Here is a 72,089-nt window from a genome sequence, read left to right as displayed (position 1 = left end):
CCATATCGTCTGCCCAATCACCAAGAGAGGATTGTGATGTCAGTGGGAGCCCATATTTTGGGAGTCGACGCAGTGCGCCTCGTTTTCAGGGCCACCAGATGTAGGAGATGTAGGAGATGTAGGACCATTCTGGTCAATGATGCCACGTGGAGTCCGTTGCAACTGTAGACGAGTCAACGAAGTCGATATCTTCCGCCGGCTTCGCATCCCTGTCCCGTTCTTCAACTGACAATCGCCTCTTCTTGTGTCGCTTGGGTGATTTTTGCTTTCGGGTCCGAGATTTGACATCCACTGGAGGGCGGGGCTCGACACAGTCTCAGTCACCAGGAATCCCTGTGTCCGATCCCGACAGTGGCGGCGGCTGGGTGCCCATGACACTGCGGTGGGCAGAGGCTGTAGGAACCTGTGCACCGTTTGGCTGCGGCGTCGTCGTCGGCGCTGACTCTCCAACGGAGGTCGCAGCGGCTTGAGGAGGTAGCAGGTTTTCATCATCCATCATGACGTGCCGCCTCCACATACGTTAGCGGAAGAGAGGTCATCGTGGATCGTTGGGGAAGTTCATTCCGCGGCACCTGAACGAGGAGGCGCTGCAGACACTCAGTTCTAACTTGGCCCTCCTGGCCACAGCCCGAGCAGGTCCTTGGGTTGACCGTCATATAAAATAATTGTGCGGCAGCCGCCAACGAAAAAATATGATGGAACGTGCTTCTTAAGTTCTATGCACACTTGCCGTACCCCGTTAAGGACAGGGTTTTGGAGCATATGCTGTACTAAAACATTATAAATCACCTCGAAGGGAACGATCCAATGATACGTAATCAGCATGCTTTCAAAAAACATCGTTCTTGTGCAACGCAGGTAGCTCTTTATTCACACGAAGTAATGGCTGATAGCGACAGGGGATCTCAAGTTGATTCCGTATTTCTAGATTTCCGGAAAGCTTTTGACACCTTTCCTCACAAGCGACTTCTAAATGGTTCAAATGGGCTCTGAGCACTATGGGACTCAAGTGCTGAGATCATAAGTCCCCTAGAACTTAGAACTACTTAAACCTAACTAACCTAAGGACAACACACACATCCATGCCCGAAGCAGGATTCGAACCTGCGACCGTAGCGGTCACGCGGTTCCAGACTATAGCGCCTAGAACCGCACGGCCACTCCGGCAGGCGCAAGCGACTTCTAATCCAGCTGCGGGCCTATGGGGTATCGTCTCAGTTGTGCGACTGGGTTCGTGATTTCCTGTCAGGAAGGTCGCAGTTCGTAGTAATTGACGGCAAATCATCGAGTAAAACTGAAGTGGTATCAGGTGTTCCCCAGGGAAGCGTCCTGGGACCTCTGCTGTTCCTGATCTATATAAATGACCTGGGTGACAACCTGAGCAGTTCTCTTAGGTTGTTCGCAGATGATGCTGTAATTTGCCGTCTAGTAAGGTCATTCGAAGACCAGTATCAGCTGCAAAGCGAGTTAGAAAAGATTGCTGTATGGTGTGGCAGGTGGCAGTTAACGTTAAATAACGAAAAGTGTGAGGTGATCCACATGAGTTCCAAAAGAAATCCGTTGGAATTCGATTACTCGATAAATATTACAATTCTCAAGGTTGTCAATTCAACTAAGTACCTGGGTGTTAAAATTACGAACAACTTCATTTGGAAAGACCACATAGATAATATTGTGGGGAAGGCGAGCCAAAGGTTGCGTTTCATTGGCAGGACACTTAGAAGATGCAACCAGTCCACTAAAGAGACAGCTTACACTACACTCGTTCGTCCTCTGTTAGAATATTGTTAGGGGAGAGAGTGTGACAGATACGATACGCGAGTTGGGATGGAAGTCATTAAAGCAAAGACGTTTTTCGTCGCGGCGAGATCTATTTACGAAATTTCAGTCACCAACTTTCTCTTCCGGATGCGAAAATATTTTGTTGAGCCCAACCTACATAGGTAGGAATGATCATCAAAGTAAAATAAGAGAAATCAGAGGTCGAACAGAAAGGTTTAGGTGTTCGTTTTCCCCGCGCGCTGTTCGGGAGTGGAATAGTAGAGAGATAATATGATTGTGGTTCGATGAACCCTCTGCCAAGCACTTAAATGTGAATTGCAGAGTAATCATGTAGATGTAGATGTAGATGTACGGTACGTTTCGAATGTATTCCATTTCTCCTCTGTGTGGCTGAGAACTGTCACATATGCCCGCAGCGCATCATCTACAAGGTTGACAGGAACTTAAGATTCAAAGATGCGCCCGATACGCACCCCCAGACTAGCATGGTCAACTCCTACCATGCTCACATTACCGTCTGCGTGACAGAAGCGAAAGCCGTTTGCAGATCGTTGGAGGAGTCTGTCGCAGGCCGCTTCGTCAGTTTGAGGTACACTGTGCTGGATACAATAGACAAATGAATGCCTATCAGTCCTTGCGGTTCTATGTGCATGATGTCTCGAAGAAACCGTTCAATTTCATGGACCTTCGGTCTCGTGTACGATGCGATGAACGTTAGTTTGATTGTAGCTTGTGGAAAGGCATGGCGGGTCCGTACCGGTACTATAAGGCAATACAACGACGCGACCGCGCGTTAGCTGGTAAACAATAGAGATGGGCAAAACTGTTCTTTACAGAGATCGGATAAGAACTGTTCACTCCCTGAAACGAATTAGCTCTTTTTCATGACTCACCACTCATTTACAATAGAAAATAAATGGAAGGCACATTGCCCTTTAAACTTGGTTTATTCCAGTACTATACCTGTATTTTGATCTTATTTGATCCTCTTTTGAAGGAACACAGATAATGAGTAAGAATTTTGTATTGTTTATTGAAATTTCCACGATATGACAAAGTTTTTGATTATTGATTTATTTTGCACTATCGTGGTTTTTTGGGTGATCGGAAAATGTTGTAACTTGAGATTTACATTAACAATATATTTGGCTATAATGTATTAAAATTTCATTAACCTCATACAAATACATCACATGCCATATATTTTTAAAGTGAACGTTTCCTTCTGAAGACGCCTAAAATCGCAAAATCCGTACCAGAATAAGAAAAAGAAATATAAATTTGACTGTAAGACAAAAGTGCTGCATATAGCCTTACGCAGAATAAAACAAGGAAAATTTGGTGTATCACATTTTGCGATACGTTTATCGGTTTGCTCGTAATTAAAGCATAAATTCGAGTGTCCATAATAAAAATCCTATAGTAAGAGGAGTCGTCAGTAACCTAATCTGATCAATTTAAACAAATAAAAATAAAATAAAAATAAATGATGTATACATAACATAATAATGTAATATACATAGCGGTATTACTATGAAGAACAATATCCAGTAGAGACGAACTCCGATGCAGAAGCACTGAGTCGAGCAGGTCGAGCCGCGAGCTGTATTACTGCGTGAGCTAAGGCCGCAGAGACCAGAGTGACACCTGAGTTGCTTTGCTCAACGCTCTGGCTAGAGTCGAGAACGGTGGGGTGAGCGTTGAGCGGGCGAGTTCCGAGGGTGGGGAGAGCGGTGAACGGCCACCAGTCACCCGCTCCGAGACAAATCGTCTGTTCTCTTGCGAGCAGGTTGTTGCAAGTAGTTCCTATGTTCTCCGCTGGGAGGCTCTCTGTCCTGTTGTTCACATAAGCTGCCCAGAGGGCAGGACGTGCGACTGAAACGATCGCCGACAGAGTGCGATGCTAAGTTAAGCTGCGCCAGACACTGCACGCGGCAGACGACGCACAGAGACGGCACGGCATATGTGAAACACAAAATCCAATGAGGCACTGCACAATGCAGGCAGCCAAGGTACAAGCAGGGCAGAGGCCGGCGCTGGCTGTGTTGTGTGGCGTGCAGTGTGCTCTGACCAGCAGAGGCGCCGCTGATATGCTCCGTCTCTCTCTCTCTCTCTCTCTCTGCCGTGGGAAACGTTTGGAGCTACCGTTCTTTTTTTCTGAATCACTGATTGTTCACTCCTTTGAAAGATTCAACTCTATGTATCAGTTCAGGAGCGGATCTCCCATCTCTAGTAAACAACAACACCTGCGCAGCGCTGCCCGGCGCGCCGAGACCATCCGCACGGTATCACGGCTGAGAGCCGACTGCCCATCTGAGCCACTCAAGCATGACTCACACCCCGTCCTACAGCTTCACTTCCGCCAGTACCTCGTCTCGTACTTTCCAAACTCCACAGAAGCTCTCCTATGAACCAGGTTTACAGATGGCGGTAATATCGCATACACTAAGAATAAAAGCACAGCACACTGACGGAGCTGTCATTTGTTCTCAGATGATTCATGTGGAAAAGTTTCCGACATGATTATGGCTGCACGACGGGAATCAACAGACTTTGGATGCGTAATGGTAGTTGTAACTACACGCATGAGACATTCCATTTCGGAAATCGTAAGGGAAGTCAGTATTCCACGATCCACAGTGTCAAGAGTGTGTCGAGAATACAAAATTTCATGCAATATCTCTCACCACAAACACCACAGTTGACAACGGCCTTCACTTAATGATCGAGAGCAGCAGCGTTTGTGTAGAGTTGTTAGTGCTAACAGACAAGCAACATTACTTGAAATAACAGCAGAAATCGATGTGGGACGTACGAAGAACGTATCTGTTAGGGCAGTGAGGCGAAACTTAGCGTTTACGGGCTATGGCAGCAGACGACTGATAAGGGTGCCTTTGGTAACATCACCTGCTGTGCCTCTCCTGGGCTCGTGACGGTATCGGTTGGACTCTAGACGACTGAAAACCGTGGTCCGATCAGGTAAGTCCAGATTGCGAAGCGAAATGTAGTGTGAGGAGGGCTATGCGAGAGGCGTTCAATGAATTCGAAAGTAAAGTTCTATGTAGTGACTTGGCAGAAAATCTTAAGAAATTTTGGTCTTATGTCAAAGCGGTAGGTGGATCAAAACAAAATGTCCAGACACTCTGTGACCAAAATGGTACTGAAACAGAGGATGACAGACTAAAGGCCGAAATACTAAATGTCTTTTTCCAAAGTTGTTTCAGAGAGGAAGATTGCACTGTAGTTCCTTCTCTAGATTGTCGCACAGATGACAAAATGGTAGATATCGAAATAGACGACAGAGGGATAGAGAAAGAATTCAAATCGCTCAAAAGAGGAAAAGCCTCTGGACCTGAAGGGATACCAGTTCAATTTTACACAGAGTACGCGAAGGAACTTGCCCCCCTTCTTGCAGCGGTGTACCGTAGGTCTCTAGAAGAGCGTAGCGTTCCAAAGGATTGGAAAAGGGCACAGGTCATCCCCGTTTTCAAGAAGGGACGTCGAACAGATGTGCAGAACTATAGACCTATATCTCTAATGTCGATCAGTTGTAGAATTTTGGAACACGTATTGTGTTCGAGTATAATGACTTTCCTGGAGACTAGAAATCTACTCTGTAGGAATCAGCATGGATTTCGAAAAAGACGGTCATGTGAAACCCAGCTCGCGCTATTCGTCCACGAGACTCAGAGGGCCATAGACACGGGTTCACAGGTAGATGCCGTGTTTCTTGACTTCCGCAAGGCGTTCGATAGAGTTCCCCACAGTCGTTTAATGAACAAAGTAAGAGCATATGGACTATCAGACCAATTGTGTGATTGGATTGAGGAGTTCCTAGATAACAGGACGCAGCATGTCATTCTCAATGGAGAGAAGTCTTCCGAAGTAAGAGTGATTTCAGGTGTGCCGCAGGGGAGTGTCATAGGACCGTTGCTATTCACAATATACATAAATGACCTGGTGGATGACACCGGAAGTTCACTGAGGCTTTTTGCAGATGATGCTGTGGTGTATCGAGAGGTTGTAACAATGGAAAATTGTACTGAAATGCAGGAGGATCTGCAGCGAATTGACGCATGGTGCAGGGAATGGCAATTGAATCTCAATGTAGACAAGTGTAATGTGCTGCGAATACACATAAAGATAGATCCTTTATCATTTAGCTACAAAATAGCAGGTCAGCAACTGGAAGCAGTTAATACCATAAATTATCTGGGAGTACGCATGAGGAGTGATTTAAAATGGAATGATCATATAATGTTGATTGTCGGTAAAGCAGATGCCAGACTGAGATTCATTGGAAGAATCCTAAGGAAATGCAATCCGAAAACAAAGGAAGTAGGTTACAGTACGCTTGTTCGCCCACTGCTTGAATACTGCTCAGCAGTGTGGGATCCGTACCAGATAGGGTTGATAGAAGATATAGAGAAGATCCAACGGAGAGCAGCGCGCTTCGTTACAGGATCATTTAGTAATCGCGAAAGCGTTACGGAGATGATAGATAAACTCCAGTGGAAGACTCTGCAGGAGAGACGCTCAGTAGCTCGGTACGGGCTTTTGTCAAAGTTTCGAGAACATACCTTCACCGAAGAGTCAAGCAGTATATTGCTCCCACCTACGTATATCTCGCGAAGAGACCATGAGGATAAAATCAGAGAGATTAGAGCCCACACAGAGGCATACCGACAATCCTTCTTTCCACGAACAATACGAGACTGGAGAACCGATAGAGGTACTCAAGGTACCCTCCGCCACACACCGTCAGGTGGCTTGCGGAGTATGGATGTAGATGTAGATAGATGTAGATTTCAATTGGTAAGAGCTAATACTAAGGTTCGAGTGTTGCACATATCCGACGAAGCCATGGACACAATTTGTCAACAACCACTGTGCAAGCTAATGTGGCTCCACAATGGTGTGGGCTGTACTTACATGGAATAGACTGGGTTCTCTGGTCAATCTGAACGGATCATTGACTGGAAATGGTTACCTTGGGCTACTTGGAGACCATTTGCAGCCATTCATGGACTTCGTGTTCCCAAACATGTCACCAGGCCACAATTGTTCGTGACTGGTTTGACAAACATTCTGGACAGTTCGAGAAAATGATTTGACCACCCAGATCGCCTGACGTGAATCCTACCGGATATTTAAGGGACACAATGGAGAGGTCAGTTCACGAAGAATGTCCTGCACTGGCGACACTTTCGCAATACAGACGGCTGTAGAAGAGCATCAGCTCACTGTTTCTGCAGGCGACTTTCAACGACTTGCTGAGTCCATGTCACGTCGAGATGCTGCACTACACGGAGCAAAAGGAGCTCCTACACGGCGTAAGGGCGTATCCCACGACTTTTGCCACCTCAGTTTACATCAGCATGGCTCTGGCTCTGAGCACTATGGGATTTAACATCTGTGGTCATCAGTCCCCTAGAACTTAGAACTACTTAAACCTAACTAACCTAAGGATATCAAACACATCCATGCCCGAGGCAGGATTCGAACCTGCGACCGTAGTAGTCGCGCGGTTCCGGACTGAGTGCCTAGAACCGCGAGACCACCGCGGCCGGCACATCAGCATGTATACTAGACAAGCAGATGTACGGTATATAGTAAACGATGCTTGGAATCAATAACAACCATTCCTCGTTCCATTCCATTTGCATGTGGAGCGCTTCGTACGACCACACCCGATGAGCAGTTCATGACCTCCAGTCTAATAAATTTCAAAACTCCGCCATCACTCTCCCCACATCCACCACTGCTGGAGGCTCACCTCCAACTGCGCAATAGAGTTGTGGCGATTCGTGAATGAGTCGTTCATTTGAACGACTCTAAATAAAGAATCGTAAGAATCGAATCGTGATACTGACGAATCGTCGTTCAAAAGAATCGTAAGAACGATTGTGTGTTTCCGAGTCGTGACGATTCCAATTTCCAACGATTCATCGATTCTTAGTACGCTATGCTTCGAAGGCAACTTCCGAATCATGCCGAGTCGTGCCGAATGATTGCGGCCGCCAGACGGCAGTCAAGTGGAGGACGCGTGTCAACAAAGGAAGCTCGAAACGAACAAACGAAGTTCGTGGGTCGTAATATTACGCGTGAAAACCAAGCTGACACTTGGCAGTGTCGTCTTCTCATGTAAATAGTTGTGCCAGTGGCAAGTTCTCAGACAAATTAAAAGCAAAATACCTATGCTTCGTATTTAGACGAAATGAAAGTTAAGCTAAATTTGCCTTGTGGAAGGGCTGTCAGCTGCGTTATGAATTGCAAGAGTGATGTGGACTTGGAAAGACATCTTAGCACAGAAAAACATAGGATGATATGAGCCAAATCACGTCTGCCTCACTGCTAGATTTTGTTACTATAAAACAGACGTCCGTAGTTAGATACGTTCAAGCCACACAACCAAACTGGGATACCACGTAATTTTGCACCACCTTTCGCACAAATCGACTCCTCTTTCCTGGCATACTGAAATAAAACAATAGATGCAATCAAATCAAACGTGACGTATAAATCGAGAATCACACTTGTAACGTCATTTGCATGTTTACTCGTAAATAAACTATTTATGGCATATATTATCATGACACAGTTCGATTCTAGCCCCATTGACAATTTCAGACATGTCCTGCCATCTGTGAGTAAGATGTAGAACTTTTTGCATTCCGTAAGAATCGTGCCATCGCAGACTAGAATGAATCGTGAACGAATCGTAGGAATCGATTCGCAATGTGAGATTGAATCGTTGGAATCGAATCGGGAAAAAGAATCGTGTTGCCCAACTCTACTGCGCAACGCTACGTGCTGTTCACATCCAGCTGCCGCTGCCCAACACTACAATGGCAGACAACAATGCAAACTAGCCACAGACTGCACACAGCACAGCCAGTGATTTTCATACAGAGCGCTACGTAACGTTGCCAATAAGAAAACATAAACAGCCTACTTACATAAAGAAAACATAAACAGCCTACTTACAGAATCAATAACAACCATTCCTCGTTCCATTCCATTTGCACGTGGAGCACTTAGTACGACCACGCCCGATGTTACTTTAGTTTTTGTAAATTTTTCATCATCCAGTAGAACTATTATGTTCTGCAGTCAAAATTGCCTAAGTTCTACTTATGATCGTACCTTCGTTCCACGTCTACGTTCGATAGTTCGTCAGACACCTTTTGGAAATCTAAAAGGAGTTACGAGTGTAAATCAATTATTATCCGCAATTTAGTTATATTTTTGTTTATTTTTGTAGTACTGTCGTTTTAAGTTGATGATGCATACTTTGTTTATTTGTTGTGATACCTTTGCAATTTTCAACCTGCTAGGTTAGTTTCGTTATCGCTGCCGTGCTGTTAATCATGGCTGCTCCGCTGTCTATTTGCACCAAAGAAAAGCAACGTTCAGTGATCCGTTTTTTGCGGTCGGGAGGCGTATCAGGGGCCGAAATTCATCGAAAACTTTCGGTACAGTAGGAGAACAGTCTCAACGGAGTGTCTGTGAATGGATTGAAAAATTCCGAAATGGTCGCAAAAGTGTTACGCACAATGAAGGAGCCGGACGACCGTTTACCGCCACAACTGAAGAAACCATTGAGCGTTCGCTTGCAATTATTCTCTTAGAAAGACGAGTAACCATTGACGAAGTGGCACATCGCCTGAAAATTAGTAACGGTCCAGCCTACGAAATCATCCACAACAGACTTGGGTTTCATAAAGTTTGTGCAAGATGGGTTCCAAAAGAACTCAAACAGTTTGTAAGTAGGCTGTTTATATTTTCTTATTGGCAACGTTACGTAGCGTTCTGTATGAAAATCACTGGCTGTGCTGTGTGCAGTCTGTGGCTAGTTTGCATTGTTGTCTGCCATTGTAGTGTTGGGCAGCTGGACATGAACAGCGCGTAGCGTTGCGCAGTTGGAGGTGAGCCGCCAGCAGTGGTGGATGTGTGGAAGGAAATGGCGGAGTTTTGAAATTACATATATGATGACTATTACGCTAAATACATCGTTTGTTCTCTATTAAAATCTTTCATTTGCTAACTATCCCTATCAGTAGTTAGTGACTTCCGTAGTTTGAATCTTTTATTTAGCTGGCAGTAGTGGCGCTCGCTGTATTGCAGTAGTTCGAGTAACGAAGATTTTTGGTGAGGTAAGTGATTTGTGAAAGGTACAGGTTAATGTTAGTCAGGGCCATTTCTTTGTAGGGATTTCTGAAAGTCAGATTGCGTTGCGCTAAAAAAAGATTGTGTGTCAGTTTAAGCACAGTCGTGTATAAATTGTTCAAAGGGGACGTTTCATAAGTTTCATAAACAAACACGCTTGAACATCTGCAAAAAACATTTGGATCGCTATGGTAATTAAGGGGACAACTTCTTAGACAGAGTCTTATTGGTGACAAAACGTGGATCCATCGTCACGAGCCGGAAAGTAAACGGCAGAGTATGGAATGGAAACATCCAAATTCGCCATGCAAGAAAAAGATTAAGACCCAACCGTCCCCAGGAAGACTGATGCTTACGGTTTTTTGGGATGCACAAGGTCCAGAACTGGAACATTATGGGGAACGAGGCACAGCAAAAAACAGTGTATGTTACAGTGAGATGCTTACTGACAGGTTAAAGCCTGCAATTCGAAGCAAACGCCAAGGATTGATGTCAGAAGGTATGGTGCTGTTGCACGAAAATGCCCATCTATATACTGCTGCTCACACTGTTGAAACGCTCCAGAAACTCAAATTTGAAGCACTGGATCATCCTCCATACAGTCCCGATCTTGCCCCTTCTTGCTATCACTTGTTTGGTCCACTGAAACCGGCATTAAGGCGCCGTAGATTTGCCTCGGACGAAGCAGTGAAAGAAGCGGTGCATTCCTGGCTCGCAGCTCAACCGAGAATCTTCTTTTATGAGGGCATCAGGAAGACTGTAATGCGATGGACCAAGTGCGTTGAAACGCAAGGAGACTATGTCGAAAAATGATGTTCTTGTAACTTTCCTATTTGATTACAATAAAATTTTATAACTACTTTGAGGATAATAATTGACTTACCATCGTAATTTATACATGATGTAACAGCTGTAAGTGCACATATTTTTATTGTTGTACCTTAATATATATACACATCAGTGTGTTGGCTGTTTTATTCTCTGTGTCCAACAGTCTCCCCACAAACATGTCAAAAACTTTACCACCTGATGTTTTCAGCATGGTAGTACGGCACCACTAAGTGGAGTACACTATAGCCCACTTTACGTAGAACGGCGTGCTTTCGCGCATGGAGGCAGAGCGATAGCGAAGCGTGGAGGGGATGAGGTCTACGCATTCGTGGCTGCAGAGAGTGCAGAGAGTGTGCAAACGAAAATCCGTGTTGCTGCACTGTTTTGCTACGGACAACAATCCGGTTCATTTGTCTTTGGTACATCGTATTATACGTTCAGATCTATGAGAGGGATAATACATTTTAAAACCAATTTCGATCAGTCGTCTACGTGAGAAAAACCTCTCTTCACATCTTGAAGTTGCATCCACTGCTCCACAGTAATTGTCTGCGTCACGTCAGAAGGCGACAACAGCTGACGAAGCTTTGTGAAGGCGTCAAGTACAATTTTTTTCTAAATTACTGTTATCTAACGACAAGACCATCGAAAAAAGTTGGAATAATTACCATTTACTGAGATTTGGACTACAAGTAAAAATGTAACACAGCAAAATCATGCAAACTCAAACTGAAATCATTACATTTGCTTAACATCTGCTTCTGCTCGACTTAATTTTTTCAGATGTGTGTAATGCCTGTATGTGAGTGTGTTTGAGTACAATTCAATGTAAGTCACTGTGCATCAAAGTAAATTGCTGATAGCAAAGACTGATGCAAAAGACTATGGTAAAAATTATCAGTATGTTATAATATTTTTCGGTGTTATCAGAATTATTCCAGAATCTTTTCCTATCGGAACTTTAAAACTGCCAGTACCATCACTTATTTTCTAGCAGGTATTCGTCGAATGATTCTGATTCACACAGGTTCCAACAATGTCATACACTGCTGGACCGCCTTCTCCTCTTCTCTTATAAGGGATGTGGTTTGTGCTGCAGTTACGTCACTTCCTTCAATTAAAATCTATCTTCTTAACAATGTCTTTTTAAATTCTTTGCATTGACGAAGCACTGCCTCTGACGCCAATTGGCTAAAATGGCTCTGAGCACTATGGGACTCAACATCTTAGGTCATAAGTCCCCTAGAACTTAGAACTACTTAAACCTAACTAACCTAAGGACATCACACACACCCATGCCCGAGGCAGGATTCGAACCTGCGACCGTAGCAGTCCTGCGCTGACGCCAATTTGTTTATGCATTATTGTAACTAGTTTTTGTGATATCGGGTATTCCCTATCTATATATACTTCAAACATGGAGCACTTTAAAATATTGTTGTCAAAACCATTCATTTGTGTTACACGTTTCTAGCGATTTCGACGCTTTAAAGGTGACAAGAAAACGAATTTTCCTGAGGTTTCTACAGCTCTGACACTTACGTTTATTATTCTCTGTACAGTTCTCTTGCCGACACATACTTCTGTAGTCCGTCCTTCAGTCTTCAAAATGTCAAAAACAGCAGTTCAGCATTTTCGCTTTCAGGTTCACATTTTAAAAAAAAGTTGTAAATGCGGTACATAAACCTCCTTGCCTGCTTGTTTAGCATCTACATACACACGATTACTCTGCAGTTCCAATTAAGTGCCTGGCGGAGGGTTAATCAAACCGTCTTCTAGCTGTTTCTCTGCCCTTCTGCTCTCGCACAGTGCACAGGAGAAACGAACACTTAAATCTTTCCTTGCGACCTCTGATTTCTGTTGTTTTATTATGATCATCATTCCTCCCTATGTAGCTGGGTGTCAACAATATATTTTCAAACTCTGTAGAGAGAGTTCGTGATTGAAATTTCATGAGAAGAGCCTGCCGCAACGAAAACCGACTTTTTTCTAATGGTTGCCACCCCAATTCGCGTATCCCATCCGTGGCACTCTTTCCATTTTTCACGATAATACAAAACGGCCTGCCCGTCTTATGAACTTTTTCAATCTCCTTCGTCAAAGGATCCCACACCGGACAGCAGTACTCCAGAAGAGGACCGACGAGCATAGTGTAAGTAACTCCTTAGTAGACCTGTTGCATTTTCTAAATATTCTGCCGATTAATGGTAATCTTTGTTTTACTTTCCTCACACCATTGTCTTTGAGATCGTTTCAATTTAAGTTATTTATAATTGTAATCCCTACCTATTTAGTTGAATTTACAGCCTTTAGATTTGTGTATTTTATCCTGTAACCGAAATTTAGCTGGTTCTTTTTAGTATTCACGACAATGACTTCACACGCTTCATTATTTAAAGTCAATTTCCACCTTCTGCATCAAACAGATATCTTGTCTAAAAAGTTGTGCAATTTGTTTTGATCATCAGATGACTTTAAAAGACGGTAAAACACAGCCTCATCTGCAAAGAGTGTAAGAGAACTGCTCAGATTGTCTTCTAAATCGTTCATGTACATCAGAAACAGCAATGCCTGTACCGCTTTCTGCCGGCCGCGGTGGTCTCGCGGTTCTAGGCGCGCAGTCCGGAACCGCGCGACTGCTACGGTTGCAGGTTCGAATCCTGCCTCGGGCATGGATGTGTGTGATGTTCTTAGGTTAGTTAGGTTTAAGTAGTTCTAAGTTCTAGGGGAATGATGACCTCAGATGTTAAGCCCCATAGTGGTCAGAGCCATTTGAACCAACCTTGTGAGGAACTTCATGTTTATTGCTGTCGCCTGACATTTTTATTTGGTAATCACACTAAAACGATTACATATAAACAATCACAGCTATCTGCAAGAAGAAAGTAACATCGACATCTGAATGAATAATTCGGTCGCTTAGCGAATCAAACAGCATTGCCGTCATGTACGGCAACAGCGTAGCGTGCGGGAGAGAGATTCTCGCAGTCTAGTTTGTAACACGCCACTGGCCGCTTGGGGAGAGAATGAATCTTACTGGCTGCTAGCAGTTAATGGAGGGGGATGCGCAGAACGGCTGAAAATTGGGCCGCCTTCCTACATTACGGGAACTTAAGTCAATTTAGACTAATCGCTTTGCGTCCAAGCGTCTACACTGCGATAGCTTTCCTGCAGCCCAGGAGAAAACAAGCATTAATAGAATGAAAATTTTCACTCTGCAGCGGAGTGTGCCCTAATATGAAACTCTCTGGCAGATTAAAACTGCGTGCCGAGACGAGACTCGAACTCTGGGCCTATGCCTTTTGCGGGCAAGTGCTCTACCATTCTGGAAACGTCCCCTAGGCTGTGGCTAAGACATGTCTCCGCAATATCCTTTCTTCCGGGAGTGCTAGTTCTGCAAGGTATGCAGGAGAGCTTCTGCGAAGTTTGGTAGGTAGGAGACGAGGTTCTGGCGGAATTAAAGCTGTGAGGACGGGGCTCAGTTGGTAGAGCATTTTCCCACGAAAGGCAAAGGTCCCGCGTTCGGGTCTCGGCCTGGCACACAGTTTTAATCTGCCAGGAAGTTTCAAGCATTAATGGCTTGCTCTTGCCAAATTTATTTCGAGGTGCCAACCAACCTATAAACATACGACATGTAATGGCTATAATTATTATTCTGCAAATGACGTTAAACCTGATATAACGTTGTTCTGTATGCCACCCTCAGTCACCAACAGAAATATCTATACTTATAGCCGTTACATCCTGCATTTTCAACTACATCTGCTATTTGCAAGATATTGTACGTGCAAAACTGTTCTTCGCACGAAAAGCTTTTTTTTTTTTTAGACCTATATTGAACTTTTGAGAGGAACATCTTTCTCACGATGGAGATCATAACATTAGATCTCAAAATACTCTCCAGGATCATACGATTTAGCCCAATCATCCAGTTTATTACAGTAACGTCGATCTGTTCGCTGCTCGACGAATCCCCACCACACACAAGCTTCAAAAGGGGATGTATTCTATGCCAAAGCTGACAAGAAAGCTGTCGAGACCAGACGTCACTAATGGGCTGAAACAGTAACCTGGTCACCTAATCTCAGTTGCAGGCAGCGTATCTAATGGCTTTCAGGGGCAATAAATATTTGATTCCCAATAGTCCACAAACATACTGACCGAATATAAAAATTTCAAATGCTCCCATAATCTACTCATTAACCGGTATAGACATAGTTAACGTAAGTCAGTTATTGAAATTAGGAACTGCTTATATCTCTTGAAACAACGTAACTCATGGCGCGCAAATTACCCACACCATATTCATCCAATGTTTGAGAATGAAAGCACTTAGCGACCTTCCAACCAACTTAACACATAATTTCAAATATTTTAGAAACATTTTATCGCTGAGACCCCAAATATAATAATCAAAGGGAAAAAGTTTATTGCTTACTATATTTTCGCTCTTCATGCAGTAAATCATCTGCATCAGGCATGGTGTTTTAATTTATTACTTCTTTACTACTAACTCCCTTCACAAAACATTTTACAGATTGTATCCACATATATCACGGAATGTACCTGCAAAACTGGATCATATAGTGACACATACTTTAAGAGATATGACGTAGTAACCATTGAGATGTGTGAAAAACTAGCACATCTTAAAACACACTGCAAATGTTCCATTCTTTAAAGAAATGGGCGTAGAGAGGGAGGCGGGGTAGAGGGTGGCAGTCGTTGATACAAACAACCCAAGGGTAGGCGTACCCTCTGCTACACACTGTATGGTGGCTTGCATGGGCGGCTGTAGATGTTGGCTTACATTCCATGGATGTAGATGTTCATGTGAGACTGTTTCAAGCAAAGAATTACAAAGTTTTAAGCATTCTTTCCCAATTCGTGTGTATCTAAGTTAAGAGGAAAGGGAATGACAGCACCACACGGAAATAAAATGTCTGAGATTATCGATATTTTACTGAGATACAAAATAGGTGATCCCGAAGGATAAAAGAAAAGTGTGATTTTTGCACAGAGTTGCAGACGTAAAACTCGGATAACCAGTCCAGGACTTACCCAGGTTATCGGTGTAAAGTACACTGGAGCGCCAGAGAAACTGGTATAGGCATACGTATTCAAACACAGAGATATGTAAACAGACAGAATACGGCCCTTCGGTCGGCAACCCCTATATACGACAAAAAGTATCTGGTGCAGTTGTTACATCGGTTACTGCTGCTGCAATGGCAGGTTATCAAGACTTAAGTGAGTTTGAACGTGGTGTCACAGTCGGTGCACGAGCGACGGGACACAGCATCTCCGAGGTATCGATGAAGTGGGGATTTTTCCCTTCGACGATTTCACTAGAGTACCGTGAATATCAGGAATCCGGTAAAACATCAAATCTCCGACATCACTGCGACCAGGAAAAGATCCTGCAAGAACGGGGCCAAAGACGACTGAAGAGAATCGTTGAGCGTAACAGCGAAAATTTCTGCAGATTTCAATGCTGGGCCATCTACAAATTTCAGCGTGCGAACCATTCGAGGAAACATAGTCGATATGGACTTTCTGAGCCGAAATCCCACTCGTGTACCCTTGATAACTGCACGGCTTAAAGTTTCACGTCTCGCCTGGGCCCCTCAACACCGACAATCGACTGTCGATGACTGGAAACATGTTGCCTGGTCGGACGAGTCTCGTTTCAAATTGTACCGAGCGACTAGACGTGTACGAATCTATGGATCCTGCATGTTAGCAAGCGACTGTACGAGCTGGTGGAGGCTCTGTAATGGTGAGAGACGTGTGAAATTGGAGCGATATGTGACCCCTGATACGTCTAGGTGTAGATTAGATTAGATTAGATTAGATTAGATTAATACAAGTTCCATGGATCATGAATACGATATTTCGTAATGATGTGGAACGTGTCAAATTTTCCAATACGTGACATAATTAAGTTAATTTAACAACATACTTAAGTTAATATAACAAATTTTTCATTTTTTGTGTTTTTTTATATTTATTTTTTTTTTTTTTTTTTTTTATTATTTTTTTTGTTTTTTTTAATTTATATCTAAAAATTCCTCTATGGAGTAGAAGGAGTTGTCATTCAGAAATTCTTTTAATTTCTTCTTAAATACTTGTTGGTTATCTGTCAGACTTTTGATACTATTTGGTAAGTGACCAAAGACTTTAGTACCAGTATAATTCACCCCTTTCTGTGCCAAAGTTAGATTTAATCTTGAATAGTGAAGATCATCCTTTCTCCTAGTATTGTAGTTATGCACACTGCTATTACTTTTGAATTGGGTTTGGTTGTTAATAACAAATTTCATAAGAGAGTATATATACTGAGAAGCTACTGTGAATATCCCTAGATCCTTAAATAAATGTCTGCAGGATGATCTTGGGTGGACTCCAGCTATTATTCTGATTACACGCTTTTGTGCAATAAATACTTTATTCCTCAGTGATGAATTACCCCAAAATATGATGCCATATGAGAGCAACGAGTGAAAATAGGCGTAGTAAGCTAATTTACTAAGATGTTTATCACCAAAATTTGCAATGAGCCTTATTGCATAAGTAGCTGAACTCAAACGTTTCAGCAGATCATCAATGTGTTTCTTCCAATTTAATCTCTCATCAATGGCCACACCTAAAAATTTGGAATATTCTACCTTAGCTACATGCTTCTGATTAAGGTCTATATTTATTAATGGCATCATACCATTCACTGTACGGAACTGTATATACTGTGTCTTATCAAAATTCAGTGAGAGTCCGTTTACAAGGAACCACTTAGTAATTTTCTGAAAGACAGTATTGACAATTTCATCAGTTAATTCTTGTTTGTCAGGTGTGATTACTATACTTGTATCATCAGCAAAGAGAACTAACTTTGCCTCTTCATGAATATAGAATGGCAAGTCATTAATATATACTGAGAACAACAAAGGATCCAAGACTGACCCTTGTGGAACCCCATTCTTGACAGTTCCCCAGTTTGAGGAATGTGCTGATCTTTGCATATTATGAGAACTACTTATTTCAACTTTCTGCACTCTTCCAGTTAGGTACAAATTAAACCATTTGTGCACTGTCCCACTCATACCACAATACTTGAGCTTGTCTAGCAGAATTTCATGATTTACACAATCAAAAGCCTTTGAGAGATCACAAAAAATCCCAGTGGGTGGTTTTCGGTTATTCAGATCATTCAAAATTTGATTGGTGAAAGCACATATAGCATATATGACTCTGAAAGGTGACACGTACGTAAGCATCCTGCCCGAACACCTTCATCCATTCATTTCCGTTGTGCATTCCGACTGACTTGGACAATTCCAGCAAGACAATGCGACACCCCAAAGGTCCAGAATTGCTATAGGGTGGCTCCAGGAACACTGTTCCGAGTTTAAACACTTCCGCTGGCTACCAAACTCGCCAGATGTGAACATCATTGAGCGTATCTGGGATGCCTTGCGACGTGCTGTTGAGAAGAGATCTCCAACCCCTCGTATTCTTACTAATTGATGGATAGCCCTGCAGGATTCATGGTGTCAGTTCCCTCCGGCACGACTTCAGATATTGGTTGAGCCCATGCCATGTCGTGCTGCGGCACTTCTGCGTGCTCCAGGGGGCCCTACACGATATTAGGCAGGTTAACCAGTTTCCAGTTTTTTTGGCTCTTCAGTGTAGAAGAGCTACCATTCTGCTATCGACTCATCTTGATAGTTTTGAACATCCCGCTCTCCAAACTAGAACTACGCCAAATCTTTAATTGAAGTCTATTAAATTGTAAACAGCCTGCTAAAATTTACGACGAATCTTTTATATGTACTGATCAGTGCAAAATAGCCTACATAATGTTTCAGTGCAGATAGCAGTGCAACACTATTTTAATTCACTTCTTTAACTCCCTTTGAACTCTTATTGTTGTTACATAATTTATTGCTTGTTTCTGCTAGACGTTTTAAGTAATGCACAACAGTCAAATTATAACTGCAATCACAAAAAAGACATATTTGCAAACATTTATGCAATACTCTATATAATTTCGAGATCTGTGCTGTAGTTAAGTGTATTAAATAGACTTCCTCTGCATTTTTGTAATCTAATTGGGCCTACTCTACGCCGACAGAGACGTGATAGAAACATTACAAGAGTTCTAGCTAGTAGTTGGGAGTGTGTTGACTGCAAAGCTTTTTCGTGTATTATGCAGCTAACGGTGTAACACTAACTTGGTACTAGCGAGTGTTCCTTTATAACTTGCAAAATTATGACAGAAAGGTTTGTAACATTTTACTTCGTAGAAATTGCATTCATTTTTAAACACGCTCCGACAATTCGTCACCAGGCGACTGGAATGTCAGATTTGTCAGCGCTCAACTATCTGACCACCTGCTTCTGGTTTACTGCATTTAAAAGAAACGGAATACGTATAACATGGCTGACTAAATCCTCATGTTGTGGGTGTGATGCGACAGCACTTGGAGATTTAAACCATTTGTTTATTTCCTTGTGTGTATGTTTGTGTGTGTCTGTATGTATGTATGTGTATGTGTGTGTGTGAGTGTGTGTGTGTGTGTGTGTGTGTGTGTGTGTGTGTGAATTTCTCGGAAGTACTTTATGTTTTTATTTACACTTCCCCTTTTAATAATTTTGCGACTTTTATCCACACTCATTAAATTTTAGTACCCTCACAACCATATCATAATCATCATCATGATATGCTGACCCTTTTATTAAAATTTGCCCGACAGCTACCAACTGCTGTCGACCATACCGACGGAAAAAAATCGCAACACCAAGAAGGATTTGTGTGACATAAACGGAAGTTGGTATGAGTGTTTCTACATGTAAAAGATGATGTCTAATCAAATTTCTCGCCAGTCACGTAAGAGTGGCGTTAATAGCACCACCATGAGTACGCGAAACAGGTTTGCTTTAAATACACGCTCTGACGGTCGTGAGTGTTAGTCACCTTTGGTACTGAATGTGGTGAGATGATGTTGGTCAACAATATCTTTAAGGTGACAAAGGCGCCCTTATCAACCGCTCACTGAGTTTGAACGAGGTCACGTAATACGGCTACGAGAAGTAGGGTGTTCCTTCTGCGATACTGCAGAAATACTTGGTAAGAATGTAGCCACTGTGCATGGGTGGTCACGAGGGTGTACGGTCGCAAGACTTCAATATAAATTGTATAAGTGATTGTGCAAGGAAAAGGATGCTGGTAGACCTCCTTAATTCATATAATCTTATGCAAACCGTATTCTTTCCAACGAGAGTGCAAGGGAACACTAGAACAACCATAGACAATATTTTTGTTCATTCGTCATTACTAGAAGGGCATTCTGTTAGCAGAATGGTGAATGCCCTTTCAGATCATGATGCACAAATTTTAACTCTAAAAGATTTTTGTGCTGCAACGCAGGTTGAATATAGTTACCAACGTTTTAGGAAAGCTGATCCAGTTGCTGTAGAGACTTTTGTAAACCTTATCAAGGAACTAGAGTGGGAAGATGTTTATAGTGCTGATACAGTAGACGATAAATATAATGCTTTCCTCAAGACTTTTCTCGTGATCTTTGAAAGTTGCTTTCCGTTAGAACGTTCAAAACAGGGTACTAGCACAAACAGGCAGCCTGGGTGGCTGACTAAAGGTATAAGAATATCTTGTAGAACAAAGTGGCAATTATATCAAAACGTTAGAAACAGTCACAATCTAAATGCAGTAGCCCATTACAAACAGTATTGTAAGGTGCTTAAAAAAGTTATTAGGAAGGCAAAAAGTATGTGGTATGCAGATAGAATACCTAAGTCTCAGGATAAAATTAAAACCATATGGTCAGTCGTAAAGGAAGTGGCTGGTCTGCGGAGACAGGTCGAGGATATAGAATCAGTGCGTAGTGGGAATGTCCGTGTTACTGATAAGTAGCATGTATGTACAGTATTTAATAATCACTTTCTGAATATAGCAGGTGAACTAAATAGAAACCTAGTCCCAACAGGGAATCATATAGCGCTCGTAGAAAAAAGTGTTCCGAGACTGTTACCTCAAATGCTCCTCCATGATACTGACAAGAGGGAGATTGAGTTAATAATTAAATCACTAAAGACCAAGAACTCTCATGGATATGACGGGGTATCTAGCAGAATACTGAAGTATTGTTCCATGTATGTTAGCCCAGTACTTAGCCATATCTGTAACTTTTCCTTTAGGAGTGGTCGGTTTCCTTACCGATTAAAGTACTCGGTAGTGAAGCCACTTTATAAAAAGGGAGACAGGGATAATGTTGATAATTATAGACCTATTTCTATGCCATCGGTGTTTGCTAAAGTTATCGAGATGGTTGTACATACAAGGTTACTGCAGCATTTAAATTCACATAATTTGCTGTCAAATGTACAGTTTGGTTTTAGAAATGGCTTAACAACTGAAAATGCTATAGTTTCTTATCTCTGTGAGGTTTTGGACGGATTAAATAAAAGGTTGCGAACGCTAGGTGTTTTCTTTGATTTAACGAAGGCTTTTGACTCTGTTGACCACAAAATATTACTGCAGAAGTTGGAATATTATGGAGTAAGGGGAGTAGCTTACAATTGGTTCGCCTCTTACTTTAAGAACAGAAAGCAGAAGGTAATTCTCCGCAATGTAGAGAGTGGTAATGATGTTCAGTCCCAATGGGGCACTGTTAAATGGGGCGTTCCCCAAGGATCGGTGCTGGGGCCACTGCTGTTTCTTATTTATATAAATGATATGCCTTCTAGTATTACAGGTGATTCAAAAATATTTCTGTTTGCTGATGACACCAGCTTGGTAGTGAAGGATCTTGTGTGTAATATTGAAACATTATCAAATAATATAGTTCATGAAATAAGTTCGTGGCTTGTGGAAAATAATTTGATGCTAAATCACAGTAAGACTCAGTTTTTACAGTTTCTAACTCACAATTCAACGACAACTGATATTTTAATCAGAATGGGCATGTTATAAGCGAGACGGAACAGTTCAAGTTCCTAGGCGTACGGATAGATAGTAAGCTGTTGTGGAAAGCCCATGTTCAGGATCTTGTTCAGAAACTAAATGCCGCTTTATTTACCATTAGAGCAGTATCTGTAATAAGTGACATTTCAACACGAAAAGTAGTCTACTTCGCATATTTTCATACGCTTATGTCATATGGTATTATTTTTTGGAGTAATTCTTCTGATTCAAAAAGGGTATTTTTGCCTCAAAAACGGGCTGTTCGAGCTATGTGTGGTGTAAGTTCTAGAACCTCTTGTCGATCCCTATTCAATAGTCTGGGAATTCTGACATTGCCCTCACAGTACATATTTTCTTTAATGTCGTTTGCTGTTAGCAATATTAGCTTATTCCCAAGAGTTAGCAGCTTTCACTCAGTTAATACTAGGCAGAAATCAAATCTGCATGTGGAATGGACTTCCTTGACTCTTGTGCAAAAAGGAGTGCAGTATTCTGCTGCATCCATTTTCGATAAGCTACCACAAGAACTCAAAAATTTTAGCAGTAGCCCAAACGCTTTTAAGTCCAAAGTGAAGAGTTTCCTCATGGATCACTCCTTCTATTCTGTCGAGGAGCTCCTGGAAGAGCTAAAAAATTAAGCAAATTCCAGTGTTACATTCTTGATTTTCTTTATTTAAACTAATGACGTGTCGCCTGAATATGTTTCTTATATTTCATTTTATCTGTTTCTACAATCGTGTTATAATTTCATGTATTGACTCGTTCCATGACCATGGAGACTTCTCCTTAATGTGGTCCCACGGAACAATAAATAAATAAATAAAAAATAAATAAAAAGAAGACCGAGCTCTGGACGGCCACGCGGCAATACCGAGAGGGAAGACCATCCTACTGGGTGTACGGCTGTGTCGCATCGTACTGCATCTGCAGCAGCAGCAGTTCCCGCCCACAGTGGCGAACAGTTACAAATCGGTTACTTCCAGGACGGCTTCGAGCCGGACGCCCTGTAGCGTGCATTCCACTGACCCCAAACTTCAGTGGCGTCAAGCGAGAGCATATTGGAGGGCAGGGTGGAGGTCTGTTGTGTTTTCTGATGAAAGCTGGTTCTGTCTCGGTGCCAGTGATGGCCGTGTGGTGGTTAGAAGGAGGACAGTTGATTGGTTGGTTGGTTTGGGGAAGGAGACCAGACAGCGTGGTCATCGGTCTCATCGGATTAGGGAAGGATTGGGAAGGAAGTCGGCCGTGCCCTTTCAGAGGAATCATCCCGGCATTTGCCTGGAGTGATTTAGGGAAATCACGGAAAACCTAAATCAGGATGGCCGGACGCGGGATTGAACCGTCGTCCTTCCGAATGCGAGTCCAGTGTCTAACCACTGCGCCACCCCGCTCGGTAGGACAGTTGAGAACCTGCACCTAACGTGTCTGGGTGCTAGGCACACTAGACCAACTCCTGTAGTTTTGGTCTCAGCTGCTATTCTGAATGACAGTAGGAGCACTCTCGTGGTTATCCCACGCACTCTGAATGCATACTTGTACGTCAGTCTGGTGATTCAACCAGTTTTGCTGCCATTCATGAATAGCATCCCAGGGGGTATTTTCCAACAGGATAATGCACGCCCACATACTGCTGCTGTAACCCAATACGCTTTACAGAGTTTCGGCGTATTGCCTTGGCCTACTCGATCAACAGAGCTGTCTCCGACTGAGCACGTATGGGGCATCATCAGATGACAACTTCAGTACCACCCACAAACAGCACTAACTGTTCTCATGTTGACCAACCAAGTGCGACAGGCGTAATTTCTGTCCCAGAAACTGACATTTGGTATCTGTACAACCAGTTTTGCTGCCATTCATGAACAGCATCCCAGGGGGTATTTTCCAACAGGATAATGCACGCCCACATACTGCTGCTGTAACCCAATACGCTTTACAGAGTTTCGGCGTATTGCCTTGGCCTACTCGATCAACAGGGCTGTCTCCGACTGAGCACGTATGGCGCATCATCAGACGACAACTTCAGTACCACCCACAAACAGCACTAACTGTCTCCAGAATGAGATTTTCACTCTGCAGCGGAGTGTGCGCTGATATGAAACTTCCTGGCAGATTAAAACTGTGTGCCCGACCGAGACTCGAACTCGGGACCTTTGCCTTTCGTGGGCAAGTGCTCTACCAACTGAGCTACCGAAGCTAGGAGACGAGGTACTGGCAGAAGTAAAGCTGTGAGTACCGGGCGTGAGTCGTGCTTCGGTAGCTCAGTTGGTAGAGCACTTGCCCGCGAAAGGCAAAGGTCCCGAGTTCGAGTCTCGGTCGGGCACACAGTTTTAATCTGCCAGGAAGTTTCAACACTAACTGTTCTCATGTTGACCAACCAAGTGCAACAGGCGTAATTTCTTTCCCACAAACTGACATTTGGTACCTGTACAACACAATGCATGCAAGTCTGCATGCTTGCATTTCCATTCTGGCTTATCTCGCTCTTACATTAACGTGTGATCCTGCAGTGTTAATCACTTAAATACGTACATTACCTAGGCAAATGTATTCACGAACTTTCATTACTCTACATTGATTATTTTTTGGTGTTGCGATTTTTTTCCATCAGTGTATTTGTAAGAGAAAGATATATGAGGGTGTGTAAGGTGATGTATTTATTTGATCACAGCTGTTAGCATAAACATAAAAGATAATCTTAAGAAACCTTGCAATATTTAGAAGGCTGTATGACCAGCATAATCAAATGCCACATGAAATAAATAAATTATGACACCCATCTATCATTCGTGCAGTTATTACCACAGAGAGGTCGCTGCTGTGAAAATCTATAACAAAGAGAGCCGCATCGATCATCCATGGCCTGAATAAGTCTCCTTGCTGGTCTCAGGTCATTTAGTCTCTGGCTGCAGAGGATGCAGCTTGAATTACACATGACCTCTTAGTAGAAGGATAGTAGTGGTATGAATCAGGATATCTTGGTTTCATGTTTAAAATGTAATTGTATACTGTTTCAAAATAGACTAACACTTCACTATTTGAGATACATAGTTTAAAAATAGTTTGATTCACTGCAGCCATGAGAGACACCGATGGGTGGTTCCAGTGCACAACATTATACAGTAGTTCCAGTCATGTACGATCAATCGGACTCTTGCCATTTTCATTTACCTATAAAAGTATACCAAGGGTAGTGGTATGTGGTTGAACTACATAAGGCGATGTTGATGGAATTAGGCTGGAAACTAACTAAACTCTGTCTGAACAGGCCTGGGAAGGCACAACGGCACCGACCGGCCGCCATGTCATCCTTAGGTCACAGGTGTCACTGGATGCGGATATGGAGGTGCATGTGGTCAGCAAACCGCTCTCCCGGCCATATGTCAGTTTAAGAGACCGGAGCCGCTACTTCTCAATCAAGTAGCTCCTCAGTTTGCCTCACAAGGGCTGAATGCTTGCCAACAGCACTCGGCAGACTAGATGTTTACCCATCCAAACGCTAACCCAGCCCAACAGCACCGAACTTCAGTGATCTGACGGGAACTGGTGTTACCATTGCAGCAAGGTCATTAGCAGCTTAGAAACTGAGACACTAAAACTAGTAGACGATTTTTGTTATGTGGGCAGCAAAGCGACGATAATACACGAAAGGAGGAACTAAAATGCAGAGTGGCGACAGTAAGAAAAGCTTAATTATCTAAGATAAATTAAAGACTTTTCTGATAGTATTTATCTGGCGTAGGACATTAGATGGAAGTGTAATGTGAGCAATAAACACAACTGTCAAGCAGAGAACAGAAACATTAAAAGTATGGTGTTATAGAAGAGAGTTGATTAGAAGAGTTCAGTGGATATTTAATGATGAGTACTGAGTCCAAACAAGGAGGAACAAATGTACTGTGGTATTGCCCAGAGATCACAGTGTCACACCAGAGTCAGCAATGTGAATCAGTGCCAGACATTAGTGAGGGCTCTTTGCAATTTGCAACAACTAATGGGGGTCACTCTAGAAGACACACCCTCCCTCTCAGTACAACAGCACCCTCATACTGAGGTCAATATAGTGTCAAGCATGCTGTTTATCACATCCAAAGGAGTCAACATCACAGTGTAGTTTCTGATGAACTTGCATTTTAGAAAATGTTGAACACTGCATCTCAACAGTTCGTTTAGTAGTGAATCATGTAATGTTTTGGTAGTCCATAACAGTCGTAAATTACTAGTACTCATATGTCAAAGAAGTGTGCCAAACATTAAGTAAATGTTTTTCACTGATGTAACAAAGTGAAATAATATTTCATGCATTTTAGTTTGATGAGCCTTCTCCCAAAGCAATAAAAGAACACACATTCATGCTGGACGAAAGTAGTTTCTTCTGGTCATAACATTGAAGAGCATAGAACAATATGAGTGGAAAAAGAAACAGAATGGTAGGGCATATCCTGAGGCATAAAGGACATTAATTTGTTAATAAGATGCCTTGAGGAGTGTAAACATTAGAGAAAGATCAAGGTTTGAAAACTGTCAGCAGGTTCATGCGGTTATTCTGAAATTAAGAGATGTGTATTGGGTTAGATAAGCCTACGGAGCTGCATCAGACCGGTCTTTGGACTGATGCCTACCCCTGCAAGAACAATACAGACTCAAAAGTTTTGTTCGTGCTACAAGAGATAAAAACGAAACTGAACTTAATCAGAGTGTCCATATACGTTACTAAGCGACAGGATTTATATCTGACACCATAACAGACATTAATCGAAGTCAGTTTTTAAATTAGATAAAGGAATAATAAACGAAAGGCAAAGCCACCGTAAAACGATGAATAAAAGATGTAAAAGACAGAATGGCTATGGTCGAAATCTTGTTTCAGAAGCCCTGGAGATGAACATGGTATTGAAAAACAGGCTTTTAGTTTTGATTGACTCCAAGTAATCCTTTCCCCCACATATCCCAATACTTTAAGATGTAGCCCCGAATGCTACAAGACATTTGGAAGTGGTACTTTCACTTTCCGCTTTCTGTGATACATGAATACGATGGGCAGTTCAAACCATCTTAGTCTACATCAAGAATTGTGGGAAACAGCACTCATCCGTATTTTTAGCAAAATACTATGACCATTACATGTGGGAAAATTGGCATACCACCATCAAACAATAATAGCAAAAATCATCATCACAAATACCTACTGCACTTGACCAAACATAGGTGTTCCACAAAACACCTGCAGGTCGTTCCCTTTTCAGTGATGCCCTTTATTTACCTTTCTACTTTTCCCTTCCTCTTATAATCCCCTTTCAGTCCAGGTTTGTAGGTGTTCAGTACTTTTTCTAGCTGTTAACATCCAGCTGAACACCAAAACTTCAACGACACATCTCTGGTTTCTTAGTGTATTCTGTAAATGCCTCAATTTTTCTTTTCTTTGTTTCTAGACTGACTGTAGATTAATCCATGGAGCACATCATATAAAAAGGTTACCCATAAGATCAAGTTAACCTTCGTTCTATCATTGTTAGGAAATAATGATCAACTACTACTTGTTGACAGTACTTCACCAAACTACTGTTGACAGTACCAGCAAATGACAGGCAAGTAGAGGACACTGACAATCATGAGATGATGAGGAAACAGCTGACTCAAAGGTCAGACACTTTCGTGTCGTTAATCCAATTGATCATAAAGAGGTTCTAGAGATCCTCAGCACATTCAAAACTATTATGAAATTAGATTGCTATGACATTAACTTAGCTACAGTCATTACAGCCACTTTAAGTGTGCTGCTTAATGACTGCTTTGCCCAAAGAAAATTCCCAAACACATCAAAATCAGCAGGGCTCATAACCCTCAAGGATGAGGAGAATAAAGAACCTACGCAGGCAAAATATTATTATAGATCCATCTGCCTACTAAATGTTCTTCAAAATCATTTGGGCAAAATATCAAACAAGAGGCTTTCCGTTCATGGGAGCAAAACTGAAATGAATGTCACTCAGTACGGCTTCAGAAAGGACAAACCTACTGAGAATGCTATTGACCATGCTGTAGAGCTGGTACTGAGTTCATAGTCCCCATATTTCGTCATTACTATTTTTCACATATGTTGTGCCTTTGATGCCACTGACGCATTTTAACTATCCAGTGAAACTTTCCAAAAAGCTTCTAGACTACTGTATGCATAGCAAGGTTACTGTGTTGGATCCCAAGAGAAATATGACAAAAATAATCACTGAAGGCTGAAGGAGCCCATAATTTAGGACATTACTCACAAACCCTTTTTAAATAGCCTACAAGAAAATCCTGAAGCTTTGGTTGTAGTGGCATATTGTGATGATCTCCTGATATTAGCCCAAAGTAACACCAGAGTACAACTTGAAAAATGAGGTAGTTCTTTTAGACACAGTTCAGCAGTAGTGCAGAGTAGTGAACTTCTTGAGACCATTCAGAAGTCATGTTAAAAGCCTGATTAAGTAACAACCTTTAATCTGCATAAGTCTGATCTGTATCAGGGTACAGTTGCATTGTAATTGCACAACAAAAATTATGTCTGCCTCCAAACTGTTTCCATCTCTGTCATGAGGTGATACTAGTGGCCATAGTGAACTGTAGAATAAGCATACAGTGCACATAGACTCAGGCTGGTGACTGAGAAATATCGGTGGTGTGGGTGCAGCAGTCAGTTCTAATGTGTTGCTGAGGTGCTTTTGGCACAACGTTAACTGACTTGGCACAATGTCAACTGATGCTTTGAAAGCAGTGTTTGATGTCCTGCCTCTTGATTTGTGTGTCACAGAAAGAGCTGACATGTGCTGAATAATGTAAAAATGGCTACATACAGTAGTAAATGAAATACTTTGGACTCAAAAAGGTAATCACATCTCCCACAGAGATTATGTTATGGATTTGTAGCAAAAGAGATGGGTTTCATCTGTCACTGGAAGGTGGACACATCGTATCTTCCCAAACAGGTCACGTTCAGCCAACTAGTGGTCTTGTAAACTGTTGAACAGGATATAGTCTATCCTCTACATATATAGAATCTACAAAAAAAAGAGCACCCCGGCTGTGATCGTGTGGGTACACCACTGCAGGTACAACTGAACATCTTAGTCCAGATTATGAGCCATTGATAGCATATGCACTTTCAGGGCGTATGTATCTACAAAGCAGTGTTTAATGAGCTGAAATTTGTCTTGTTCACGGAAGGAACATCGTTCTCACAGACATCCTAAACTATCATTTGCTCAGGGCAATCTGTGAAGGAGGGACTGGAATGGAGGCAAAAAGCTTCAGTGTCAGCTTGCCAACAAGGTTGCCTTCAGGTCTAAAGTAGAGTCTGAATGGGACATCTGACTTCATTGCCTCATCTACCATATGGGAAGTGAAATTCAAAATACTCCAGTACACCACCAACTACCTTTGGATCTGTGTGACTCCTAAAGCTAGTGTGAAAAGGAAACTGGATGTACAATACCCTACCCAATGTCAGAGTACTTATCACCACTCCCACATGTTCTTGACTTAGCGACAGATTCCTTTCTTTCTCTCCCCTATCTGTTTCCTCTCTATCACTTTTTATTGTTATTTCTTCTCTTCCATTTTTTTACTTTAGTTTTCTTCAGTAAAATAAGCTGGAATGTAGTTTTGGTGGTAGTTCCCATGATTATATCAGAAGCAGCTTATAACTAGCTCTTATGATAAGTTTAAAGGAATACACACAGTCAAAAGAATGACTGGCAGTTATCAGGCCACTAGTATGTATTACTTACATTAATAAATAACAATAAAATGTGTATTATTCGTACAATTTGTCTCAAAAAGCAATGTACAAGAAATTGCCCACTTAATAGAAATAAGTGGCTGGTCTGTCCCTTGTAGTCTTTAACAGGCATTTTCTGGAAGTCACTTCTGCTTACCTGACATCAATAATTTGTCAAAGACAATTGGTTATGTGTATTTCTAGTTGGTTGGCTATAACATTTGGTGATCTTCCATGTTTTAAACCCACAGGGGATAGAAATTACATTTCTGCTGATGATTTTGAGCTTCTCTTTTTCACTGTGGTAACAATAATGATACTCATAATTTTCTAGAGCACTTTGCTGTGTCATCTACATAAAAGTGCAACTTGTATGATTTGTGTACCATATTCTATGACGCTACAGGGCAACTACTAATGTAAAAACCATTCAGCATCAAGCTAAGGTACTTCCCTATAATTCTTTCACAGACTATTATCTTCTATGTGTAGTATAGCATACATTTTTTGCGTGAGTTGTGTATTAAAATGTGACTCTTGGCACTGGGTCCATACATACATCAGTACATTGTCAAATGTCCAACATCAGCATTAACAAATGCAATTTTCCACACTACTTATGAACTAAAGCATCTGCAGAGAACTCTGTCCTACAATACATTTTAATATTCTCTGCACTAAACACTACAGCAGGAAACCATCATCCATTAAAATTACAGATATCCCACATAAGTATCTTTATTTCTGAAAATGTACAGCAGAAAATTTACATAAAGATCCATTACTGTTAAAATACATCATTGTGGTTTTTCTTATGTTTTATCAACATTGTACTTCGCAGGTATTGGAACAGGCTGCTTCTCCTTGATACTGTCATTGATGGACTTCACAGATGAATATTAGATGTTATGTTAGAATAAAAACACTAATTCATTAACACAAACATAGAGCTTCATTCATTGTTCTACCATTCAAATTCTAAATGTAAATTTCGCCAATAAAGGTACTGCCGTTATCTGTTTAATGCATACTGATACGACTGCACATGAATATAAAACCTAAGGACTTATCTGATGTATGGAGCTGTACACACAACTTGAATGCACAGGGTTGCTACATCACTATACTGTCACTTTTTTCGACAAAATCTGCTGTCCAAATACAGATTTTGTTTACTATGTCAGTGAACAGTAATTCGAGTATCATTGGGCCAAATTATTCTGGAAGACACCATTCAGAAACTTAATGTTCCATTATTAGTTACAAAAATATATTCGACTCTTAAATTTACTTTGAAAGACACGGTAGTACCATTCTCACAAGCAATCCTCGATTCTTTCCTCATGACGTCATTCATTCTGAAAACGAAACCAAAACTTCCTACTAATAATGAGATCGGGGCACATTAATCAGGTATACTAACTCACTTGCCCATTTTTTTAAAAATTACATTCGTTTACGACATAAAGCCAAATATCGAGCCATTGGCATTTTCTTACAGGTTCTTAAGTCTACAATACACATAAAGTTATTTCTTAATCTAGTATGTCAGTATTCGAAAACACAATGCAAGCAATGATGAAAAGCAGCAGTGAAATGTTACACAAAGAAAACAATTGATCACTTTATGACATATGTATGACGAAATGATGTTGTTTCTATTTTATTACAACAGGTACAAGATTGCTTACTCTATAGTCCGCTCGACCTGAGGAATTTGCAACTCAAAGTAGATTAACAAAAGTTAGTAAGTGATATCGTACATGATGAATATATGATGGCATTCTCTTACTTAAAGCACCTATGCAGCTAAATTCAGTTTATCCATTACAATATTCTATACACCACATACTTCATAACATCATTCTCAGATATTCTTCAAATTAAACTTAACTAAACTCTTAAAAACCACAAAAAACAACAAAATTTATTATATCACAATCATAGCCAACATCTCATATGACCTGCTTCAGTACTGAAATGTAAATAAATGGAGCCTGTGACTGTACAGATATTATTCTTACTTGCACGAAAATCAACAGCACTACAATGCTACTATTACACAAACCATTTTGTACCAAAGGAAATGATCTAATTTTGCACTTTCGGTGTTAATCAGTCTTCGTTCTCGTTTACGCATCATGTAATCACTGCCGGCCACCATCAAAACAAAGAAATATGATTATGTTTGTATACAAACATTGAATGTAAAGATAGCAACATTACACAGTAGTATATTGAAAATAAATAAGCTAATTCATCATATAATGTGGAAGAGAATTTCAACAGTAGCCAGTGCAGAAATTGGTGAGGTGTGAAGAAACATTTTCCAACCTTGAAAAAAAAGAAATGGACTGTGACAGTCTCAGTCTTCTCATTTTTTCTGATTCTATCAAGTCATGGAACAATTAAATCAAAAAGTAGAAATCTTGAAAAGATAATTACACAAACAGTTTAGGAAATGCACTGAAAATATTTCTACATACCTCACCTCTTCTGGATGTTCGCTGAGGATGAACCACGAGAACCATTCTGAGAAGAGTGCCCACATTTCTACAATGTGCTTCAAGCTTGTAATAAAAAGCCTAATAATTTAGTGATGCTTCCAAGGAAGCAAAGTATTTAAAATGTCATTGAAAGAAAGAACTTTTGATATATCACTTTATATTCCAAACAACTACTAATGTGACACATTTATTACAACTACATACAATTCTTTATAGTGCTCATTTGAGAATTCATCATGATACTGCAGTGCATATCGACCCAAGGAACTGACAAGATGAGTACGATCTTTGATATAAAAGTCTAGACAGAACCAGTACTCAAGCCACTCATTTTTACATTGGTCATCAACAATTAGCATAGTACCACTGATAAAGCTTTTTTATCGACATAAGTCCAAAATGGAAGTACAGTTACAACTGCAAAATTTCTCCACCCATTATGGAAAAAACATACAAATTTACTGTGTTGTTTGATGATGTTATCAAAATACTGAGAAAGTTGCAGTTTCTTTTGTGACAGTTGAAAGTAATACTTCATAAGGTTTACTGTAAATTGTAATTGGAAACATGTGAAACACTAATCTCTCTCTGGGAAATCTTCTGAAATAAACTCAAAAAACAAGGGAAGAGTAGATAGAAAATTGCTCACATGGAACACATCTTCTGTTTAATCCATAAGCATGTGGTGAACTGATTCCATCCTTTAGCCAAGATCGATTTAGCTTTGTAGATGAAAAGGAAAATGCAAAGTGAAAATTTCTGCTTGAATGATTCCATGATTTTCTACTTGTTTGCTCCAATAATTATAAAGCTAAGGTCTGTTGGAGTAACTGTTTAGATAGACTTCATTTGTAAATAAAAATACATTACTTACACACAGAGAACTCTGACGAAATGAAACGAGAAATGCCTCTGATATACATGGGGACTAATCACAGTTAGCTGAGTATGTCACAATATTGTTTTATAAATTGAATGACTCATACATAATGTAAATTGCAATGGTATACAGTCTGACATTTGTTAAAGAAATTCCTTCCATTGTCTTTGCAGACATTTTATATTATAAGCAGAAGCAGGAAAGTGCATCAAATTGGAGTAATGTAGGACGCAGACCAGCGTAACATTTCCTCACTGCACTCTCAGAAATCATTCGCTGTTATTCCCAAGAAGAGCGATGTTATGCTAGACGTCTGCTCCATACTTCCTGCTTCTTTCGAAAGCTGCTCCAGTGATGCACTGCCAGTATTATGATGAGAAGAATCTATAGTAAAGTCATCACTGTCCAAATTGAATTGACAACCCTGAAAGAATCCGACTGGAAAAAAATTGTGTCCGCCTCACCACTGAAACAGTTGTTACATCTGCAGCTGTAACAGCTGTCACAGAGGTGAAGGGAGCAGAAAGCAATAAATTTCAGTTGTATAACTTAATGGCATGACACATCATAGAAAACGGGCCTACAGGACAGGGAGCAAGGGAAAAGAAGAAAGATTATAAAAACGTCTGGGTACTGAAATATTTGCTCGCAGCTCATTCCAGTGCTACTCTGTCGTTTTATGACCGTAGAGAACCTTCGTTTATACAAGCTAAAATTATTTAGTTACGTATTATTAGAGCGTGATCGATCACAAATATTACTTTAAAATTAATCTATGGTAGCTGTACAAGTATACGATGGGATGATGAAAAATACGTCTTAATTTAAACAGATTCTATCTTTGTACTGTTGGTGTGTTATTACAGTCTTTAAAGCTATCGGCACTAGACTCACAGAACATTATTATCACTATTAAAAAAAACATGGACTTGTTCCTAAATCGTACTCAGTCTATATCATATGCGGTAGTTAATAAGGTGAGATAAATGAGTGCTGTGCTTAATGTGTGGTCTTGCAAAGTGAGCGAGTAAATTAAATTCTTATGCTTCTGTAAAATTCAATAAGCTTTTTTTTTGTTTGTTTGTTTGAGAGTTTTCCTTTGTACTGATGACAGAAGCCATGCCACAGAAAAAATATGAAGAGTTGAGATTTTGCCAATTGTACATGAATGTCCTATCAGATAGCCTTCTACTGATCTTCTCTTTCTGAGTTACAGGTACTTAAAAGTGACGAGCAGTTCTACTATTGCGTTTCTTTTCCATTGTTACACATGCTCAGAATGAAAAATTCACTTTCTTTTGCGCCCACTTTAGACTATGTTGTACAGACAACTCATTTTTACAAGAGTGTGGTAAAATTTCGCTTCTGATAGTACAATTAGATATTTCCAAGTTACATCTATTTTGAAAACACTACACTTTTCTCCTACATCGATGTTTTGCCTACATTGCTTAAGATGTTGCTTTTATTATTGAGCCTCAGTAAACCATTACAGAATCCACACTGAGTTGAGAAATGTTCCACTGAACACATTCTAAGACTCACATATAGAGTACAGTTTATACCACTTGCTGAAACAATCTTGCCTCAAAATAGCCTCTTCGTTGTGCAGAACAATAAGCGAACTTAAAGCTACTAATACGAGAAAATGACGAGTTTGGCACATTGAACATATCGCGTCACAAACACACAGTCAATGTTCTGTACATTAATATTTCTGTTCCCCTAGCACTCATGAATCTTGAAGAAACATTTCTGCATCACAAACAGAAACAACGTTGGTCACAATTACTGGTTGATGCACTCAATCATGATGTCACCTGGACTGTTGGTGGGTAGTGAAGTAGCCTCTTATTACAATAGCCTCTCTCTTGATAGCCTCTTGATGTTGCGCATTATTGGATACTGAACTAATTTTCGTGTCATGTTGTAGCCTCTTCATAGTTTTGTCACCTGAATTCAAGTAGTAACTTACGTATAATAAGATGGGTGTGGCAAGAGTGGCATATTGAACAGTCTCAGGAACAGAGGATGTGGGTGACCTCATGTATTATCAGCAATGACGTTCCCTTTGGCTGATATAGAGCATAAGACTTCAATTAAAATGCAATATTCTAGTCATTATTCTTGAGAGATGACATACACAAATCAGAGCAGTGGCAATACCAGTGTGTTTGGGTGTAGCGTGATACAAGGGAAACTCTTCTTTAAAAGTCCGCTCCTTGCTGGCCCTGTTTAGCTTCTGAACAAATTTCTCTTTACGTCATATGCTGCGGTAGTACCTACTTTGACGTATTTTAAATTAAAAGCGAATTCACTCGGTTTTCTTTATCAGGCACAGTGTAGCATTTAAAGAAGTCATGTGAGTAGAATTAAAATGATATTACAGATGTAATTAACACTCTGAAGACTGCACCAATGTGCAGATCTACTTCAGCCCTGTCTACACCCATTACTTCGTCCATATCTTGCTTTCCTCGTCACGAATGGAGACCTGTTATGATGGATTTGTTCAATGGACAAGAGGTTGAACTCAGCACAAGCTGAGGAACGTGCACGAATACACAAACAGTCCCTGACTCTTTGCTGTAGCTACATGGATTCCTCAGTAAAGGTAAACTGTCTGCCACATCGGTCCCTTATTGTTGTTATCGGGCCAGTTCAAAGAGATCTCTATTTTTCTTCTTCTTCTTCTTCTTCTTCTTCTTCTGCATCTCATTATGTGACTGTATGTCAACTGCAGGTATTGATACTGGACACTACAACACCTGCAGTAGGGCGAAAATTTGTCCCTTCTAGACTCTGACCTATGGTTGGCGAATGAACAGCAGAATTTGTATCTTTACTGTTCTCAGGTACTATATACAGGGCTATGAAGAGGCAAGAATAAGGTCATTATGGCACTGGGGTCTCGCACTGCGTTCTTCTGTTGACCTTTTTTTAATTTTTTAATGTACGTCAGCCTCTCTTTCTTTCATTGCATACGGAGCTCTTATACCACATTTAATGTTGTAAAGCTGTTTGTATCACTTCATATCAGCGTTAAATGCTGTGCCTTCTTCTTGTGGTTCAGTAATCTCTGACTGATCAGGGGATTTACTCCCATATTGTTCCCAGTTAATGTGTTAGAAGACAAGAAAGTGGTAAATATGGCACGTAGAATTTTGTGTTGTCCTTATTGTCAACAGTCTTCCTGCCCACACTCACGCTCTGTATTGCTCATTTCCGTGTTAGTTAATGAGTCCATATCTCTTGCCAAATTCGGAGAATGAGGTCACTTTTCCAGCACAGTTGACAGATTCAGTCCAGTCCAGCACAAGAAACTGTGCAACGCCATAACCTAGGGCGGTTGCTGATAAGTGGAGAAGAAGTCTTTTCAAACTGAAAAATCGTGTCTACAGAGAAGCAGCCTGTTGTTGATACCATGTTGCGAATACGGAGAAGCAGCTACTTGTTGATACGATGGCGTCATCATAGGGAAGCAGCCTGTTATTGATACCATGTTGCGAGTACGGAGAAGCAGCTTGTTGACGGTACCATTGTGCGATTATGGGGAAGTTGCCTGATATTGGTACCAAGATGCAGTTATGGGAAAATAGTTATGGCTGCTATGGGGAGGCGAGTCGTCACCTGGCCGGAACGCACACCATTCTTTTGCCAACAGCCATCCTGGAAAAAAAAGAAAACTACTTTATTACCAGCAACAGAATCATCATCAATGTGCTGAGCTTCACTACTCATAAATCTCGTTAACTGATCGCAGTTTGCGAAGCTCAAAAACTTATTAGGGTTAGGAAACACAGATAAAGATGGGCGAACAAAGAGTGTGACCATAATGGTAGAGCTGATATCAACCCAAAGATTGAACATCAAAATTCTTTACTATACATGGTCCTATTCTTTACTATGCATGCCCTATTCGAGGTAGCACACCACTGCCTTCTTCCGAGCTTTCAAATGACTTATCTGCTCAGTTGTTGAGCAACCAGCAGTTTAACGCCACTACGAACCACGGTGCATATGGGTAATATTCACTTACACAAATCATTACCAGAGGTGGAAGAAACGATAGATGGAAAACTGGAAATCCCTTGCACAGACCGAGGATTGCATTGCAGACTACCACATTTGTAGCCACCGAGTCACATGAGAGTAATTAAAATGGACAAAAAAATTTTAGTATACAACAGCTCACCTGACAAGAGTTTTCACAAGATGTGATTAAACATTGTCTCAACATAAACTATTATTCAAAAATTAAGGTATCGGACAAGACAAAGCACATTTTATAAAAATAATATTTTACTTCAGTCTTATGTTATACGCAGTATATCTTCCATTTACAATACACAGGGAAGACCCAAAGAAACTGGTACGCCTGCCTAATATTGTAGGGTCCGTGCAAGCACGCAGATGTGCCGCAACACGACGTGGCATGGACTCGACTAATACCTGAAATAGTGCAGGAGGGAACTGACACCATGAGTCCTCCAAGGTTGTCCATAAATCCGTAAGAGTGCAAGGGGTTGGATATCTCCTCTGACCAGCACATTGTAAGGCATCCGGGATATGCTCAATAATGTTCATGTCTGCGGAGTTCGGTGGCCGGCGGCGGTGTTTAAACTCAGAAGAGTGCTCCTGGAGCCACTCTGTAGCAATCTGCAGTAATTCTGGATGTGTGGGGTGTCGCATGGTCCTGCTGGAATTGCCCAAGTCCTTCGGAATGCACAACGGACATGAATGGATGCAGATGATCAGATAGGATGCTTACATATGAGTCAGTTGTCAGAGTCGTATCTAGACGTATCAGGGGTCCCATATCCCTCCAACTGTACACGCCACACACCATTACACAACCTCCGCCAGCTTGAACAGTCCCCTGCTAACATGCAGGGTGCATGGATTCATGAGGTTGTCTCCATCCTCGCACATGTCCATCCACTCGATACGGTTTGAAACGGGACTTCTCCAATCAGCAACATATTTCCAGTCATCAGCAGCCGAATGTCAGTGTTGACAGGCCCAGGCGAGGCGTGACGCTTTGGTCGTCAAGAGTACGCGAGTGGACCTGCGGCTCCGAAAGCCCATATCGATGATGTTTTGTTGAATGGTTTGCACGCTGAGACTTGTTGATGGTCCAGCATTGAAATCTGCAGCAATCTGCAAAAGGATTGTACTTCTGTCACGTTGAACGATTCTCTTGAGTCATCGTTGGTCCCGTTCTTGTAGGATCTTTTTATGGCCGCATCGATGTCGGAGATTTGACGTTTTACCGGATTCCTAATATGCACAATCACTCGTGAATTGGTCGTACGGGAAAAATCCCACTTCATCGCTACCTTGGAAATGCTGAGTCCCATCGCTCTGCGCCGACTACAACACTACGTTCACACTCACTTAAAACTTGATAACCTGCTATTGTAGTAGCAGTAACCGATGTCCCAACAGCGTCAGACACTTGTTGTCTTATACAGGCGTTGCCGACAGCAGCGGGGTCTTCTGCCTGTTTACATACTGTATCAAACGGTTCAAATGGCTCTGAGCACTATGGGACTTAACTTCTAAGGTCATCAGTCCCCTAGAACGTAGAACTACTTAAACCTAACTAACCTAAGGACATCACATACATCCATGCCCGAGGCAGGATTCGAACCTGCGACCGTAGCGGCCGCGCGGTTCCAGACGGTAACGCCTTTAACCGCTTGGCCACCACGGCCGGCCATACTGTATCTCTGTATTTGAATACGCATGCCTATACCAGTTTCTTTCGCGCTTCAGTGTGTTTTGCAGTTGATCACATACACGTGATAGGGAGACATTCAACAGGTTACAATCGCTGCATTTTTACGATTACACGGTTGTTTCACAGTTTCTATAGACGAACAGATTCGTTAACATTTATAAAAGATTCTCTCTAATCGTACAGTGTGGTTGCCAACTAATCACTAGGCATCGTTTCGTCAAATATTGTTAAGGATAGCTGATGACTTACAGTGAACTGTATCAAGATGCAGTCTTCTCGGAATGCGAGTTATTTTTCTCTCTCGGTGAGATATGAGCATTTTTGAAGCCTTCTGATCAATTTCTTTATCTGACGACAAAAACAGATATCGCAGGGTTGCCTAGCGGAGCGTATTTGGGGGAATCACTTTCAACATTGCACGATCGCATTCTCTCATCTTCAAAAATCTCGTCGTATAATTGCGTATTTGCTTGTCCGTCCATCCCCCTCCCCCTAGGAGTCAATTAATTAACGAAAAAAAGTTGTTTTCCCGCATGAAGAATTTCATTTTCAATCTCAAATTCTCCTTTGGCTCTCCAATTCATGCCTTTTATGAAAGCATTAATATTGCAGAGTAAGTAACGTAAAAATTAAAAATAAAAACTTTCCGTACAGGGACTCCAGCCCGCGACCCTCAGGTTAATGTTCTGCGTTCTTTCTTCTGCGCCAATCACTTTATGGAAAGGTACGTCGATATTGATGGCCTCCATACATCATATATCGGTGATGACGAGTAGGCGCGATCCCCTAGTGAAAGTGAAGTCATTGTCTCTGTTGATCAGGCTAACAACCACTCGTATTTCAATAGCCTTCTTTAGAACACAGTCCCAGATACACTAGGTCTGTCTTAACATTTCCGTTTCTTCATGTTGCAGTGATGTAGGGAAGATGCTCATTCTACAGACATCACCTGAAGACAACAGCACGGTATGCTATCGAAAGATCGTTTCACGTAGACGACTGAACCATGCTAGACATCCGATAGCAATAAAAACGGTCCTTAGTTCGTCACGCTGCTTCCATGCAAGTGTGGCTCACGTCAAAATAGTACTGTCTTAAAATAGCTGCACAGATATTCAGCCGGATCTTGGTATGAGTTCAAAGAGCCACAAAAATTAGCAAAAACACTTTGCCCAAAGATTACAGTAGCAATGAGTCGCATCTGGAATCGGTCAACTCACAGAAATACGAGTACCTGGGTGTAACAATGTGTAGTGATACGAAATGGAATTGGACTCGCATTCGGGAGGACGACGGTTCAAACCCGCGCCCGGCCATCCAGATTTCGGTTTTCCGTTGTTTCCATAAATCACTGATGGTTCCTTTGAAAGGAAACGGCCCGTTCCCTTCCCCATCCTTGACACAATCCGAGCTTGTACTCCATCTCTAATGACCTCAATGTCGACGGGACGTTAAACCCAGTCTTCCTTCCTTTTTACGAAATTGAACATCCACATAAGACTAATCGTAGGTGAAGCAGGTGGTAGACTTCACTTCATTGATGTAATACTAGGAAAATGCAATGTGTATAAAGGATATTGCTTAGAAAACAGAATATTGCTGAAGTGTGTGGGATCTCTACCAAACAGGACTAACACGGGATACTGAACGTGTACAAACAAGAGCAGCACGAATGGTCACTGGTTTGGTTGTCTCAGAGAATAGTCCCAAACTATTACGAGAAATCCAATTTAGAATGTTTTAAGAACCAGTTTTAGTTGAAGAATCTAGGAATATACCGTAACCCCTTACATACCTCGGAGATGTGATTTCACAAATTACAGAGCACACAGAGGAGTCTAAGCTATCATTCTTCTCATACTCCACATGTGAGTGAAATGGGAAGCACACCTAATAACTGGTACAATGTGAAGTAGCATCTGACATGCACTTCACAGGGGTTTACGCAGTACACAAGGTAATCAGCTGCCCATGCTGCTGTGATCTGTGTAACCGGCAATGCCTTCAAATACCGCACACAAGATTTCCATATGCTCTCGCTCACTACTTGCAGACTATTAGACCTACAGGAAAAACTAATAGTACCTTTTTGTAAGAAATATACTGTAGTTCAATTTTGTACTGGAATGCGAACATGAAAATTTTGTTCGTGGTATTTGAAGGCGCTCTGGAATGCATAAAACGAAGTGGTCGTAGCAGCTGAATCATACCATACATATATGCAAATGTAGATATCATGGGCACTACGCAGTACAATATGGAAGCAGGTCTTACATGTCACAATTTGCTAGAAGTCACAGAAAGAGACAGTGGCGACACTTGGGATCTTGCAGAACATAAGGTATGAGCACAAAATGTGCTTTCGATTGATTAAAATGCTGTCAGGAATGTAAGGAAACTGTTGTAAGCGTGCCATGAATCCAAGTCAACTGCCAGTAAATATGATGACAGAAAATCTAACGCAAGTGTGCGAGATACTGTTACAAAATAGGCGACTATAGCTGAAACTGATATTAGAGGAATTGTGGACTAGCAAGGACGCCAGTGTACACAAGGATTTGGATAAGTTCGAGATCTGTTGTCAATTTGTGTCACACAAGCTGAACGACGAACAGAAGATAACATGGACGGTAGCCAACGGAGAGTTCAGAGATGCGAGAACCAGAAACATCTTCGCAGTAAATGAAATCAGTTCCTCCTGGTGAACGGGAGGAAACCAGTGGTGCTACCCGCAAGACATAAAATTGTCATGATGTTGAGTACAACTCAAACTTCTGTAGGTGAGCGCCGTTATCGTTTGATGACTGACTTGCAGAATCTGTATGTCCCGTTTTGTACCATAGTGTTCTGACTTCGTCACTTTCAGGAAAGGACCAGGTGACTTAGCGCAGTGTTAAGTCACATTCGCATTCTGGAAGACGGTGGTTCGAATCCCTACCGAGATATCCAAATTTAAGCATATTTGCGGAAGTTGGTGTCCCATAGCTCATATTATTTGCAAAATGTCATATCACCACCTTCAGCTTCTGGTAAAATACTTTATTTGTACAACCAGTTTCAGTCGTCTGACCATCATCAGGTTCCTAACTATAATCGTCATGAAACTTCCTGGCAGATTAAAACTGTGTGCCCGACCGAGACTCGAACTCGGGACCTTTGCCTTTCGCGGGCAAGTGCTCTACCAACTGAGCTACCGAAGCACGACTCACGCCCGGTACTCACAGCTTTACTTCTGCCAGTACCTCGTCTCCTACCTTCCAAACTTTACAGAAGCTCTCCTGCGAAACTTGCAGAACTAGCACTCCTGAAAGAAAGGATATTGCGGAGACATGGCTTAGCCACAGCCTAGGGGATGTTTCCAGAATGAGATTTTCACTCTGCAGCGGAGTGTGCGCTGATATGAAACTTCCTGGCAGATTAAAACTGTGTGCCCGACCGAGACTCGAACTCGGGACCTTTGCCTTTCGCGGGCAAGTGCTCTACCAACTGAGCTACCGAAGCACGACTCACGCCCGGTACTCACAGCTTTACTTCTGCCAGTACCTCGTCTCCTACCTTCCAAACTTTACAGAAGCTCTCCTGCGAAACTTGCAGAACTAGCACTCCTGAAAGAAAGGATATTGCGGAGACATGGCTTAGCCACAGCCTAGGGGATGTTTCCAGAATGAGATTTTCACTCTGCAGCGGAGTGTGCGCTGATATGAAACTTCCTGGCAGATTAAAACTGTGTGCCCGACCGAGACTCGAACTCGGGACCTTTGCCTTTCGCGGGCAAGTGCTCTACCAACTGAGCTACCGAAGCACGACTCACGCCCGGTACTCACAGCTTTACTTCTGCCAGTACCTCGTCTCCTACCTTCCAAACTTTACAGAAGCTCTCCTGCGAAACTTGCAGAACTAGCACTCCTGAAAGAAAGGTCGGGCACACAGTTTTAATCTGCCAGGAAGTTTCATATCAGCGCACACTCCGCTGCAGAGTGAAAATCTCATTCTGGAAACATCCCCTAGGCTGTGGCTAAGCCATGTCTCCGCAATATCCTTTCTTTCAGGAATGCTAGTTCTGCAAGTTTCGCAGGAGAGCTTCTGTAAAGTTTGGAAGGTAGGAGACGAGGTACTGGCAGAAGTAAAGCTGTGAGTACCGGGCGTGAGTCGTGCTTCGGTAGCTCAGTTGGTAGAGCACTTGCCCGCGAAAGGCAAAGGTCCCGAGTTCGAGTCTCGGTCGGGCACACAGTTTTAATCTGCCAGGAAGTTTCATATCAGCGCACACTCCGCTGCAGAGTGAAAATCTCATTCTATAATCGTCATCTTCGCGTAATAAAACAAGAATAATAAACTGTCATCATATCATAACATGAATTACATCGTCAATCTATTGTATGATGACAGTGTATTATTCATGGTTTTATCACCTGTCGATAACGATTTTTTGTTACATTTAATATGATGCTCCAAATACTTTTATGAAACTGATGACTGTCAGGCTACTGAAACTGGTAGTACAACTAAGTGGTAATATGACATTTTTCATCGAGATTTAAGTTTTGCGTGGTTTTCCCAAATGCTCAAGGCAAATGGTACAATTCGACTCAAATGGACATGGAGAATTTCATTCCACTTCCTTCCCGAATCCGAGCTTCAGCTCTGCCCCTACTGACCTCGTCATCAACATGACAATAAAACCTCTACCTTCCTTCTTGGCGAACAGGATTTCCACTCACAAATGCAGGAAATTGGCAACAGAGCGAGGGTAGCTCCCCCTGTGGGCTTGAATTATAAAGTGGCAGTCGAATGAACATGGCGCCCAGCATCAACACTTTCTCTCCTCTTTATGGTTAAGCTTTTAGTTGTGTGTGCTTTGTGACTTCTATCTCTGGTGCTTCGTTACCCCTTTACGCTACATATTTTCGTCCAAATGTCGGTATCTGCAACGTACAGCCCGATGAATATAGTGTACTGTGCCATAACGGTGTGACACTGTGACATATGGAGGTTTGGGGTGGTTCGGGGAGCGTGCACGGTTAGCTGAAGTTGTCAAACCGACCGCTCGAATGGTTCAAATGGCTCTAAGCACTATGGGACTTAACATCTGAGGTCATCAGTCCCCTAGACTTAGAACTACATAAACCTAACTAACCTAAGGATATCACACGCATCCATGGCCGAGGCAGGATTCAAACCAGCGACCGTAGCAGCAGCGCGGTTCCAGACTGAAGCGCCTAGAACCGCTAGGCCACAAACCGACCGCTCGTGATAAGCGGGCAATCCGGGTTCGAGTCCACTCTGGCACACATTTTCATGTCACGAACAAGCTGTACATCTATACTTAAAACAGCTTATGTGAAAGAATTCCCACTTAGCGAATAAATTTCGATTTATTTCGTACAGCTGTGGACCGTGAACAAAGTCTGCTCTTTCAGACATGCAAGTAAAATTCAAAGGTGCTCGTGCCCAAAGGTAGGTTTTGCGCCCAAAGTAACAACGCATAAATCCAGGTTATTTCAGACACAAGGATTTCTTCCTCGTCTACTTGAATCTTGGATTGGACAGGCGACAGTGTTGTGTACCCGTTAAAGCCCATTACTTTGCAGATCTGTAGCCCAACAGACAGATAGGAATAATGTTTACTACGTTACAGCAACTGGGACGGCATCCTCCTTGATATATCTACGACCGCCACAGATGCATTTGGCACGTTATTCGGTGACCTTCGCAACATTTATAGCTTGCTAGTAGACGCAGAAACTAATACACCGGGACTCAAAATTAGATTTGAGCTCTCACAGATAACGGACTACTGGTATCAGATTCGTACTTTTTTCGATGTTATTGTGTACTCACAAAAAAAGCAAAAAAAAAAGTATCGGGAAACGAAAGCATTGAGGCGCACAGCTGGTAATGGCTGTGAAGGGCGCTCTGCTGACGAGCCTTTTGAGAGGCGCCGGAAATAGCCGCGAGAGAGCAGGGTCGGCGCCCGCCTCTCTGCGAGACGATAGGTCGATATTGGGCGGGTCGACAGTGTCACAGGTTTTTCAATCGGGGCCCGCCTGTGATCCGCGGCTGACAGCGCATCGCTGCCTCTGGCGCGACTACAAAGAGCGAATTTCAGGAAATCCGGAAACGAAGCAGAGGAGCGGCGACTGGTCGCAGTCACTTTAATTAACGTTCCTTTTTTTTTCTCTTCTGGGAGAAGGACAGTGCACTGAAAACAAATACGAGTGAAAATGGAAAGGTTCGCTTTCAGTGTTTGTAAACATGAGCACGTCCAATTTCGACCCACAGTGATGCGTCATTGTGAAGCACGTCTCCCTGTGACACATGAGATACGTGACCACTTATTCGAAATACACGTTACGTTGTCTTTACGAACTGCTTTGTTTTTCACCAAAGGCTTCTTGCGCAATTACTATGCGAGACGAGTGTTGCTCAAGGCACTGAATCGTAACTGGAAGGATGAGATTCGAATTTCTATGCAGATATAAGCATTCAGGTCTTTATCCTTAGTTACTTGTAGTCAGCGCAAGGACGGTTCCTTAATCAAAGCCAATGCCGATTCCCTTCGCTGTCCTTGCGTTCTACTTCGCCGTCGATACAATTATCCCTTAAAGACGTCCGACTGAAATGGCATTTTATAAACGCCGTGGGCAGTGGCCCCAATTGTAATGAAAATATCGTAATGAGTTTTTGGCTGGGAGATCTCAAAATGGTTTTTTCAGTCACCTAACTGGAAAGTTCACAAGATTCTCTTAAAAATAATTTAAAACCGACTGAAACAGTACGTAGACAGAGCTGTGAAAGGAGCTAGCAGATTGTAGAACAGGTAGCGGCACCTGTCACCAAATAGCAAACATGAAGATGGATCATGGAAAATGCCAGAGAATGCCTACAAGACTTTTTTGTGGCTCATACACTACACAAAATACCTGACTACGTTAAATCGACTCAAAAATGTGGGAACTACTGGGATTCATGGGGTTATCACAACTCCTTATGTCTCTAATAAGAAATTGTAGAAAAACCAAGGGGCAACAGCAAAAAATACAGCAACAATATACAAAAACTTTCGGGGTCCTTAAAGAGTCGCACAGAGATGGATCTGATCTCCGTTTCTTTTCAGTTTCTATGTTGAATACGTAATGAGAACTGTACGTCTAAAAGAAAATGATTTAAAAGTCAGTATTACGCAGGTTGTTAACAGGAACTGAACCTTTTTACGGCTTCTTATAAGTCGTCATTCGTCTTCCAAAACATTAAAAGTACTCTATACACCAGGTCTAGACCCCCCCCCCCCTCCCCTTAGAAACTATCGCATAGACGCCATTGGTTTTGGATAACCTGTGCCACTGTCTGTCAGTGGTCAAGGCATACATGCATACCGGTACAATACATACACGTCCTATTAATTCACATAAATCCATCTGATAGAGGTGTAACCATCCGATATGCATTGTAGAAATAATTAATATTGTACCTCGTTACACTAATTTCTAAGTTAATATTCAGTTTGCATTTGGATTAAGGCAAATAATATAATAAAAGGTGCCCACTGCCATGCCAGTGAGACAGAATCGATGTAATGCTGTAGATCACGGGTAGTCAACTGTTTTTAACTTCCGACAACTTTTGTACCTCTGCAGCGCACTTGTTGCACAGCAATAGTGATTTATAAAGTTGGAATGTAACCTTATAAAATTTACAAACCAGAGACAGCAAGTTCAAGCGTATAATAATAACATACCAAGAAATTCTTTTAAAATTCTTACCACTTGCCGCCCACCATGAAACCTGGAACGCTCACTACTGGGCGGTAATGACGAGGTTGACTACCATTACTGTACATCTACATCTACATGGATACTCTGCAAATCACATTTAAGTGCCTGGCAGAGGGTTCATCGAACCACCTTCACAATCTCTATTATTCCAATCTCGTATACCGCGCATAAAGAACGAACTCTTACATCTTTCTGCACGAGCTTTGATTTCCGTTATTTTATCGTGGTCATCGTTTCTCCCCATGTAGGTCGGCGTCAGCAAAATATTTTCGCATTCGGAAGAGAAAGTTGGTGATTGGAATTTAGTGAGAAAATTCGGTCGCAACGAAAAACGCCTTCTTTTAATTATGCCCAGCCCAAATCCTGTATACTTTCCGTGACTCTTTCTCCCATATTTCGCGATAATATAAAACTGTAGATAATATACACTTGATTCTCGTTAATTCGAATAATACATAGATTAGGAAATGGGTAGATCACATTGCTAATGAGGAGGTATTGAATTGAATTGGAGATAAGAGAAATTTGTGGCACAACTTGACTAGAAGAAGGGATCGGTTGGTATGGCATATTCTGAGGCATCAACGGATCACCAATTTAGTATTGGAGGGCAGCGGGAAGGGTAAAAATCGTAGAGGGAGACCAAGAGATGAATACACTAAACAGATTCAGAAGGATGTAGGTTGCAGTAGGTACTGGGACGTGAAGAAGCTTGCACAGGATAGAGTAGCATGGAGAGCTGCATCAAACCAGTCTCTGGACTGAAGACCACAACAACAACAACATCGAATTTATCGATAGATCGAACTAGTTGTCCTAGTTTTAAAAATACGTCCGTTAATCGACGAATTTCTGTTTGCTTTGGTACAGACGACAAATCGAAGCGACTGTCATGTCATACCGTCCACAAATACTCCATTACTTGAAGTCACTGGCTACCTGTCACTTCATAATTCGACTGTTTCATTAATAATTATTTCTGTAACTGTTCAGACACTCAGTTCTTTGTGATGCTCCTTTCTTCACTAAACAATGAATATCGTAGCCGAGTAGATAATGACTTAGCTTATGATTCTCGTAGGACCGTCCATATGATTTAGAACAAAAGACGGCATTATTTTATTATTTCGTACCTATCGCGCTGGAAATCACTGAAGTAGAAAACAATCTTAGGTTTTTTTTCTTGTGCCTGATGCCCTCACGCTTATTTCTTCGTTCCACCTTGATCAGTCAGACCTTCGTTGCAATTACGCTCGATTATTGAACTATTTATAAGGAACGTTGCACTTGGAATTATCGAGTGTCGACTGTGTAACAGCGGCCCACGCCTCCCTTTGTCTCCCGACGGCAGCTAGCACGACTGCTGCCATCTATTGGCCCTCGAGCGAGTAACGTTGCCGGTGCTGCCCTCTGGCGCGGCCTACGCGACGCGCGGCCTTTCCTCTCGACCCGTGTGTGTCTCTGTCGCTGCTGTTTTTGCCCCCGCCCACTGCAGCGTATCCCATCTCGCGCGGAATATTAATGCAAGGCGCGGCGTGTCGCGCATCAAAGCCTCTCAGCTAAATGAGCGCTGGTGCGATGAGACGCTGGGCGGAGCCCGTCTCCCGCCCCTAGCACGGACAAAGTGAAAGGGGCCGGAGCGACGGTGTATGCGGGACCGCCTATCTGTCAACAGTAAACGGCTCTCCGGATTACAGGCAAGGACCGCTGACATCAACGCAGTCGAAAAAGCAAATGGAGGCAGTGGTTTGCTAGTACAAAACCCCTCTCCCTACAGCGCGTCGTAAAGGAAGTATAATAATGACAAAACCGCTGCAGACAACCACCATTTAGCCAAATGCGATAGTTATTTATGAGCCTAACCTAATCTTCAAGTGGTGAAATACATTTTACATGAAATTTAAATGTTTGCAAAGCTAGTATTACACTATCAAAATTTCTTTGACAAAGAATGTCAAAGATATTACACTATCATAAAATATTTCGTCATAGTTCCTTCGTCACTATCAAATTTTCTTAGACGAAGTTTCTTTGTCAAATAAAATTTGATGGTGTAATAAGGAACTTTGTCAAAGTTAGACCTTAATCAAATTTTCCCTGATCAGATCTAGCATCTCGCCTTATATTTTATCAAAGAAATCGTTCGTCTTTTGTTTACTGCATTGAGAAATGTAACCGGTTGGAGCTGTTTGACGTTTAAAAATATAAACATGGCCGCAAAGTCCGTGATCCCATATGACTTTGGCGAATGCGCAGTGAAGGAACTATGACGAAATATTTGATGAAAGTGTAATCCGACTGTGTGATACCCCCTTTTGCACGATGTCAAAGACCTCCGTCAAAGAAATATGATTAATATTTGATCAAATATCTTCGACAAAGAAAAACTGACAGTGTAATACCAGTCTAAACGTTATCTCCAACGCAGAACAAGATGGTGGACTCAAAGAAATATTTAATCAGTGTTATTTTAGGTTAAAAAAACACTATGTAATCGCAAGGACAGAAACACAGCAATCACTCTCAATCCCATTAGTTTTCTTATTCTTGCGTATCGAGATTTCAGCTATACATAGCCATCTTCTGTGCTAAAATACAAGGAAATTACAGAATCAGAACTGACTTACATAAAATAGTAAGTAAAAGACCATGTTATCCAATAGTCCATTCTAGTCAACATACCAAATGAGTGAGTTGCAATCCAATAAACTCGTGGCAGTACATTTCAAACTGATATGTAAATGTATTTTATCAAGACGCTCTCCAATTTTTTTAACTTTTTTTTTTAATTTCTATTTCTAACTTTTTGTAACAGTTCTGTTTATGAAAGTTGTACGGACCAATTAACGATGCTTTGCATAAGTTTTAGTGGATCATTTCACCGCTGATATACGAACAAACACATTGTAAGTCGGCATTTCTTGATGTATTTAAAATTACATGCAAATATACTTGATGATTTTATTTATAGAAAAGGGTTTTTAAAGTAAAATATTGGAATGAAAATCTGTTAATTTTGTAGCACAGAGGGCATTATTACTTACACTACATGACGCACCTGAGGCTCCTGTACTTGTAAAGAACCACAGCAGCTTCCTCCTGCCTGTACACCAGTAAGGTCTTATGTTGTCATGAAATGCCGCGAGTTTGTTGGATTGTAACGCACTCAAACGGTGTGTTGACTAGAATGGATCGTTGCTATTGGATAACATGGTGTTTTACGTATTGTGTTGTGTAAATCAAATTCTGATTGTTTAATTTCCTTGTATTTTAGCACAAAAGATGGTTATTTACAGCTGAAATCTGGATATGAAAGAATAATAAAAGCTGCTGGGATTGCGACTAATCGCTGTGTTCCTATCTTTCCTTATAGTCTATGGTCGTTGTGCACAATGGCTCCTAATGGAATCAAAGGAACTATTTAATCGGAAGAAATATTAAAAATTGGGCACTTAAAGTATGCAAACGTTTAAAAAGCGGCTAGCTCCGAAACCAAGTTACATGTAAATAAAATGTTTCGTCCACAAAATGACGGGTGGTAGCGCTCATTTCTTATTGTTACATTTCATTGCAACTGCGGGGTTCTCACGCTATCCTGCATAAAACAATTAGCAAAATAAAAGTGGTGTACAGAAAAAATTTCGCTCTTATGTCGCAAATCACAAACATAGTTGAGATATATAACAGAAAATATGTTGTCGGACTTCCCTTGATTGTGAAAACTGTGCAACACATGGAAGAGCAAAAGAGTGTCACACAAAACAGAATGAAAAAACGAAACAACAAAATAGTACACCTAAACACACAAAACACTAACGAAGATAATCAAAAACGGATTGAACATGAGTACCGGTAATGCGTTCGCTATGGCTGCCTCAGGCATAACGTTACGAATCACACAGGGCTAAGGCCGGTATTACACTATTTTTCTTTAACAAAGTTTCTTTGTGAAACAAAATTTGATAGCGAAATAAGGAATTCTGTCGAAGTTAGGCCTCGGTCAAATTTTCTTTGATCAACAATAGCGCCTCGGCTTAGATTTGATCAAGGCAAACGCGTTCGTCTTGGGTTACTGCATGAAGAAATGTAACCGCTTAGAGCGCTAGAAATGTACGAGGCAGATGAAGCACTGTATAATTTTCGGATTCCGAATATAAAAATAGAGTAAGAAGAAGTTTAAACTGTGCCTGAGCTGTAAAATAAGATGTTTGAAACTATCATTTTGAATAGTATCTCATTTCCGGAACATACAAATAATAGTATGCTCCAAAACCCGACGCTTCGTCTGTGTACACACTAATTTGTTAGCTACCGTAGTCACAGTAGATTATAATTACACTCTACATTAGTACATTCGCCGGCCGAAGTGGCCGCGCGGTTCTAGGCGCTGCAGTCTGGAACCGCGAGGCCGCTACGGTCGCAGGTTCGAATCCTGCCTCGCGCATGGATGTGTGTGATGACCTTAGGTTAGTTAGGTTTCAGTAGTTCTAAGTTCTAGGAGACTAATGACCTCAGAAGTTGAGTCCCATAGTGGTCAGAGCCATTTGAACCATTAGTAGATTCGGGACACACGAACACCTGGTTTTTAATATTCGTTCTTCAACAGCGGAAACTGAACGTTGTTGCACAAAATTTCTCATTCAAAATCATACTTACTCATTCGCCGCTATAAGCCTTAAAAGTAATTAACGAGATTTTAGAAACAATTTCCCTTAATTATACCTTCATGGTAAGTGCGAGAGAAATTATATTATGTGATATTTTATTTTATGTGATATTTTATTTATTAACGAATTTATCGATAGATCGAACTAGTTGCCCTAGTTTTGAAAATACGTCCGTAAATCGACGAATTTCTGTGTGCTTTGCTACAGACGACAAATCACTGCTCAAAACGAAAATGGCCTATGTAACAGTTTTACAACGGGAAAGAATCTGAAGAGTCTTCAAAATGTCTGAGATCCCCTTAGTGTATCTGGACCCTTTCCAAAATCATGATTATAAAATTTTGTCTGGGTAACGAATACGCAACGAACAAGAGCATATTTAATACGCGTTAGGCCTACATGTTTCCGTGGCCTATGTGGCCGTTGTCTGATTAATAATCGCTGGAAAAAAAAAGAAAATCAGCCGCTTGCTGCAAACTACAGGACTCTTCCCTCCCTCCCTCTCTCCCTCTCTCCCTCTCTCCCTCTCTCCCTCTCTCCCTCTCTCTCTCTCTCCCTCTCTCCCTCTCTCCCTCTCTCCCTCTCTCTCTCTCTCTCTCTCTCTCACACACACACACACACACACACTCTGTTACTTACTAATGCAGCACGAGGGTGTAGATGGCTACGAATGTATTTACCTTCCGAAAGTTTCTAGCACTGACAACAACTGACCCAGGAAGTGCATACTATTGAGGCAAAACGTTCGCGTGCAGTTTTCTCGGCCGTATCTGCCCTGCACGAAACATACCATTGCACAGCTCGCGTGATAGCACAACACGGCATGCAGCTGGTTAATTGTATGCCCCACGTGAATCAAGCCCCTCGTGGGCGTTACCTGCTACAACGTTACCAGTCTAAAGGCTGAAAGGCACACGACAGCCGGCACGTATGCTAAAATGTGGGCATTTATTTCTCAGCTTTGCGCTACACTGCAAGCGGCAGTATTTGCATAGCCTGCAGTACGAGCATTTCTTCCCGTGTTCGTTTGGATATCAGGTCATTCTTCGGCCGCGAGGCCTTTGAGGTAGTCATCAAAAGCAGTACGGGGTCAGAAGCACAAATAAAAATTTGATCGGTATATACTACGATTTGGAGTATATTTATTTATTTTCTGATAATGGACGACATTTCTCCGCGAGATACACAGCAACTGTACATATTTGAAGAAAAAAGAATTTTTACAGTCTCAATTGCATGACATATATCGTTAATGACTAGTTTCGATCATATTAATGAGCACCTTTAGGTCTGAGTGGCTGACCGAACAAAATCTTCCGGTAAAAGTAATTAGCCTGGAGCTACACGCCGGCCGGTGTGGCCGTGCGGTTAAGACCAACGCTGTCACGTGGATCCGTGCGCATGCGGTACACTACTTATTTCACGATGGACCTAAAGATGTATTAGACTTTTGGAACTACCTACAAGAACCGTCATTGCAAGATTGCCCTACGCGACCCTCCACGCAGCTGGATCATCAACAGGTAGGAGAAGATACCCATTGAGTGAGCTGACATGACTAAGTTCGATTCTCGGTGGAACAACATGATATATGTACGTGAAGACGTACCTGGATGATGAAGCGCAAGGAGAGTAGCGACACACCCTTCTGCATCCTGTATGAAGCACTTGTTTTTCGTTTTCCCCATATACATTACCTCGGTGTAGGAACGTGCCGAGATATTGTTTTCTTTTTCTCAGAGCACGATGCGGTGCTAGATACATTTATTTTTGTTGTGGTATACAGTAAAACCACATTAAGAATGTATTAAAAAAAAAAAGGGGGGCGCTTCAGTCTGGAACAGCGTGACCGCTACGGTCGCAGGGTCGAATCCTGCCTCGGGCATGGATGTGTGTGATGTCTTTAGGTTAGTTAGGTTTAATTAGTTCTAAGTTCTAGGCGACTGATGACCTCAGAAGTTAAGTCGCATAGTGCTTAGAGCCATTAGAACCATTTTTTTTTTTTTTTGGAGCTACACAATAACGAAATTCTGGTACACCATCACCAAACCTTTGATGACAGGGTTATCAAGGCTTTGAAGTTGACGTGTTTGCATTTCTGTATTGTGTAACTCCAACTACTGTAAAAATAAACTTTTTTTCCTTCATTTGAAATGCAACTTGAACGCGAACATTTTTTGGTCAGCTTAGCCGGAACCGCTCTGAACATTTATTTAAATACACAGATTACTGCAACCAGTCTATTTTCCGTGTTTCTATTGCGTGTTCCGTTGTTCACGGTATGTGAAGCGCGTAATGCGGGGTGTAAGGAAAAGCATCCTGGATCACGTGTAGACGATTTACTCGCAAAAATATTATACAGGATTAATTCTACAAAATGTGTAGTGGAAACGAAAACATGAGTGACTGCTTACAGATAATTGTGTTATTTCAACCGAAATTATATGTTGTTTACCTATGTCAGGTCTTACTTTTCCGTAGCGTGCTGTTCGTACACTTTATACGTAAAGTACGTCTGTTACACCACCACTAAATATTAAACAATAGCGCCGGGCTTAATTTGGCCCTCTTGACACCGAACGAGGTGGCGCAATGGTTAGTACATTCGATTCGCATTAGGGTGGGCAACGGTTCAAAGCGGTGTAAGGTCTTCGAGATTTAGCTCTTCCGTGATTTCCCTAAATCGCCCGAGACAAATGTTAGGATGGTTGAAACATTTCGAGCTTGTGCGCCGTCTCTAATGACCTCGATGCAGACGGGACATTAAATCTTAAGCTTGCTTCCTTCCTTCCATCCTTGCCCTCCTCACGAGCAATAAATAGAGCCACTCCCCTATGCAAAAAGGCATGCGGAGAAAACAGGAAACAGAAAATATAACCGAACCTTGTGGCACACTTGTTTAGACATTCGACAAGTTTTCTGCAAGGGAGGAATTTTAGGTTTCACATACGTCAGCGGCAATACCTAAGGGTATAAGGCAAACTAAACGGAAGAGAGACAGGAAATGTAATCAGGCGTGTCCATTTCAAAGGAACCATTCCGACATCTGGCATAGATTTTAGTGAAACCATGGCAATCCTTATCGGGAGGGATGGGGCGAACCGTCGTTCTGAATGTGACTCCAAAGTGCTAATCAATCAGCCACCTAGCGCGGTTTTTTTTTTTTTTTGTGTGTGTGTGAGGGCTGAAACCTAACATTCACCCAAATACGCAAGCAGATATCACCTGAATAGTTCTCTTCACAACCGAGAGTTAACTCCGGTTTCTTTCTGTTGTAGCTACCATTGTTTTCACCTTTCCTAACATTATTATTTTTTAGATGTTAAAATTCCCAACTAAACAATATTTTTTCTGGGTATTGTAAAATAACTATCGCTCTATGAATAAAATTATCGTTTCGACGACGCTTTTATTGATCTAGTGACAGATGTTTTATTACATGACGCGGCTTTGTATCAAGAAAAACTTCCATGTCAGCTGATGCCGGCTGCGGAATCCTACGTACGTACAACAAGAGCTCTTGTTGTTAGTGTGTCATAATAAATGCGTGCATAAAATTACGAAAATTACGAATAAATAAATAAACAACCAGGCGACTTAATTGTTTACAGCCTGATTTGTAGCCTTTTTCATTTATAAAAAAAGAGATGAACTTCCATATTCTGATCTATTTTCACAGTGTCCATATTTAACTCGACTGTGTACAATACACCGGTGTAGCCCTTTGCTTCTCACGGACAGCACTGATGTAATATGCTGTGGTACATGTAACAGTTGCGATTAGCGGCTGCTCTTTCATAATTATGGGAACTGCAAGTTCCGACTCTATTAAAAACAAGTGTTAACTAGTATATTGCATCAACCGGAAAAGCAACTGGTATTATGCATTCAACAAGTAATCTTTCGAGCATGGAGGGGAAAAAAGTGAAACAAATAGAATCACAGCCCGTGTAATGTTATCGATAGCTGTGTAATGTAATGCTCACAGCATGAAGATAATTTCTTCCGAGCCTCCAGTTATATTTGCCAGCTACCGACGGGCCGTCTTTCTTTCCACAGCGAGAGGAAATATCTGTGTTGGGTTTTCCCCGTCAACAGTGGCACGAGGAAATATTGACACAAGCGTCAGGGCTGCTGGAATCTGATTTCCAGCGGCTGTTTTTGTGAACGGACACAAGCTGTCCATTTATTTTAGTACACTGTCAACAGTGGGCTCGGTAGCCGCTGTCTTAAAATGTCAACACCACGTGTTTATTGTGTCACAAATCCTATCTTCCGCGGTAATTTACCTGACGTGGGGCATCTGTGTAAATTTAAACTCCGGTAGCCTGTCCGCAGTCCTAGCATATCATCATTATTTCTCAGCCTAACCTCAATTCGTAAAAATATGCCGGGCTTCCTCCGACGGAGAACTCACTGGTGTTTGTGGGTAGCTCGTGTGTGACGGATGCCGTTTGCTTCCCCCTTCCTCATTTCTGCTTTCGTTCGAGCCGACGCTTTCGATTACCGTAGTGCTGCCACGTTCTACAGTCGTCTCACAACTTCACCGGTAACAACAGAAACGATGTGCGTGCCATCTGTCAATGATTTGTGTAAGCAGTGTTCGGTGTGGTAAGACGGTTGCCTGCAAACTTGAAGTCCCAGTTCTAAATCCAGTTCGGCAGACAGTTTTAATCTATCAGAAACTTCCAATGGGCTTCGTACTCCCCGGTTTGTTTTACATATGTCTTCGTATTGCGTGTGTCTGGTGGAAAAATGGAAACGTATTTTCCCTGGTAGGCGAAGAAAACTCCCCGAAAGGACGCGTCCAACCTGGGCGGCTCAAATAAATACGGCGTAAGGATTCGATTTGAGACTTTACACTGAGATAATAACGAAAAATAATAATGGTAAAAAAGAAAACAGAACAGAACCTAGCTGAACGACAGGGGAGGCAAAAATTGGTTTCAGACTTCATCATTACGTCAGACATGAAACCTAGACTCTATCGTACTTCAGAAATGAGACATCTCTCGTCGATTTAGATCTTTTGTCGAAGAACATTCCAAGCATTTTTTATTGCCAACGAAATGCATTACAACTCACAGTCTGCGTAACTGACACGGATTCTAGTTGTAACACACGATAGGGTACCCTTAACAAAGTAAGTGAACATTTATGTTTCTCTACCGAGTGTGTGTGTGTGTGTGTGTTTGGTTTGAGGTTTTCGGGCGCTAAACAGCGTGGTCATCAGCGCCCAAACGCATAGAAACAGGAACACATGCAGTGAAGGGACGAAGACGGACACCGAACAAGGAGAACGGCTAAAAGACACAGACCTGACGCAGTTCCAAATCCTCACATACAGAGGCAAAACAAGAGGAGAAGAAACGCACTAAAAGAGGAAAGGAAACACAAGGAAAAGAGAACAGAAATCGAAGTGAAACAAGTAGGTAATCGTGACTGGCGGACCTCTTACCTAAAGCCTGGGTGAGCCAGTCACCCAGCAGCACATTAAAATCCTCTCCCTAAAGTCCGAGGCAACAAATTGGACAATGATGTTGGATATACCAGCGAGAATCGCTTAAAAGCTCACAATTGTCGCATATAAGACGGATACTGCAAGTGTCAGAAATACAGCCAGGAGTACTTATCTTTACCACTTAACTGCCTTTTCTAATGGTTCAAATGGCTCTGAGCACTATGCGACTTCTGAGGTCATCAGTCGCCTAGAACTTAGAACTAATTAAACCTAACTAAGGACATCACACACATCCATGCCCGAGGCAGGATTCGAACCTGCGACTGTAGCGGTCGCTCGGCTCCAGACTGTAGCGCCTTGAACTGCACGCCCACTCCAGCCGGCTGTCTTTTCTAATCGCAAAAAAGTCTACCACCGGACAGGACGATTAACAATATTAAGTATGTGGCTGACTTGTTACTGTTACTTTGTTTCTTGTGCAGCTGATAATGCTGATATGTAAACATACCGGCTGTATTGAGATTACTTCCGTATCGATGTCGCAAATTACTCTTGCACGATCTAACATGACAGCCTGACGTGCTGCAAATTGGCGGCTAGGACTTTTATAACTAGTTTGTCCTAGCAATTTAGAAAAATCAAATATCTCTTCATTCGTCCATCTATATTCGTATGCAAGGTGCAAAAGGTACGACAGTTTACGGCAGGAGGCGAGATGGAGGGGCGAGCGAAGAGCCTTTTATTTACTCTTACAGACGAGCCTACGGTAGTAACAAGATAAACAAAGATCTCTTTGCAGCGCTGTAATTCCATATACAGATGATACATTTTTAGCAATAATTTATCGGTTACTAAAAAAAACGGCTCTGAGCACTATGGGACTTAACATCTTAGGTCATCAGTCCCCTAGAACTTAGAACTACTTAAACCTAACTAACCTAAGGACATCACTCACATCCATGCCCGAGGCAGGATTCGAACCTGCGACCGTAGCAGTCCCACGGTTCCGGACTGTAGCGCCTAGAACCGCACGGCCACCGCGGCCGGCTATCGGTTACTAGTTTTTGGTTTTAAATACATTAGCTCTCTGCAAGATTGTCCAGTTTTTCGCACACGGACGTTTTGTCTCACCGAATGATTACGTGATAGGATACAGGGGATCGAACCCGTTACCATTCGATATGTAGTCTAGTACAGCTCTTATTCCCTGTTACAGAATAGACATGTCCCGTTTCGTGCTTTATGTTTTACAAAAGCGAATTCAAATTGTGTACCGTTCTCAAGTGATAAATTATCACGAAGTGTGAAAAATTTGACGCTTTCGTGGTAGTTATCACTTAATAATGATAATTTCGTGTGCATCAACGTCTTTCAACGTGACGCCACTTCGGGATCGTGTGCGTCCACAATCTATCCATTATCCAGTCGGGGAAAGGGAACCTACAGTCTGGTGTGCAACCTGAACTGTACGTGTCGGTTCTGGCAACTCCCTACATTATTGAGAAACGGGTGGTAGATCAATGGCAGACTGAAAATTTCCGTCGTCCGAGCGGTATGCGATCCGGCGTCCTATCGATTTCCACGCACGTGCTTTTCCACTAAACCTCCAGGCCTGACAGTCATTAGTTGCCAATGGCACACATCCAGCACCGCAAACGTGAATCACGCAAACCGTGTAACAGCCCTATCGACGTAGGTAAACAGAAAGAAAACGGTTTAGTCTTTGTTGTATGCAAACACTCGTATGCGCCCAGTACCGTTCGTAATTTAACTGTCAGATATAGGGATGTGCTAATCGTTCAAACGAAGGATTGGCATCGGTAGAAACTCCCTAACGTATATCACATGTGAGCTACAGCAACACAGAGTATTTTCGGAATTTGAAGGTTTGGGCATAGCAGATATAACTTTATATTGTCTTAAATAGGAACTCATCTCTAGAAACCTAAAGTTCCCAATTTTATCACATTAACTACTCATGGTATGGAGATCCGGGCCATGACAGAGCATCGGTTCTTTAAACCTAATTACAAAGTGTTCTCACAACGGGGCAGAGGGCCACACAATTAAGAACAGATGGGAGGGGATTACCAGTTCCGTCATTTGCCCCACAATCAAGGTAAATCTCTCGAAAACTTTCTTCGAAACTGAAGATGGAACTGTTTTTCAATTTACTTTTATCCATATTTTGCAGATGTGCTCGTGACTGTATTCATTACACTGGAAGTATGCATAGTAACGCATTGAGTCACGAAGTTCCGTGTTTTATTGAATCACACCACGCATTTCGGACCCTGTGAGTCCATCATCAGGTGCAAATCGTTTTAATAGTCCATTTACTTCAGCTCTTGAGCGCAGATGCTAAGCTTCGAAATTCGCTAATCAAACAACGGAAAATATGATGAGAAACAGTGAAAAATTTACCGGAAGATCCACGAAGAACATTTTTAACGAATGTCAGAAAACGATGATTTATGCATTCTGTAATTGCACTCAAGGTGTATTGCCTTATTTAATGAAAATAACAGAACGAATAAATCAAAGTTTGCTGAGATTAAAGTGTAATACGATCTTCCTGGACCTTTCGATAAGTTTTTTTTATTGTTTCTCGTCATATTGTCTGTTATTTGATTCACGAATTTCAAACTTAACATCTAATCTTCTCACAGCAGGAACATACGCTTCCCGTCGTCGCGCTCAGCAGCTAAGTCAGTAATGTATCAAAACGATTCCCACCAGTTGATGGACCCATAGACCCAAACTCAATGTGTGACTTAATAAAACACGAAAATTTGAGACTGAAGAAGTTATTATTCATACTTATCGTGTCTTTTCAATTTCTTTCAGGGACAGCGTTATCTATGGATAACATTGTCCTACACAAATAGCAAATTTGTGTGTGTGTGTTTGTTTGTTCAAAAATGGCTCTGAGCACTATGGGACTCAACATCTTAGGTCATAAGTCCCCTAGAACTTAGAACCACTTAAACCTAACTAACCTAAGGACATCACACACACCCATGCCCGAGGCAGGATTCGAACCTGCGACCGTAGCAGTCCCGCGGTTCCGGACTGCAGCGCCAGAACCGCTAGACCACCGCGGCCGGCGTTTGTTTGTGTGTGTGTGTGTGTGTGTGTGTGTGTATGAGTATACGGTAATACCACGCCTTATGAGTAACCATGTGAAGTGATATATCGCATTATCTTGCGATAAAGTGCGATTTAGTAATTATAATTACCACATTATTTTTGTATTCAACTGACTAATGTGGTAACAGTGCTCAGTGCAAACCGCTGTTGATAATCGTGGAGCAATATTAGTGGAAGAGGATTCGACTGTACACTTACAATGAGATAAAAGTATACCGCACGCTTCGTTCGTCACAAGTAACTGCCATTGTTACTGCATTTTTGATTTCTTACACTCGGACATCATAGCCTCAATAATTTCCAAAAAAGACGTATTCATTTCCGTAAGGATTACTGAATTAAAATAAATGTTTCTTTGTTTTATTCTGCATATCCGCTTTCGGCTTTTGCGCCACTGTCACATGAGCGCCTATAACGCGACAACGAACTCATATTTCACAAAAATATAACACGAACACAACCAACTTGTCTGTAGCGTCATAATATCAATACAGTGAAGTACCAGACCTAGTTATTTCAATCAGAGAATCCTCAGATTAAGGTAGGCGCAAAAAATAAAATCATAAACTGTTTGCACATTTGTATATATTACCTAGAATACAATAGATATACGTGGCGATTATCTCTTTGTTTGTATTCCAAGTATACTACATACTGTGTTCATACCCTAATATCTTGTATCATACTAGACTATGGACACACTTGTTCAGTTTTTGATTTCAGTTTCGACGGGCAGGAGTAATATTGCTCTAATTCATAAAGTGCTTCACTGCTTTTTGGTTACTTATGACAGCAGACGCAGCTTAGTTGTATGGGTATTGTATTTTTTAACAAAGTCCTTCTGAGTTCGTTGTTAGTTATACAGGCGCTTGGCAACAACTAAATGGTGGAATCGATCTGTAATGGAAAATAAAATATAAATTTTTTTGCTAACTGAAAATCCTTTATGTAGCCGTTCTATATAATTGCGTGGGCCTATTAGTTGGTTGCGTATGTAGGAAGTTTTAAAGAGTCACTCTTTCACCTAGCGGAGTACGTTATGTTACAATTTTCACTATAAAATCATGCAACAGGAGTTTAGAAGCATCTTGTATATATCATATTTATTTTTCGATCACCTAAAGTCGTGGGATAACACATATTGCGTGTGTTCGAGGATTCGGCTGTTTATTGGCAGTAATATTAGCAGTTCGTGTTTACAAAACGTAAATAACATTTGGATAAGTACAACATGTTGAAACAATTAGTTCGACGTAGGGCCATTCCCAGTTCAATCTTTAAATAAAACAGCTAGTTTCGACATTCCTCAGAAAATTTATTCCTCAGGAGCTCAGACTAAATTTCACAATTATATGATATGGCTATGGTCCAACAGGGCGACTAAAATAAACGCTAACTCTTGCATTGATCACCACTCACAGAGAACAGAACACAACGCAACACTCGAACGCAGGCAGCGTTATGGCTACCACCACGATTACATACTTTTTACGTTTACGCACTCTGGTTTCACCGTATACACAATAAGCTGTTCATATTACCGTATGATACACATGAAATATCAGAATTACGACACAGTATGCGTAAGTAAAATACACAGTATCATGTTTGGAGTGTCGATTTACACTTCTCGAACAAAGGAATATTCTTTCTTGAAGTGACAAGAAGCTCGTGTTTAAGAATGATCAAAATTTGCAAGAAGCAGAGGTAATCGTACCATTACAACAGTGACAATTTGCTCTACGATTCAAGTTAATGTTTTGTACCGAAAATGTAGATATAATGGCATAATGCTGACTGCACTGTACTTTATTATTATTTCGAAGTTAGCTGTCGCATTTCTTAAAATCGGAGTTAGTTGTTTCTGATAGGGCGGAACGGTAACTTAAAAGCACGCCAGCTGTTAGTGCGCAGCCGATTCCAGCAACACTAACGGAATCGCAAACTGCTTTGCCTGCAGAGAAACAAAATGAATTTCTTTTTCAACTGTTCTCTGTAACCGTAGAAGTTTTTTGATAATGTGTGCTGTCAGACATGAAACTGGTACGCGACAGGTCTTGCAACGAACGCCAGTCGACGACCGCTGTACCAGCAGCATGTCTGTAGGAGCTACGTACCTGTTGTGGCCGCTGGCGCGGCGCAGCGACGCGCGGCGGACGACTGCCGAACTAGTCGCGCGTAGAGGCCAGTAATATTGGCCGGCGGCCGCCCCCACCCCCTCCGCCGCCGCTGGAGGCCTGCCTACGTGACCCGCGCTGCAGGAGGCTCAAGGCCAGCACGCGGCGCTGGCGGCTGGGGCCCTTCGTTTGTTTATGCTGGGGCTCCGCTGCGTGGATCCAGCCTCCCACTCCCCACACCCCTGCCACCACCTTCCCTCCACCCCCCCCCCTTCACCAGCCGAGCCGTGCTGCGCTGTTCTTTTTTCGTTGCCGTCCCAGAACTGGCTCCCCCCCTCCTGCCCTCCAGCGGACACGCAGACCGGGCCTATTCGTTACGTCGTAAATAAGGTTTTTATTGTCACTAGCGCTACTGACGCCGTTGTCGGTGGCGTGGGAGTCCTGTTTAGTGTTTACATATGTAACGGCCCTTTGTTGGAGTCCTACCGGGCGCAAGGGAGATGTGACAGGAGTATTACTGGGTCACTTGTAAAGGGGACGCCTGCAAACGTGCGTAGTAAGAAATAGTAACGCAGCGACTCGCTCTTTCAAGGTCTCCAGCGGTACACATTAGTTATCTTCCAAGGCGTAAATGTGAAGCAAACATGAACGACTTCTGTCGCCACCTATAAGCTGACCAGCCACTTTAGTCTTGATTGCCGCAACATGGCGTAACAGAGTTGCTTATCAAAATACTGGAAGCTTCCCACTGTTAAATCTGGTGTTTCACCACTGGCCTCAAACACAGTTATTATTAGAATGAAATTTTCACTCTACAGCGGAGTGTGCGCTGATATGAAACTTCCTGGCAGATTAAAACTATGTACCGGACCGAGACTCGAACTCGGGACGTTTGCCTTTCGCGGGCAAATGCTCTACCAACTGAGCTACCCAAGCACGACTCACGTCCCGTCCTCACAGCTTTAGAGCACTTGCCCGCGAAAGGAAAAGGTCCCGAGTTCGAGTCTCGGTCCGGCACACAGTTTTAATCTGCCAGGAAGATTCATATTACCGCACACTCCGCTGTAGCGTGAAAATTTCATTCTAGAAACATCCCCCAGGCTGTGGCTAAGCCATGTCTCCGCAGTATTCTTTCTTCCAGGAGTGATAGTTCTGCCAGGTTCGCAGGAGAGCTTCTGTGAAGTTTGGAAGGTTGGAGACGAGGTGCTGGCGGAATTAAAGCTGCGAGGACGGGGCGCGAGTCGTGCTTGGGTAGCTAAAGTTGGTAGAGCACTTGCCCGCGAAAGGCAAACGTCCCGAGTTCGAGTCTCGGTCCGGCACACAGTTTTAATCTGCCAGGAAGTTTCACAGTTATTATTCTCCGAATAATTATTGCGAACGATTTGCCAGTTGTTTCCAAATGAGAACTTCGTCATTTTTAAGGCTTTCATAGCGTTACAAGTGATCGGCCGATTTAATGTGATTTTAACGTACGCCTGACTGAAGGGAGTCCATGCCTCAAGCACACTTAACACCGTCTCACGCAGTGCCTAAGGAGATACGGATAACATCGTTTTTGGCGTTAACGTCACCTCATTCTGTAAATCTAGACAGAATCTGTAAAACAAAAATCGATGTCTCGATCGACTGGCAGTGGCCCTCTTCAGGGCGACGAAAGTCTAACCATTGGATGAGCATTTAAAATGGACAGAAAACAAGTGCTGCCGCATACAGGAACATTTCCGCTTGCCTCTATTATCTCAAAAAATTTCGGAGCATACTTCCATAGCCGGCCGGAGTGGCCGTGCGGTTCTAGGCGCTACAGCCTGGAACCGAGCGACCGCTACGGTCGCAGGTTCGAATCCTGCTTCGGGCATGGAAGTGTGTGATGTCCTTAGGTTAGTTAGCTTTAATTAGTTCTAAGTTCTAGGCGACTGATGACCTCAGAAGTTAAGTCGCATAGTGCTCAGAGCCATTTGAACCATACTTCCATAAGATGTGAAACGTAAACTTACGCAATCACTCCTTCTACCGAAGCTCCGCTATTGCGATATTATCGAAAAAGAAAAATGTGCGTGTTAATTCCTAAGGGACTAAACTGCTTACGTCATCGGTCCTAGACTTACACACTACGTAAACTAACTTACGCTAAGAACAACACACATAACCATGCCCGGGGGAGGACTCGAACCTCCAACGGGAGGGTATCTAACAAGACATGAGAACATTGTGCACTAGTTGTCAAATTGCGGCCCGACTCAAGCAATCCTGTGACCCGCGGTTCTCATCCGTATTTTGTAATAATATGCATCTAGCAACCAACAGCAGAATCCAAAAATGTCAACTAACGTTAAGAGATTCTCAGAAGTGTAGTTTTCCTGATCTGTAGAAAACAAAAGTTACTTACGGAACAGTAATATTTTAAAATGTGCTTAATTTTAACTCTTAGTTGACACGCTTCTATGGAGTGACAAACTTGACAAATTGGGTTAGACCGCACCCCTGTGACAATAACTGTTACAACAAGTAATCTACTGAATATTTTTACTTGAAAATTTTTTTATAACTTCTCAAAAGCTTACAAGGGTCATAACCAAAAAAAAAAAGATTAAAAATTCAGATACTGGAAAAACTGAAAAACATTACTGCTTAAAAAAATCATCACTTTTTACGTTTTCGTGTAAATGGCTACAACTTTAACTGAATTTGCTTAACATATAGAACTATAAGAAAAAAATAGTATATTACTGAACTATCTAAAATATATATATTCTGCAAAATAAAAGGGAGGAATTTACCAAAGAAGCCGGCCGAAGTGGCCGCGCGGTTCTGGCGCTGCAGTCTGGAACCGCGGGACCGCTACGGTCGCAGGTTCGAATCCTGCCTCGGGCATGGATGTGTGTGATGTCCTTAGGTTAGTTACGTTTAAGTAGTTCTAAGTTCTAGAGGACTAATGACCTCTGCAGTTGAGTCCCATAGTGCTCAGAGCCATTTGAACCATTTTTTTTTTTTTTACCAAAGAAGTGAAAATTCTGTTATCATCAAAATCAGCAGTGTTTATATTGTCTAAACGCAATATTATTACGATTTTGATTAGGAAATAGAAGCACTTCAAACAACCTGTGGCAGATTCGTCGAGTTCGGAGATTATACGCCATGAAACTATTTGAATAAAATATCTTTCGTACGAAAGCACATGATAAAGCATAGTACAATCAGTTGGTTTTTCACTCTGATGCCAAAATACACTTGAAACAAAATGCACTTAAATTTTACACCGTGTACCTCACTTAACAAACTAGGGTGTACGGCTGCCTTAGACGGACTGTCGCTTCCAGCGTGACGCCACTGACTTTATTGGCAGTCGTCCAATCGAACTTAATAACAGATGCCGTCAAAGACTCGATTTTCTCAGGTTTACATGCTTAAAATTAACGAAAAGTGGGCTTGAGGTGTCCTAGACACCAGTGTGCCAAACAACGGTTAACTGACATGGTTGAATTCGGCAGTGAGCTAAGAAAGTTGGCTGTTTCTCTTTGTCCTAGCGGGGCAGTGGCGTGGCCACTGGTAAGATAGAGGATGTGAGAGGGAGAATGTTTTAGTGTTTTTCTTCCCGTACTGACGACGCAAGGGTGTTAGTGCTTCACGGAGAGATTTGCTATTGAAATTTCGAGAGAGCGCTTTCCGGGAAGAGCCGTACAGCATATTGCTTCCCCAATCTACGCCTCGCGTAATGACCATGAGGAGAAAATTCGAGAAATTAGAGCCAATATAGAGGCTTACAATCATTTCTCCCACGCGCTTTCCGCGAGTGGAACAGGGTTGGAGGGCTCAGTTAGTGGTGCAAAAAGTGCCCTCCGCCACACATTAGGTGGCTTGTGATGTATGATGTAGATGCGACACGTACCAGTCGGCAGCTATGGTATAAATTTCAAACGGAAGCAAGATAGATTCGTGAGTGCGTATTGTAAGGATGATCATCTTCAAATCTGTAAGTGTTTGTGGCAAGGCACATGAAATTAAATTAAAGCTATTGAAATTCAACGCCATAAATAGAAGAAACACGACACTGCAAACACGTAGTAAAGATTTGTGATCGTGTCTCGTACTGCATAACGCATTTACATGTAAGTACAATTACTGTTATTTATCAGTTAATCATCCTCTCACACAGACAATAACACGTCGTTAGGCAATTATAACGTTAGAACTTTGAGGTCTTCCAGAGTGATAGCAAGCTGAAACAACGAACAGTTGACACGAAGCGTTGCCGATGATTACTTGAGCGCCGGTGGCCAACTTATCGCTCACTTACTGTACCTAGTTACTAGAGGGCATACAAAAAACTGATTTATGTAGCATATCAATTAAAAATAAGATCGACGTATATGCAGCTCGAGATGCCGCCTAACAAGTCACTATCGTGTGCTGAGCAAAAAAGCGGCTAGTGAAAATTTGTGCCAAGGCCAGGGTAATCCGTGCAGTTGTGTGAATTGCTGTGCCAAGGTGGCTAAGTGGCTGATGCACGTGCCTAGTAAGCAAGAGACCCGGGTTCGCTTCTCGGTCTGGGTACAAATTTTCACTCGCCACTTCAGTCTATATGCATAAATTCATATCTGTATGAGAGCAGTAACGTCTCTGAAATTGTGTCATTTCATTTGACGACATCTGTTATAGACGGCTGGAACTAACCACGAGAGCGTGTGAGTCTTACATCTGTAACATCCGTCTTTTTCACCGTGTCATTTGCCTCATACGTCCAGTTAGCTCTGTTGTGGTCGGACAAGTTACCTGTCTGCTACACGCTATGTTTACCTGATCGGCTCCTCAGTGAACCAGCACTCCAGTACCTTGCATCAGAGGTTAAATGTCTGCCGTCTCATCATAATCGACAGAAAAGGTCTCACATACATAGCACCAAAACTCTTTTTCTACTGCTTTGTCTGCCCCTGTAACAAACTATCCTGCACTCTGTGGACAGTTAAATGCCCACTGCTGTTGAGAAGAATTTGTGGCACTTCCTTTTGTCACCTTCGTGATGTTTCCTCAGAAACTGAGGCATATGGTCAGTTTTCTCTCTGTGGAAACTGAGGCATATGGTCAGTTTTCTCTCTGTGAAACAGTGGACCAAAAGCTCCTGTATTCTCCCATTTATTTATTTCTCTTTCCATTTCTCAGTCAGTCGCGTCAGTTACTTTTCCTTTATCTTCACTAACTGTATTTCGCCACATTCCTCTTCTCTCCACCTTCCAGTTCGTCTCTCGTGTCCATTGCTCCCAGAGCTCATAATTCACACTGAAGAGCCAAAGAAACTGGCTTACCTGCCGAATATCGTGTAGGGTCGCCGGGAGCGCGCAGAAGTCCCATCGGCACGACGTGGCATGGACTCAACTAATGTCTGAAGGGCTGACCAGAAATTCGTAAGAGTACGAGGGGGTGCAGATTTCTTTTGAACAGCACGTTGCAAGGCACCCCAGATATGTTCAATAATATTCGTATCTGGGGAGTTTGGTGGCCATCGAAAATGTTTGAACTCAGAAGAGAGAGTTCCTGGAGCCACTGTGTAGCAATTCTGAACGTGTGGGGTGTCGCATTGTCCTGCTGGAATTGCCCACGTCCGTCGAAGTGCACAATGGACATGAATGGATTCAGGTGTCAGACAGTATGCTTACCTACGTATCACCTGTCAGAGTCGTATGTAGACGTATCAAGGGTCCCATGTCACCCCAACTGCACACACCCCACTCCATTACAGAGCCTCCAGCAGCTTGAACAGTCCCCTGCTGATATGCAGGGTCCATGGAGTCATGAAATAAGTGTCCAAGGAACAGAAAAGCAACTGAAATCACTCAACAGAGGAAAGTCCACTGGACCCGATGGGATACCAATTCGATTCTACACAGAGTACGCGAAAGAACTTGCCCTCCTTCTAACAGCCGTGTATCGCAAGTCTCTAGAGGAACGGAAGGTTCCAAATGATTGGAAAAGAGCACAGGTAGTCCCAGTTTTCAAGAAGGGTCGTCGAGCAGATGCGCAAAACTATAGGCCTATATCTCTGACATCGATCTGTTGTAGAATTTTAGAACATGTTGTTTGCTCACGTATCATGTCATTTCTGGAAACCTAGAATCTACTCTGTAGGAATCAACATGGATTCCGGAAACAGCGATCGTGTGAGACCCAACTCGCTTTATTTGTTCATGAGACCCGGAAAATATTAGATACAGGCTCCCAGGTATATGCTATTTTCCTTGACTTCCGAAAGCCGTTCGATACAGTTCCGCACTGTCGCCTGATAAACAAAGTAAGAGCCTACGGAATGTCAGACCATCGGTGTGGCTGGACTGAAGAGTTTTTAGCAAACAGGACACAGCATGTTGTTCTCAATAGAGAGACGTCTACAGACGTTAAAGTAAAAATGGCTCTGAGCACTATGGGACTCAACTGCTGTGGTCATAAGTCCCCTAGAACTAAGAACTACTTAAACCTAACTAACCTAAGGACAGCACACAACACCCAGCCACCACGAGGCAGAGAAAATCCCTGACCCCGCCGGGAATCGAACCCGGGAGACGTTAAAGTAACCTCTGGCGTGCCATAGGGGAGTGTCATGGGACCATTGCTTTTCACAATATATATAAATGACCTAGTATACAGTGTCGGAAGTTCCATGCGGCTTTTCGCGGATGATGCTGTAGTATAGAGAGAAGTAGGAGCATTAGAAAATTGCAGCGAAATGCAGGAAGCTCTGCAGCGGATAGGTACTTGGTGCAGGGAGTGGCAACTGACCCTTAACATAGACAAATTAATGTATTGTGAATACATCGAAAGAAGGATCCTTTATTGTATGATTGTATGATAGCGGAACAAACACTGGTAGCAGTTACTTCTGTAAAATATCTGAGAGTATGCGTACGGAACGATTTCAAGTGGAATGATCATATAAAATTATTTGTTGGTAAGGCGGGTGCCAGGTTGAGATTCATTGGGAGAGCCCTTAGAAAAAGGAGTCCATCAACAAAGGAAGTGGCTTACAAAACACTCGTTCGACCTATACTTGAGTATTGCTCATCAGTGTGGGATGCGTACCAGGTCGGGTTGACAAAGGAGACAGAGAAGATCCAAAGAAGAGCGGCGCGTTTCGTCACAGGGTTATTTGGTAACCGTGATGGCGTTACGGAGATGTTTAACAAACTCAAGTGGCAGACTCTGCACGAGAGGCGCTCTGCATCGCGGTGTAGCTTGCTGTCCAGGTTTCGAGAGGGTGCGTTTCTGGATGAGGTATCGAATATATTGCTTCCCCCTACTTATACCTCCCGAGGATATCACGAATGTAAAATTAGGGAGATTCGAGCGAGCACGGAGGTTTTCCGGCAGTCGTTCCTCCCGCGAACCATACGCGACTGGAACAGGAAAGGGTGGTAATGACAGTGGCACGTAAAGTGCCCTCCGCCCCACACCGTTGGGTGGCTTGCGGAGTATAAATGTAGATGTAGATGTAGATGTACACGTCCATACGATCGATACAGTTTGAAACAAGGCTCACCCGACGAAGCAATATGTTTCCAGTCACGAATAGTCGGATGTCGGTGTTGTCGGACCCAGGCGGGACGTAAAGCTTTGTGTCGTGTTGCCATCAAGTGTACACGAGTGGGCATTCAGCTCCGAAAGCCCATATCGATGATGAATGTTTTGCACGCTGACACTTGTTGATGGCCCAGCACTGAAATCTGCAGCAATTTGAGGAAGGGTTGCACTTCTGTCACGCTGAACGATTCTCTTCAGTCGTCGCTGGTCCCGCTCTTGCAGTATCCTTTTCCGTCCGCAGCGCCGTCGGAAATTTAATGTTTAACCGGATTCCTGGTATTCACGGTACACTCGTGAAATGGTCGTATTGGAAAATCCCCACTTCATCGCTACCTCGAAGATCCTTTGTCCCATCGCTCGTACGCGGACTATAACACCACGCTCAGAGTCACTTAAACCTTGACAACCTGTCATTGTAGCAGCAGTAACCGATCTAACAACTGCACCAGACACTTGTCATTTTATATACGCGTTGCCGACCGCAGCGCTGTATTCTGCCTGTTTGCATATATCCGTATTTGAATATGCGTGCCTATACCAGTTTCTTTAGCGCTTCAGTGTAAATCTGCCTTCCTCCAACTTGTCACTGTTGTATTAGTGTTTATTTTTTTTTCTGCACGACAGTAATTGCTAAATATTTTGTAATACTGTATGTTACACTGCGCAATAGAATTAAAGGATAACTTTTTGGAAACCCTGTTATTGTCTCCCATTCAGAATTTTGAAATTTAGTTCAAAGGCGCCTACAACCTTCCTCTGTAAAATTGTGCAAAGGTGTGGCGCCCTGTGACGTCAGCTTCAGACACCAAGGTGTCGACACATTCTAAAAAAAAGGCCAGAGCTCAGAAGTTCAGATGACTTGTAACGCGGGTTGATGATGTCACAATGACACCAAATTTCACCACAATGTTGCCCAAGGCCACACTGTGGGAAAGTCGGCATACCGAGTCACAACCACATGTCACCTCTTCTTTTAGTGTCTCTGCGGTGAAGATCCGGGGACACCAAGCGTTGAAATCATGGCCGGCCAGGGTGGCCGAGCGGTTCTAGGCGCTACAGTCTGGAACCGCGTGACCGCTACGGTCGCAGGTTCGAATCCTGCCTCGGGCATGGATGTGTGTGATGCCCTTAGGTTAGTTAGGTTTAAGTAGTTCTATGTCTAGGGGACTGGTGACCTCAGAAGGTAAGTCCCATAGTGTTCAGAGTCATTTGAGCCATCTGAAATCATGCGGTGTCGTTATGGGTGGCCGAGAAAAACATTCCAGACACAAGGCCGCTCAGAATCTTCACGAAAAGGGCTCAGTGGCATAAAAGGTATCAATGAAACCACGCATTTTCTTGGGGCTTTAATTCCCCCACATTTGGAGATCGAACACGACGCAGCGCGACCACAATTTTTGCTTTCGTGTACAGGCTGGAACCAGCAGCGACCGTTCAAAATCATTCCGTCGAATGGCTGAGGTGGACCTGTATTCACTGGCAGTAGCAATGTCTCTCGGATTTGAAACTAATTGTCATTGACATTCGTCTGCGGTCAATGTCAGTTTGGACTGTTTTACAACCGCTGTTACATCGTGCTATAGCCTGTCGGTAAACTGAAGAGCGAGCGCGCGAGTCCCCACTCTGCCAATCCTGCTACGTCACAGGGCGCTTCTACAGGCTGTTCCACAACGTAGTACAGTACCTGCCGCGACGCGCGCTTTAAATCTGTGAGGACGCCGTGTACGCCGTTTATTTTTAGACAAATGCGTTAAGAGTATAAGGAAAACAAAAGACGATAGCTTCTTCGAAACAAAACATTATAGAGTAAATAATATTAACATAAGAACAGAAGTCAGGGCTCTACTACAAACATAGAACCGAATGCCTATTCATATGAATGTATGTTCCTCTATTCGTAAGACGAACCAGATATAGTCCAGTCAGTCTGTAGAATTTAAGGCTTGTTAAGTTTTCTTTGAAGGGCTGCATTAAAACTTAACAATTCTTACAACACGAAGAGTGTTTAAAAAGTAACGAGAAATTTATAATTACGTGTGTTGTATTAGTTCGATTCGCACTGTTTTTTTTTTTGTCACTGTCTTCGTAAACATGTCTGAACAGTATTACCAGGTAAATCCCATTTCACGCAATGTCTTGTGTAAAACATCTTTCTGCAACGAAAATGTATTTTTTGTTTCACGCCAGTGAGTAATTTCCGTAATGTGGGCATTATTTTTTGGTTTATGTAAAAATCCTCCATCGTTTGTCGAATGATCGATTTTGTGAAACTGTCTACAACGATGGGTTTCCTCCCAAAATTATTAGTAAATAATGCGCCATGCGCCGTGTTTTCGCGTTCCTTCCTTATGCGTCCTATTTTGGCGAGGCTGACTTTTGCATAAACTGCAGCCCTTTGATTGGGACTGGTAATATTAGCCAACAGTTATTTCTGTGTAGCCTCCTTAACACAAGCTGTAATAACGTTAGAGACGATCGAACGCTCGTTCTGCGCAAATATCTCCTTCGTATTCTGCACATTTGCTCGCAATGCAGGGCGCTTATCCATCACTTCCGGATACTGAAGTATAAACATGAGTACACGAAGTCAACTGACTGAGATTGGCAACTAAGATCCCACGAACAGAAAAGACGTATATCACTGCACGCCGAACTACACCGCTAGATAGGTAACGGGCAACAGATTTTGGGTTGCCCTGTAGGCCAGTGG

The 72,089-nt window shown here is 42.3% G+C and overlaps 1 long non-coding RNA gene across 1 annotated transcript; it reads right to left on the bottom strand.

The window, feature by feature from the left end:
- Nucleotides 1–30,238: 30,238 nt before the first annotated feature.
- LOC126161338 (uncharacterized) lies at nt 30,239–61,989 on the bottom strand. The gene is made up of 2 exons (XR_007534898.1): nt 61,814–61,989; nt 30,239–36,572 (listed from the first exon to the last, which is right to left on the bottom strand). It is a non-coding gene; the product is annotated as an uncharacterized LOC126161338 (long non-coding RNA).
- Between the last annotated feature and the right edge of the window lie 10,100 nt (nt 61,990–72,089).

This window comes from Schistocerca cancellata, chromosome 2, assembly GCF_023864275.1.
Source record: "Schistocerca cancellata isolate TAMUIC-IGC-003103 chromosome 2, iqSchCanc2.1, whole genome shotgun sequence".
Taxonomy (NCBI): Eukaryota; Metazoa; Arthropoda; class Insecta; order Orthoptera; family Acrididae; genus Schistocerca; species Schistocerca cancellata.
Note: the sequence above shows the minus strand (reverse complement) of the source record. Positions and strands in the feature narration are given on the sequence as shown.